The sequence below is a fragment of the Felis catus genome, chromosome X, assembly GCF_018350175.1.
Source record: "Felis catus isolate Fca126 chromosome X, F.catus_Fca126_mat1.0, whole genome shotgun sequence".
NCBI lineage: Eukaryota > Metazoa > Chordata > Mammalia > Carnivora > Felidae > Felis > Felis catus.
This window is the reverse complement of record NC_058386.1, coordinates 60,634,269-60,690,140: the sequence shown is the minus strand read 5'-3', so window position 1 is coordinate 60,690,140 and position 55,872 is coordinate 60,634,269. Positions and strand designations below refer to the sequence as shown.

At 37.0% G+C, this 55,872-nt stretch overlaps 1 protein-coding gene across 2 annotated transcripts; it reads left to right on the top strand.

Annotated features, from left to right (window-relative positions):
• The first annotated feature begins 23,508 nt into the window (after nucleotides 1-23,508).
• On the top strand, nucleotides 23,509-49,754 carry RLIM (ring finger protein, LIM domain interacting). 2 transcript variants are annotated; one of them, XM_019823989.3, is made up of 5 exons: nucleotides 23,509-23,685; nucleotides 25,492-25,555; nucleotides 39,842-40,034; nucleotides 41,339-41,422; nucleotides 42,728-49,754. In XM_019823989.3, the coding sequence occupies exons 3-5, from the start codon at nucleotides 39,866-39,868 to the stop codon at nucleotides 44,338-44,340; spliced, it is 1,866 nt and encodes a 621-aa protein (XP_019679548.1). In that variant the 5' UTR covers nucleotides 23,509-23,685; nucleotides 25,492-25,555; nucleotides 39,842-39,865; the 3' UTR covers nucleotides 44,341-49,754. The 2 variants fall into 2 exon arrangements, with proteins under 2 accessions (XP_019679548.1, XP_004000691.1); XM_004000642.6 differs by lacking the exon at nucleotides 25,492-25,555.
• The last annotated feature ends 6,118 nt before the right edge of the window (nucleotides 49,755-55,872 follow it).

Below are 55,872 nucleotides of genomic sequence, written 5' to 3'. Positions count from 1 at the left end.
CTTAGTTTTCAGGGAACTGCTAATGAAAACCACAAAGATACCACTTCCTACTGGAATGACTGTAATAAAAAAGATGAACAATTACATGTATTGGTGAGGATGTATAGAAATGTGAAACCTCAGGGGTGCCTGGGTGGCTCAGTTGGTTAAGCATCTGACTTCAGCTCAGGTCATGATCTCACCGTCTGTGGGTTCGAGGCCCACATCGGACTCTGTGCTGACAGCTCAGAGCCTGCTTCAGAGTCTGTGTGTCTCTCTCTCTGCCCTTCCCCTGCTCATGCTCTATCTCTGTCTCTGTCTCTCTCTCTCTCAAAAATAAATAAACATTTAAGAAATTTTTAATAAAAAAAAGAAATGTGAAACTTCACAACATTGCTGGTGGGAATGTAAAATGATGTGGCCACTTGGAAAAACAAGTTGTTAGTTCCTCAAAAAGTAAAACATAGAAGTACCATATAACCCATCAATTCCAAGAGAAACTAAAACATATGCCTACACAAAAATATGTAGACAATGTATCTGGCAGCATTATTGACAATTGCGAAAAAAGTGAAAACAAATAAATTGTTTATCAATTGATGCGTTTGATGCATGGATATAAAATATGTAGTATCGCTATAGCATAGACTATTGTTCAGCCATAAAAATGAATAAAGTGCTGATACACACTACAAAATGGATGGACCTCCAAACCATTATGCTAAGTGAGAGAAATTCAGTCACAAAAGACCACATTTGATTCCACGTATATTAAATGAAAGAGCAAATCCATGAAGACAGAAAGCAGATTAATGATTGCCTTGGGCTGGTGAAAGAGAATGGTGAACAAGTAGGATGGAACATGCTAATTAGTATGGTGTTTCTTATTAGAGTGAAGGAAAATGTTCTAAAATTAGTGTTGATGGCTCTACAACTTTGTGAATATACTAAAAACTAGTGAATATTTTAAAAGGGATTATTTTAGGGTATGTGAATTGTATTTTAAGCTGTTATAAAAACCCATACACAATGAGATATCAATTATGGTAGGCTAAATAATGTACCCTGCCCCCAAGATGCCTACTTTCTAAACCTTGAAACTTGAGAATATATTACCTTACCTTGTAAAAGGGGCTTTTCAAATGTGATCAACTTCAGGACCTTGAGTTCAGGAGATTATCCTGGATTATTTGTAAGGGTTCAACATAATCACCATACTCTTTTAAAGAGAGATGCTTAAGTATTGGAGTTGAAAAAAAAAATATGTGACAACAGAAGCAAAAGATGTGCTTTGAAGATGGAGGAAGAAGAGGCTATGTATGACTCAAGGAATGTAAGTGGCCTCCAGAAGATGGAAAAAGCAAGGGAATGGAGTTCCCTTGCAGCCTCCAGAAGGAATACAATCTTGCTGACACCTTGATTTTAGTCCCATAAGACTCATTTCAACCTTCTGACTTCCAAAACTATAAGATAATAAATTTGTGTTGTTTCAATCTATTAAATTCATGGTAATTTGTACAGCAGCAATAAGAAACTAATATACCATCTCACATCCAATAGATAAGTAAATGGCCAAACAAAATTGTTAACCATACTAAATGTTGGTGAGAATGTGGAACAACTAGAAATTTCATATGTTTCTGATGGGGATGTAAACTGGTATAATCACTTTGGAAACAGTGGTAATTTCTTATAAAACATAAAACACATCTACCATATGATCCAGCCATTTCACTCCTAGGTGTTTTACCTAACAGAACTGAAAACATAATTCCATACAAAGAATATACATGAATATTCATAGCAGTGTTATTAACAACAGATAAAAATTAAAGACAACCCAAATGTCCGTTAACAGATATGTGGGTAAACAAAATGTGCTATATCTATACAATGGAATACTATTTAGGAATAAAAAGGAACCAACTATTTATAAACACTACCACATGGATAAATCTCAGAATAATTCTGCTAAGTAAACAAGCCAGGAAAAAGTGGCACTTGGTGTTTGATTACATAAAGCTCTCAAAGAAAGAGAAATGCCATATGATTTCACTCATATGTTGAATTTAAGAAACAAAACAAATGAACAAACAAGGAAAAAAAGACAAAAAAACACCCCAGACTCTTAAATGCAGAGAACAATCTGGTGGTTTCCAGAGGGGAGGTAGGTGGGTAGAGGGGCAAAATAAAAGGGATCAAGAGTACACTTATCTTGATGAGCACTGGATGATGTATGGAATTGTTAGATCATTATACTGTATACCTGAAACTAATAGACCACTGTATGTTAATTATACTTCAATATTAAAAAGTACTATAAAGACACTCTTACAAATATAAAATAATGTAAAATTGTGACAGTGGTTACCTATAGACAGGGGATGGGAGTGAGGTTTCAGAAGTGGTGAGGATTGGGAGGGAGGAATTAAAGTGTGCAAATGTGGAAATTTTGAGGGGATGGATATATTCATCATCTTGATTTTGGGACTTCACGGTGATATACATATGTCAAAACTTATAAAAATTTACATATGTGTACTAATCACTGGGTTCATCATTTCTCAACAAAGTACTTTTTCAAAAACTACATAAAGTAAAATGATAAATATAACATAGCTCTGTCTCTTAACCATTTCGGGTATTGTGAGAATAATCTGTTTTTTATCTTGTGCCCAATGAGCAATTAGATATATCACAGTAACTGCTTCTGTGTGTGTTACCTCTTTCTCTTCCTCTTAATATTTAGTTCTGTCTTAAGTTCAGCCTTATGTTTCTCATGTTGGACTCCAGTTTCCCTAGGAAGAATTCTTTGTTTTTCTGAATTCAGTGTGGAAATGAGTGTTGCGAAAAGCTTCTCAGTAATACTCTATTGACTTAATAATTCATTACTTTAATGCCCCCCTTTTTATTTATTTGTTTTAAACTTTTAATTGTGGTAAAATACACATAACATAAAATTTACCATATTAACCATTTTAGAACGTAGAGGTCAGTGACATTAACTACATTTACATTGTCATGCAACCATCATCACCATCCACCTCCAGAACTTTTTCATCTTGCAAAACTGAAACACTATACCCATTTTTTAACCATTATTTGAAAGGTTATATTTTTAAATTGTAAATAAGACATTTTTTAAATATAATTTATTGTCAAATTGAACACTATACCCATTGAATAGCAACTCCATTTCTCTTCCCCACAGCTCATTCTACTCTAGATATCTCAAATAAGTGGAATCATAGAGGATTTGTCTTTTTGTGACAGCACAATGTTTCACTTAGCACAACATTTTCAAAGTTCTTCTATGTTGTGATGTATATCAGAATTTCCTTCCTTTTTAAGGTTGAATAACATTCCATTGTACATATATTCCATGTTTTGTAGTGGCACTTTAAAAATTCCAATCATTACAAATAATGGAGCTATAAATTTTTAGATGTTTTGACCCTGGACCCCAACACAGTGTCAAAAAATAAAGTAGTTCTATCTCACTTAGAGATGGTTGAAATCGAGCCCCAGTTCAGAGATGACTAAAACATTAGTTAGACAAGGAGAAGGTGGGTTTCCAAATTGGTCTAAGAATCTTCCATTTTTCCTAAAAATTAGTGGAAAATACTATTTGATGAGACTAACTTGCCACTTGAACAGAAAGTACACAGTTAATCAGGATTCTTCTTGGCTAAGAATGATACCAACAGCTGACCAGAAAGTATGTTCTCCTTGGCAATGCACACAGCTCAAGAAGGATGCCCAAGGATGAAACACCTGCTAAGTCAGCTAGCTCAGCCAACTCAATCCTGGGGACAAATGGAGTGACTGATCATACAGCAAGATCATCCTCACAGCTATTTGGGTTCCAGTCATTGTGGAGTTATTTCTAGAGAGTGTATTGTAATCCCTGGGAAAGTGAATGGGTTAACTGCTGAAATGTCAGCGATGTTTTGGTCTCAAGGCGGTCGAACACGATAGCGCTATGAGATCCAGAGCCCCATGATCTCCCAGGAGCCAGCTAAGGAACAGATAGACCCACTGTAATTGCCTAGCAGTCCTTGAAACTACACATCCTCCTGCATGCTTTCATGTAAACACTAGATGTGTGTTTGGTCTGTCTGGAGGCTCTTTGTGTTTTCTTCCCATGCTTTAACAATCTTTGATGTTTATACCTGGCGAACATGAAATAAAGACTATGTGCAGTTTGCTGCTGCTGCTGTTTCACTGGCAGAGGCAGCCCTGCATGTCCACTCAGTCTAAGTGTCTGAGAACTTTTTCTTCAGTGCGTGGCTACAAGTCATAGTACACCTGTAGCATGGATAATACCATTCCAAAGCTCATGTCCCTTGCCACCGGGATCTTTAACTCCAGGTCCACTTGGAAGTTGCAGCCAGGAAACCATGGTAGGAGCCATAATAGCAGACATTAGAGGATATAGGGAACATGGGTGCTAGAATTGAATGCAAGAGAAGCTTTAGTCTTTCTAGTTCATGCAGAGTCCTATCTCTTTTGCTTCTGCTTGGAAAAATTGTACTTTTAGGAGAAGCCTAGAATTCTGAATGTCATTAGTAGCTGGGTTGATAGAGCCTAGTCCTGTCATGATTCACCAAACAAATGCTTTTCCTTTTTCATTTCCCCATAATTGCCATTGTCCCCAGGACATGCCTTTAATGCATATACAGCAGCCTAATGAATGCTTCTAAAATTGTTTTGTATCATATGAATAAAAATAAAACTAAGTCCCTAAATAATGGTATATTAAAAAGTGGACAATAGATGGATTAGGGAACTAAAAGTGAAAGGTAACACTACAGCTTTAATAGAGGAAAATATTTTCAAAATACATTTGTGACCTGGAGATAGAGGATGGAATGGGGAAAGAACTCCTTAAACAAAATTCTAGAAGTCAAACCATAAAGCAAATCTTTGATGAATTCAAATATTTTAATATTACAGACTTCTATTTGACATAAAACACCATGGGCAAAACTAATAGGAAGATGAAAAAATTAGAGAAAATATTTTCAATGTCTGAAACCAACAAAGAATGCCTAAATATATGAGAACTCTGGCAAATAAACAACAAAAAAAATCAGCAACTCCAGTCAAAAAATAGGCAAATGCTATTTATAAGCAATATGCATACAAGCAAACCCAAAAGATTAATAAGCATATGTAGAGATACTCAAACCAATCCATAATCAGAGAAATGTAAATTTAGAAAATCAATGAAATATCACTTTGTACTTATTAAACTAATAAAAATTAGGGAGCAGGGTCATGCCAAGTGCTGGTAGAATGTAGATTTATATATGCAGGTGAATGTAGATTTGTGGGGCACCTGGATGGCTCAGTTGGTTGAGCATTCAGCTTCAGCTTGGGTCATGATCTTGCAATTCGTGAGTTTGAGCCCCATGTCGTGCTCTGCGCTGACAGCTCAGAGCCTGCTTGGGGTTCTCTCTCTCTCTCTCTCCCTCTCTCTCTCTCTCTCTGCCCCTCCCTCACTCGTGCTCTCTCTCTCTCAAAAATAAAGAAACATTAAAAAAAGGAATGTAGGGGCGCCTGGGTGGCACAGTCGGTTAAGCGTCCGACTTCAGCCAGGTCACGATCTCGCGGTCCGTGAGTTCGAGCCCCGCGTCAGGCTCTGGGCTGATGGCTCGGACCCTGGAGCCTGTTTCCGATTCTGTGTCTCCCTCTCTCTCTGCCCCTCCCCCGTTCATGCTCTGTCTCTCTCTGTCCCAAAAATAAATAAAAAACGTTGAAAAAATTAAAAAAAAAAGGAATGTAGATTTGTGCCATCATTCTGAAGTAACTAGAAGCAATTAATTGCTCATACCCCAGCAATTTTTTCTTGAACCAACATCCCCTCAAAATTCCTACATGGGTTCAGGCAGGGCTATTTATAGCAGCATGATTTGTGGTGGGGGGAGTTGGAGATGCTAGGAGAGTAATGCAGCAGGAACAAAAATCAATGGGGTAGATATGCACATAACAACATGGATGGAGCTTTTAAATACAGTGCTGAGGGGGAAATGAGATATATGACATAATTTCATTTACATACAGGTAAAAATATGTATATAAGATTATAGATATTTTACAAGAATACCTGTAAGTTAAAAGATACACACAAATCATGTTAGCACAGTTACATATGGAGAACGGAGAAGTGAAATGGGAGTCCTATACAGGAATGAAAAACAATAAAACAAGAAATGGGCATTACCCAGGCCAATGACATAAAAATGAAACACCAGAATATAAAATTATTCAGTTAGGGGGCAATAAAAGCAGCCAGTGTGCAGATTTCAAGAACTACAAAAGCCATATTTCTGACTCTTCAAAAACTTGTAGGATAAGGAACAAAAAGAGGTGAAGTGAGTGGCTCAGCCTAGAAGCTGAGCTGCTAAAGAAAAATATCTAGAACTGATGCTTAGTGGTCACTTTTAGACAACCTCTCTTTTTCAAGGGTCCACTCTCTATAGTTCACCACATATTTTATGATGGACTGTATTTTGAAAGCTTACTTATACTCAATTTAACACTAGTAGACACTGAAAAATACCATCTCCTAGATTCATTTATCCATTTATCTACCAAATATGTATTTAAGGCCTAGTATGCAAGGGTAATACTGAGTGTAGTCACTAGATTAGAGGCTGTTAGTATATTCTATAAGGTACAGATTTTGCCAGTGGTATAGAAGGTTCACAGTACAAGGATGTAAGTGGAGCCATAGTCTTTTATACAAGGAAAATTATTTTTTAGTAAATGTATTGCTTAGAAACCCTGAAATTCTCATTGACTCTTGTGTCAGTTCTGATGTGTTCTCTTTATCATGAGGATACCATACCCCCTGTGTCTCCCACAAAAATGCATAGTATAGGTTTTTTAGCAGATATCACTTCCAATGTAAAATCTGATGTGGTTGAGGGGCCCCGAATGGGTTATGGTTTTAATTATTTACAAATAACACTTCCTGGTTAATTTGAAAAAAGAGTAAAACTGGATCACATGAGACCTCACTAGCACTTTCTTCTGTTAAAGCTCTGCTGAGAGTAGGGATCCTGCTGTCAGGACTTTGGTATGGGAAACTTACAGGGTTTGCTGATGAGCAGAGGAAATAGTAAGCCAAGGTCTGCTACACAATACTTTGGATTTTAGTAGTGACACTTTATAACTTGACAGTCCAATAAATATGTAAGAAGACAGTGGCATTAGTGTGTCCCCCAAATACATACACCAACAGGTTAACATAATGAGGCAGTATAAATTCACAATTGGTCAATCTGCCTAGATTTCCAAAATCCCACTTCTCCAATTCCTACCTCATTGTGTAAAAACATCCTATGGGAGATTTTAGAATTAGTAATTTTCTATCAGGGGCTTTGACAAAGCAGAAGCCCAGCCTAGTTATCTAAGGTGTCTCTGAGGGTAAACCTGAGTCATGATTAGGCCCCAACCTTTGTCATCAGCTCAACTAAAGTTATAATTAAATATAAACCATTATCTGCCTTTAAAATGTCCCACACTTTCTATGCCTTCTTTGCACAGTCATAACTATTATTAAAAAAATCAAATCATCAAGGGCTCAAATTGGGTCTTTATCCTGTCCTCCCATTTCTGATATCAAATGTATAAATTCTTGAGCTCTGCTGTCTGATTCTGAAGAGCGTGTTAGAAGTTTTTAAAATAATTTAATGGCTTGAGAGATTTTGATACTCATTCCCTCTTGGGCACCTGCTGATATCCTGAAGTACAAGTTTTTTACTCATACAAGTTTTGATGTGGAGAATGGAGATTTGGAGATGAGAAATGAAATATGACTAAAGACCTGCAAACCTGTCCTTCTGGCCAGCTTCCCAATAGAAAGAGGCCCTTGCCACTTCAGCTGATTTAACACTGGCTTGTAAGAAGGAACCCAGACTGGGTACAGGTAGCCCATTTACCAGTTGCAGTGGTATGTGGCTTTTTAGTTAAAAATTTCCAGTAAAGGTGGGGCACCTGGGTGGCCCAGTCGGTTAAGTGTCCAACTCTTGATTTCAGCTCAGGTCACAATCTCATGGTTTGTGAGTTTGAGCCCTGCATCAGGCTTCACACTGACAGCTCAGAGGCTGCTTGGGATTCTTTCTGCCCCTTCCCCATTCTCTCTTTCTCTTTCTCTCTCTCTCTTTCTCAAAATAAATAAATAAACGTAAAAAAATTTCCAGTAAAGTGCCCAGACAAGACAAGCTAATTAGTAGAACCACAAAAGATTTGGATGAGACTCAAGATTATCCAAACAGAGATAGTATAAGAAAATAATTGCTTGGACCGAAATTGACAAACTTGACTGGTATGATTCACAAATCTTTAATGGTCACTTTGTACTCTCAGCCTTGACAAGTGCTTTCCTTTCCCAATATATGGCAAAAGGCCTGTAGGCCTATAGCACTTTTCAAAAAACTCTCACTTTTTTTCTCACTACTAGTGAGAAAGAGATTTGCATATTTAAATATGCATGCCCACATAGGTACATATGCACAAATTCAGTTAGTCAACATTTATTGAATGCAAAACACTATGTCCCAGGGAGTACCAGGAGAAATTTTTTTTAAACCTAATCTCTGCACACATGATAGTTACAGTCTAATGGACAATTTGCAATGCATAAGAAGATGAGAAAACCTGATTACTCTAGAGATAAAAATCTCTTTTTCTTTCTTCAACATTTATTTTTCTTCTGAGTACAAAAGTAATGCGTGCATCTTTCAGACACTTTGGGAAATAATGACCTGTAAGGCCAGTACCCAGAAATATATATTAACATTTCAATATATATCCTTCCAGATTTATTTTTCCTATGTTTATAAAATATATCTTTAAACTTTTCCAAAGAAGACATCCATATGGCTAACAGACACATGAAAAGATGCTCAACACCACTTTTCATCAGGGAAATACAAATCAAAACCATGATGAGATACCACCTCATTCTGGTCAGAATAGCTAAAATTAACAACACAAGAAACAACAGGTGTTGGTGACGATGCAGAGAAAGGGTAACCCTCTTGCAATGTTGGTGGGAATGCAAACTGGTGCAGCCACTGTGGAAAATAGTATGGAGTTTCCTCAAAAAGTTAAAAATAGAACTACCCTATGATCCAGCAATTGCACTTCTAGGTATGTACCCAAAGCATACAAAAACACAGAGTTGAAGGGGTACATGCACACTGATGTTTATAGCAGCATTATCAACAATAGCCAAACTATGGAGAGAGCCCAAATGTCCATCGACTGATGAATGGATAAAGAAGATGTGGTATATATATATATATATATATATATATATATATATATATATATAGTGGAATATTACTCAGCTGTCAAAAAGAATGAAATCTTGCCATTTGTAATGATATGGATGGAGCTAGAGAGTATTATGCTAAACAAAATAAGACAATCAGAGAAAGACAAATACCATATGATTTCACTCATACATGAAATTTAAGAAACAAAACAGATGAATATATGGGAAAGGGGAAAATGGGAGAGGGAAACAAACTATGAAAGACTCTTAAAGATAGAGAACAAACTGAGGGTTGATGGAGGAAGGTGGTTGGGAGATGGGCTATACGGGTGCTGGGTATTAAGGAGGCCACTTTTTGGGTGAGCATTGGGTGTTGTATGTAAGTGATGAGTCACTGAATTCTACTCCTGAAACCAATATTGCACTGTATTATAACTAACCGGAATTTAAAGAAAATTTTGAAAAAGAAAAAAGTTAACAGAGAACCATGAGGGAGGGGAAGGGGGAAAAAAGTTACAGAGAGGGAGCGAGGCAAACCATAAGAGACTTAAATACTGAGAACAAACTAAGGGTTGATGGGGGGTGGGGGAGAGGGGAAAGTGGGTGATGGGCATTGAGGAGGGCACCTGTTGGGATGAGCACTGGGTGTTGTATGGAAACCAATCCAACAATAAATTATATTTAATATAAAAAATAAAATAAAAAATAAAAGTACCAGTTAGAAAAAAAGAAAAAAGTTAACATATTTAAAAATATGTCTTTAACTTCTCTAAAGAAGACATCCGGATGGCCAACAGGCACATGCTCAACGTCGCTCCTCATCAGGGAAATACAAATCAAAACCACACTCAGATATCATCTCACGCCAGTCAGAGTGGCCAAAATGAACAAATCAGGAGACTATAGATGCTGGAGAGGATGTGGAGAAACGGGAACCCTCTTGCACTGTTGGTGAGAATGAAAATTGGTGCAGCCACTCTGGAAAACAGTGTGGAGGTTCCTCAAAAAGTTAAAAATAGACCTACCCTATGACCCAGCAGTAGCACTGCTAGGAATTTGCCCAAGGGATACAGGAGTACTGATGCATAGGGGCACTTGTACCCCAGTGTTTATAGCAGCACTCTCAACAATAGCCAAATTATGGAAAGAGCCCAAATGTCCATCAACTGATGAATGGATAAAGGAATTGTGGTTTATATACACAATGGAGTACTACATGGCAATGAGAAAGAATGAAATATGGCCCTTTGTAGCAACGTGGACGGATCTGGAGAGTGTTATGCTAGGTGAAATAAGCCATACAGAGAAAGACAGATACCATATCGTTTCACTCGTATGTGGATCCTGAGAAACTTAACAGAAACCCATGGGGGAGGGGAAGGGAAAAAAAAGAGGTTAGAGTGGGAGAGAGCCAAAGCATAAGAGAATCTTAAAAACTGAGAACAAACTGAGGGTTGATGGGGGGTGGGAGGGAGGGGAGGGTGCGTAATGAGTATTGAGGAGGGCACCTTTTGGGATGAGCACTGGGTGGTGTATGGAAACCAATTTGACAATAAATTTCATATATTGAAAAAAATAAATTAAATAAATAAATAAAAATATGTCTTTAAAACAAAATTAGAATCATACCATGCATATGTGATAAACTGATTTTTCTTACTTGACAATATGTCATAAACATTTCCCATGTCATTAAACTAAAATAAACCATTTAATGGTGCTATAATATCCCTTCATAAAGTGTGCCATAATTTATCAACAAATAATCTAGTTCACTGCAAAGCTATACACTTAAAAATGGCTAAGATGATTTTAAACATTTTTAAAAACATCCTAATTATTGAAGATAGGGCATTTTAATATTTTGCATTATAAATAATTTAATAATGAACAATCTTTGGGTGTTATTTTTGTGCATGTGTATATATCTCTGATTCTTTAGGAAAAATTCCTAGAATTAGATATGCTAAGCTAAAAGGTATCAGCAAAAATAGAAATATCTTTATTGCTTTTCCTTATTTTAAAAATAATTCGTGCTTATACATTTTTTTAAGAAAATGTCAAAAGATACAAACAAGAAAATAAAGGCTACCTGGAAACCTACCATCTACTAGATAAACACCATTAATATTTTGGTGACTTATCCAGACTTTTTTTTCTTTGTATATATTATTATACATATTTGAAAAGGAGGATACTATATTTGGTAACCTGCATTTTCATATTGTAACATAAGTATCTTTCAATACCAATAAATATGGAAAGACATAATTATATTTCATTCCTGAAATACATTTCACTGTGCAAGTGTGCCATATGTTATGTAACAAATACTGTATTTCTGAATATTTTGACTGTATCTAGCTTTACATTATTATTAACAATGTTCAATGAACAGTCTTATATATACAGCTTTGTGCATTTATGTGATTATTTCCTCAAGATAAATTCCTAAATGCAGAATTGCTAAGTAAAAGGCCATGCAGATTTTTAAGCCTTTTGGGATATAATGCCAAATCTTACTTCAAAAAGAGTGAACCAATATACACTTTTTTTTTCATTTTTTATATATATAAAATGGTTTTATCCAGATGGATGTTATTTTTTGTAACTTTTTGTTCAAAGTTAATAAATTGTCTCAACATCATTGGTTAAAAAGTAATCTATCATACAGTTGATTTGAAATGCCATCTTTATCACAGATATTTACATGGAATATTTGTGTATGATTTGAGCTTTTTATTCCCCAAATCAATCAATACTGGCACTACTTCTTTGAAATTCTCTTAAAATAATAATAATTATAGGGGCGCCTGGGTGGCACAGGTGGTTAAGCATCCCAACTTCAGCTCAGGTCATGATCTCAAGGCTCCTGAGTTCACCCCGTGTTGGGTGCTGTGCTGACAGCTTGGAGCCTGGCCCCTGCTTTGGATTCTGTGTCTCCCTTTCTCTCTGCCCCTCCCCTGCTCTCTCTCTCTCTCTCAAATAAATAGTAAACATTAAAAGAAAATTAAAAAATAAAAATATACCTCATTTGCTCCCAATTAAATTCTTCTTTAGGTAATCAAGTCTACAGAATTAACCTTGCCTGTAGTAACTGCCTAAGTGTGATTTGACAAGTGTCAACAAGCACTGTCACCTGAAAATATGTTCCCCAACAATCTGCTATGGCTCCCTCAAAAGACTTCTCCACATTCAAATTAGTTGGGGAGGTTTGTTGGTTTGTTTGTTTTAGTTTTTAAATTTCAATTCCAGTATATTTAATATATTCGTTTCAGGTGTACAATATAGTGATTCAACAATTCCATACATCCCCAGTGCTCATCACGACAAGTGCACTCCTTGAATACAGATATGTGGACCCCACCTCAGTCTTACCAAATCGGAGTTACCAGGGTGAGCTCTGGCACCCGTGATTTGGAGGTTTGGAGATCACTGGTTTCATGAAAAAAGGCAGCAATTACCTCAAGAACGCAAAAGTTGAAACCCATATTTATTATGTGGAAAGAATCTCTTCCAATACCTTTTCCTAAGCTGGGAATTGGCTTATTCAATTTGAGCTAATTATCACTTTGAAATAGGCCACCAAGGAGGTTTGAGTCCTAAGAGGAAAAACTATAGAACTGGCTTAATTGGGAAGAGAGGGAAGCAATATAATGAGATATTCTGGACAGTATTGGGTTTCATGCCAGGAAGACCAATCCATAAATAAGGTTTCCTTTGTTTATGTTAGTCAACATATTAAATGTAATCAGCCTGATCACAAGTGACATTCAAACAAACATCCTGTATTTTATTAATTATGTATTGATTTTTCTGGTTATCTTCCATCTATGGCAAATGATATGGTTTTCCATTTATAATACTGATAAAATATCCTTTTAAATAAAAATATTTACATTTTAAAAGGTGAGTCAATTTAGAGGAAAAAAATCACTAACAGTAAGGAATATAACAAAACTTTTGAATATAGTTAGAAATAACTAAAGTTGGCTAAGCACTGACAACTTGATGCTTGGAAGTCTAGTTGGGGGAGCAATGCTGAAAGGACAACCACAATAGCTTTGCTATTTGATAGCTCTGCTATCTGGCAGCTTTGCTCAGGATCAGAGATAACACCAATTACATTAGTGTCTTTTAGCTTCCTCACCTAATCTTGTTTTGGCTTTTACTGCATTTATTCAACTGGCATAGTGAGTCAAACTGTAAAATTTCAACTTTACCCTAATGGAAAGTGACCAGTCCAGCTACACTGCTATCAAAGACTGATGCTCTATTTATGACTGAAGGCTTCTTGTTGAATCAAGTTCTGGACCAGAGAAGAGAGTAGGAAATCTAGTTTTGTGTCTTAGTATGATGATATCTGCATTACTCTATATCTTTTTGTAAAATATTTTCTTCAAAAATGGATGGTAATTCAAGACTCCGGCATTCAGGATCAGAGAAATGAAGATTCCTTACTCTGCTCTTAAAGAAACAGGCTCGCCTCTGTCAAGAAGAGTTTATAGGCATTCATAATCAGGCAGATTTAAGCAATAATCCTTCCTTTGAAAGTGAATGTGTGCCTTCCAGTATGGGAATAACTGAGAGACCACGATGGAGAAGATAGTACACTGAGTGAAAAGAAACACAGGGTATTTTCTCTTCTCTGCTCAGTACTCAAACCAGTGCAAGTCAGCTACCACTCAACATGAAGGGGCTCTAAGGGGGATTGGCACTTCATATGTGAGAAATGGATCTGTTCAGAAATGCATCTGTTGCTCCAGTGCTCCATGGAGAAAATAAAAGCATCCAAAATAAAAATACTCCCTTTCACTCCTTATTCTGAATTATGTGGCCGCATCTTTAGTACCTGACATGTACTCTACAGTCTCACAGGCTTGGTTCGCATCCCTGGCTTCTCCACTTACTAGCTGTATTGCTTGATAGTTACTTCAAACTTTAATTTCCCCAGCTTTAATATAGGTATAATAAAACATACGTCACAGGTTTCTGGTGAACCTTAAATAAAAGGACTGCTTAGTGTTAGTATAGAGCCTGACACTTTTTAAGTACACAATAAATATTTTATTATTTATATGTGTAAGTAGTATGGCATATTTTTAAACACCATTTTATTTCTCCTTGAAATATAGAGTTATGGAAGATTGATAGCAATTTTCTCACAGCTGGATTACCTTGAGTGTTTAAGAAGCATATGAGCACTGACCAGGTTTTCCTGAAGTCAGAGATTTCAACCTTTTTCTAGGTATTTCCAAGTGCTTTTGTCCTGTCAAAAAGAAAAAAAAAGAAATTAACCTAGCCAAAAAAATAAGTGACTTTAGCATATTTCTGCAATATATACATAGAGAAAGGTGGGTAAAATGGGAGGAGAGAGAACTTTTATTTGACACACACAAAAAAATACCCATTCAAGATCTTTAGTATTATAAGATATATAGAACTTTTTAAGAATAACATTTCTAGCAGAGCTGGGCAATACCTTTTAAATCACCTTTAATGAAAATACTTTTTAAGGGGTGCCTGGGTGGCTCAGTCAGTTAGGCAACAGACTCTTGATTTTGGCTCAGGTCATGATCTCACAGTGGTGAGATTGAGTCCCGTGTCAGGTCCCTGTGGAGCCTGTTTGGGATTCTTTCTCTTCCACTCTCTGCCCCTCTTCCACTTATTCTCTCTCTCTCTCTCTCTCTCCCCGCCTCTCTCTCTCTCTCAAAAACAGAAAAACAAACATTTTTTTTAAAAAAAGAAAATACTTTTTAGGGGCGCCTGGGTGGCGCAGTCGGTTGGGCGTCCGACTTCAGCCAGGTCACGATCTCGCGGTCCGTGAGTTTGAGCCCCGCGTCGGGCTCTGGGCTGATGGCTCAGAGCCTGGAGCCTGTTTCCGATTCTGTGTCTCCCTCTCTCTCTGCCCCTCCCCCGTTCATGCTCTGTCTCTCTCTGTCCCAAAAATAAATAAACGTTGAAAAAAAAATTAAAAAAACAAAAGAAAATACTTTTTAAAATTTATTATTCACTTTAACCCTGGTTTAGGAGCTAGGAGATATGGGTTGTTAGAAGCAGCATGCACTTAGAAATGCAAACCTATCTCCATTAATTACAGTTGTATGATCTTATGCAAATTTCAGTTTTGCTTCTTTGAGCTTCATTTTCCTTAACTATTAAATGCTCATAACATCTTTCAAGGTTTTTTTTGTGTGTATGAGAGAGTTAAATGAGGTAATATGCATAATGTTCTTGGCACATAGTAGGGACACAGTGAAGGATAACTATTATTGTTTTAAATAAGTCCATCTTCTAAGCACTTGTCTGCAGATAACCTGTATCTGAATCTTCTGGAAAGTCTATTTGAAATGAAGAAGATTCCTGAGTTGCACCCTAAAACGTCTGAGTCAGAATCCTAGGGTGAGGCCTGGGAATCTACATTTTAATTAGGTGCCCCTCCCATCTCTCCTTCTGGATTTGAGATTTGAAGACTTTTCTAGGAAAAACAGTCTGCACTTGGGTTTTTTCTCAGTGAATCTTGGGGGAGGGGAGGTCTTTTGGAAACTGGTACTTCTCAGTCAAAGTGCTAAGGATAGACCTTTCTACAAAGAGACTAGGAAAACAGGGGTATCTGCTAGTGTTGAATGCATGGTTTCAGAGGGTTCAGTGGAAAGTGTTGAGGGGGTACAAAACGGTGGAGATGGATATGGAAGTGGATTTACAGCTGACCTCTATGGAGATGAAAGTTTGGGTGGGTGAGGGACCAGAGGGGCTTGAGGCTTTTATGGTGACTGAGGAGGATGGAGATAAGAAGCAGGGACAGAATCATCCTGTCTCCGCAGAGAAGTTGTTTGATGCTAAAGACAGTGCATAGTCAACCTAGTCTACTTTAAACAATTTATTCTTCACGGTTTAAATAATTAAACGACGATGCATTCATTAAAATAGATTACTAATTGGGAGACAAGATGGGTATTTCTTCTCTAATCCAAGCCTTTTGTCTTTTACCTCCTATATTGCACTTAATTTGTTAAAGAAAAATTGCATTCTGGTTGTTTTGGTATGATTTAGAAAACTGCTCTGGGGCACCTGGGTGGCTCAGTCGGTTAAGCGTCCGACTTCGGCTCAGGTCATGATCTCACAGTTCGTGGGTTTGAGCCCTGCGTCGGGCTCTGTGCTGACAACTCAGAGCCTGGAGCCTGCTTTGGATTCCGTGTCTTCCTCTCTCTCTGCCCCTCCCCCACTCTCTCTCTCTCTCTCTCTCGAAAAATATGTAAACATTAAAAAAATTTAAAAAAAAGAAAACTGCTCTGTGCTCTGATAAGAGCATCTGAAACCTTCATGCTTGATACATAAGGTGCTTGATATTGCTTCCTTAGGCAGGTTGTTTTTATATTCCCAGAAAGCATAAAATGTAGAAAGATCTTTTCACTGCTGCTGTATTAGATGGGGGAAAAAAAGGCACTACAGTAAATTTACTGAGTTCCCCTACTAGTAACGTAATTAACCAGGCATCAGTACATATTTTATTTCTACTGTGTTTGAATATTTGCAATAATACTTCCTATTTCTAGAGTATATTTTGTTGGAGAACAACTCCAGTTCATTACAAAGCATTTGTAGGAGAAACAATATCCATCACCTTTTTCAAAGAGAGAAAGTGAGAGAGCAACTAGGTTTTCAATAGCAATACTAGTATAAACATGGCATTGTGCTGCTAGGAATGAAAACAATTGTAATCTTTCCTACTAGCCTAAGGTGAATATACAAGATGCCATTCTTAAGTCTTTTAGGTTAATAATAACTTCTACAGATGGCAAGGAATAAAAGGGCTTTACTCTTACACTTTCTGTGCTTCACTCCCTAATCTTTCATTTATTTTTAAGTCCTCTAACATTCTGTGAATACAAATTTGTGGGTGACTTTCTAGAAAGTGTTGCCTGGGCCCCTACAGTGAAACCAACACATCAGCTTTAGCTTCTACATATTTTTACAAATTGACTGTAGATGAAACTAGATCCTGCCTCTTTTCTTCTGGACTGTAAATTTTCTCAGGACAGTGACTATATCTTTTTTTTAATTTTTAATTTCATTTATTTTTTAAATTTACATACAAATTAGTTAGCATATAGTGCCACAATGGTTTCAGGAGTAGATTCCTTAGTGCCCCTTACCCATTTGGCCCATCCCCCATCCCACAACCCCTCCAGTAACCCTCAGTTTGTTCTCCACATTTACGAGTCTCTTCTGTTTTGTCCCTCTCCCTGTTTTTATATTATTTTTGGTTCCCTCCCCTTATGTTCATCTGCTTTGTCTCTTTAAGTCCTCATATAAGTGAAGTCATATAATATTTGTCTTTCTCTGACTGACTAATTTCACTTAGGATAATACCCTCCAGTTCCATCCACGTAGGTGCAAACGGCAAGATTTCATTCTTTTTGACTGCCGAGTGATACTCCATTGTATATATATACCACATCTTCTTTATCCATTCATCCACCAATGGACATTTGGACTCTTTCCATACTTTGCTATTGTTGATAGGGCTGCTATAAACATTGGGGTGCATGTGTCCCTTCGAAACAGTACACCTGTATCCTTGGATAAATACCTAGTAGTAAAATTGCTGGGTCGTACGATAGTTCTATTTTTAGTGTTTTGAGGAACCTCCATACTACTTTCCAGAGGGCTGCACCAGCTTTCATTCCCACCAACAATGCAAAAGAGACCCTCTTTCTCCGCATCCTCGCCAACATCTGTTGTTGCCTGAGTTGTTAATGTTAGCCATTCTGACAGGTGTAAGGTGGTATCTCATTGTGGTTTTGATTTGTATTTCCCTGATGATGAGTGAAGTTGAGCATTTTATCATGTGTTGGTTGGCCATCTGGATGTCTTCTTTGGAGAAGTGTCTATTCATGTCTTTTGCCCATTTCTTCACTGGATTATTTGTTTTTTGGGTGTGAGTTTGATATGTTCTTTATAGATTTTGGGTACAAACCCTTTATCTGATATGTCGTTTGCAAGTATCTTCTCTCATTCTGTCGGTTGCCTTTTAGTTTTGCTGATTGTTTCCTTTGCTGTACAGCTTTTTATTTTGATGAGGTCCCAGTAATTCATTTTTGCTTTTGTTTCTCTTGCCTCTGGAGATGTGTTGAGGAAGAAGTTGCTGCGGCCAAGGTCAAAGAGGTTTTTGCTTGCTTTCTCCTCGAGGATTTTGATGGCTTCCTGTCTTACATTGAGGTGTTTTATCCATTTTGAGTTTATTTTTGTGTACGGTGTAAGAAAGTGGTCCAGGTTCATTCTTTGGCACGTCGCTGTCCAGTTTTCCCAGCACCACTTGCTGAAGAGACTGTCTTTATTCCATTGGCTATTCTTTCCCGCTTTGTCGAAGCCATATGTTTGTGGGTCCATTTCTGGGTTCTCTATTCTGTCCCATTGATCTGAGTGTCTGTTCTTGTGCCAGTATCATATGGTCTTGATGATTACAGATTTGTAGTATAGCTTGAAGGCTGGGATTGTGATGCCTCCTACTTTGGTTTTCTTTTTCAAGATCGCTTTGGCAATTCGGGGTCTTTTCTGGTTCCATACAAATTTTAGGATTATTTGTTCTAGCTCTGTGAAGAATGCTGGTGTTACTTTGATAGGGATTGCATTGAATATGTAGATGGCTTTTGGTGGTATCAACATTTTAACAATATTTGTTCTTCCTATCCAGGAGCATGGAATCTTTTTCCATTTTTTTTTGTGTCTTCTTCAATTTCTTTCATAAGCTTTCTATAGTTTATATCTTTTATATCTATAGCCCCAAGGCGTAGGACAGTGCTACAGCACACAATAAATATTGTTGAATGAATGACTTAACTGAATGAATGGATAAATTACTAATTACCTTTCACTTATCCCTTCCCATCCTGTTATTCTCTTCATCAGGGCAAATTGAAGAAAACATTTCGAATTCATTTATATCTTGAATATTATTGTGGACCCCTGGAATCACTAAGAAGCAGACATTGGTTTTCTGATTAAATTAATTTTGGCCAGTTCTTATTCAAAAGATTTTTTTACATTTTATTTACTTTTGAGGGAGAAAGAGAGACAGAGCACAAGTGGGGGAGAGGCAGAGAGAGAGGGAGACACAATCCGAAGTAGGCTCCAGGCTCCAAGCTGTCAGCACAGAGCCAGACGCAGGGCTCAAACCCACGAACTGTGAGACCATGACTTGAGCCAAAGTCAGTTGCTTAACTGAGTGAGCCACCCAGGCGCCCCTTATTCAAAAGATGTTTTAAAAAATCTCCTTAGACACTACAGGTAATATCTAAACTAAATAGATATTTTGTGGGTGTCATTTGTTTTTTAAAACAAAACCTGTCAAGTTTCTTAAAGGAGATTGGAATCTTAACATAGTAAGTATACCCACTACAAAGAAAATTCAATCTTGAACATATGGCAGTCATAAAGCTTTTTAAAATTTTTTTAGATAATTTTTAAATGATCTCTTTTTAAAACTCTTCAACAACTTCCCCTTGCTCTTAAGAATCCAAAATCTCTAATATGAGCTACCAGCTAATTCTTTGATTCTTTCTAGAAATACTGATTGTCTATTACATATTTTAGGCTCAGAAAATACAGCAGTGTAGTAGTGGGACAAAGCCTCAGTCCCCATGGAATTTAACACTGGGGGCAGGCTAGTAGGAAGATTGACAGGCTAGAAACATAGACATACAAACAGTAAACAACATAAACAAATAGACAATATAAATTCTGGCATGATGAATGGTAAGAAAAAAATCGCATAGAGCTATTTTCTAAAGAAAATGAGCTATTCTTTCAGTTCTCCATTTACTCATCCCAGGAAATTTGTACAGATCATTCCCTCTTCCAGGGCTCCTCCTTAATCTTTTTCCCTCCTTAATTGTCATTCTTACTTCAGCTCAGGTCTTGGCTAAAAGTGGCAACTTCTCTAAATTAAATGTTCCTTTGTACCTACATGTCTCCTTTGTAACGTTCATTACATTTATAAGTATTTGTTCAGTGTGTCTTGCCATAAGGTTAGGGTCTTCCTGTCCGTGGTCTACTGATCTATTCCCAGCGACCAGCATATAGTGGATGATCAATACATTTTGTTAAATAAATGAGCACAAGAAAGTTTGGGAAATTATTTTTTTTCCAGTTAAAGGACATCTTACAAGGAAGGAGTAAAAATCATTTGCACATCACCCATTATGTAAGAAGTGCATGGGAGAGAAATGCAATTAGACTGAGTGGGAACTGAATGAAAATTATTCATTTGTTGTTTCCTTGGGTTCTTGGGTGGCTCTGAATGCCATCATAGGATAAACTGTTTTGAGAAGTCACTTCCAAGATTTTGGAAGTAAGCAGCTCCTTGCTTATAAAGCAGCATGGAAGAATACATGGAAGAGAGGAAGAGAAAAAGAAAAGGACAGAAGAAAGAAAGAGAGAAAGGGAATATTAAATGATACATATGGAAAAATAGGTGGATGGGAAGATACTCTTTTATTTTTTTTTCATATTCAGACTTGTCTTTCAAAATGAAAATGGCCCCTTATCCTAATACCAAGTAATGCATGCACATTGCAAGATATTTAAGACAATGCAAAAAGAGGTAAAGAAGAAAGGTGACTAATAATCCCTTTACATTTTATTTGCATGTATACACATCTAGACTTTTTAATGCATATTTACACCTATTTTAATATAAAAATCAGGTTAATCATGCATGCTATTTTGTAAATTGCTTTTTTCATTAAAAATGTAACCTGAACATATCTCCAGATCTAGCTACTAATTTTTAATGGCTATGTAAGAGTACATTATGTACATGCACTGTAAAGTATTTCACTATTATTGGATTGTTGTTTCCCTGATTTTCCAGTATTTAAATATTATAAGCCTCACTATGATTAAAATCTTTGTACATTCATTACATACACCTCTGCAAATGTGTCCACTTGTTTTACTTATAATAAATTTCTGTATGTGGACTTGTTTGTCAAACAGTATCTTGAGGCTTTTGATATGTATTGTCAAGTTGCCTAAAACATGTTATATCAATTTGTACCAGTAGCATACAGGTGTGCCTATTTCATAGGATCTTCGTCAACACTTAATATTATCAAATTTTTTATCTTTGACATTCTAAGAGGAAAAAAGAAACTACTGTTTTTGTTTTCATTTTTGGTTGCTAGTGAGGTTGGACCTATTATCATATGCTTATCAGGCAAATATTTTCTCCTTGTTTGAATTGCTTATTTATTTTCCTTACCACATTTTTAAATTGGGGTGTTTATATTTTTAAAAAAATCAATTTATGATAGCTTTGTACAGACTAATGGTGTTTGTCATATGTTTATCATATATGTAGCATTTTTACCAATTTGTCATTTGTCTTTTAGTTTTATTAAAGACTAGTATTACCCCTTAGCTGTCATATGTCATGTTGAAATTATTTTTTTGTTTGTCATTTCTCTTTTAACTTGACTAACCTTGTGTTTTGACATTCAGAAGCTTTTATTTATGAAGTCTTACTTAACAGTAATTCCTTAAAAATTTTTTGTCATGTCTAGAAAGTCCTTCCACATTCCCAAAGCTATAAACACATTTTTCACTTACATTTTCTCTTATGATTGTAAATTTCACCTTAAGTCATGTTTGCCTCAAGAATATGTCAAGGAGTGGCTAATGTTATTACCAGAAGCTCAATACTGGGCTTATTAGGAATCGTAAACCACTGAAGAATTCATTTCACACATTTTAGGTAAAATTTCTGGTACATGATTATGTCATATAAGAAAAAAAATGAGTACGGCCACAGCACCTAAATTATGTACATATACCGTAAAAAATGACAATATCAAGCCCGCTGGGAAGGTGAGCAGGAAATATGAGAATATTATTGTAACTGCTTGGAGTGAAATACTTATATTCCAGGCTGATAAAATGGTCATCATGCTGAGGGGGGCATTCTCTCAAAAAATATTTGATGGCCTACTATGAGCTCGCTCAGGTTATAACAATAAACACAGAAACAAGGTTTACTGCTCTTCAGGGGTGGGGTAAACAAATAAATAATATACTTTCAGATTAAGTACTTTAAATAAAATTAAGCAGGTAAGGGGATGGGGAAATTATTTTAGATAGCGTGGTAAGGGAAGTCTCTTCTGGGGAGATGACGACTGAGAAGAGTGTTGGTCGTTAAGAGCTAAGATACAAAGGGAAAATATTCTAGCCTATGTAAAGTTGTAGAAGTGGGGACTTTTGGTTTGTTAGAAGAGCCAGTGTAGCTGGAGTGTTACCTGGAAACAGAGAAAACAGAAAAGTGGAAAAAGGAACACAGAAACACCCTAAAAACTTGGGTAACGTTGTTTTTCTAAATTAACTGCGAAAACGGGAGTAGGATGTCGTGAGGCTGGTTCCCTAACTTCCTTCAGGCATCAGCATCTAAGAAAGGCCTTAACTGTCCTTTTACAAATACCAAGGTTATCAGATTTTTCCCACCGTTTACAATCATCGCCTCTTCTCAAGTATTTCAGAAAATTACCATCTCAGAGAGGCCAACTGTGACCACTGTTGAAAACCACAATTGCCCCCACCAGGCACGGTCCCATTCCACCCCACCCCACCCCCTTTCCTCTGCCTTTTCTCACTAGCATTCATCACCAAATATATAGATATATAGTAATTATTGTCCCTCCTCCGAGTATAAAGAATCCTGAGAATGTAGAATATAAAGAACCATGAGAACTGGGATCTAGGGTCTGTTTTAATTTCCGCTGTATCCCCAGCATCTACAACAATGCTTGATAGTTCGCACTCAATAGATGCTGAATAAAAGGTAAGATATTAAACTAGTCTGGACTAATTGTACGAACTGACGTCAGGTTGGACTAATACCGCATTTCTCGCTCTCTGAAAATGGCTTCAAGAGGTCATAAGGTGACGTTCTTCAGTTTTCAGAACTGGAAAGCAAAGGTTCCCACAGTTCTCAGAACGCGAATTTCTCGCCACAATTCAAAATGGCGGAGGAGGGTGGGGCCTGTCACATGGTGGGCGTCACAGCAGCTCTCCTTTTCCAGACCACGGCCCGCCTTGCCGCGTCGTCTGTTGCCCCCTTCTTCCTCCCGCCGAGCCTTTTCGAGGAATCGCCTGGGATTGGCTAATAGACTAGGAGTGGGGCTGCGGGGCCGGAACGAGGCATCATCACTTCCTGTTGTGGGCAGTCGTTTCCTGTCGCTGCTTGGTAACAATGGGGAAGATAATGGCTGCCTGAGCAACGTCTCCGAGCAGGCGCTGGGCTAGAGGCGGGTCTCAACCAGCGACTCATCGGAGGCGGGCTTGAGAGCAGGGGCAGGGGAGGTGCACAGGAGCCTCGGCGGCGGCGGCCGAACCGACAGAGTCGGACCCGACACTAAAACCGAGTAAGTGAAGCCTTGGGAAACCTCTTGAGAAATGGATGGAGCGCGAGAGGAAGACAGCGGAGCTGCGGCCGCCGCGTTCTCTCAAAATGGCCTGAGTGTCGCGTCGTGGCGGACGCTCAGCGCCGCCTCCGGACCCCAAGGCGCTGATTGCTGCGGGGGGCTCCGTGGCGTAGTCGCCGCTGCCATTTTAGTTGGGCGTATAGTCACAGTCTCTTGAAGAAGGGGAAGGAGGTGGGTAGTACTTCCTCCCCGTGGCGGTGCAAGCTAAAGCCAAGGCCCTCTACAATCTTAAGAATTTGGGGGAGGCGATTTATGAGTGTTGGCCTCCGGCATGAGAATCTTTGATCGTCTTAGGGTTTTTTCTCTTTGGTTCTCTGGAGGCTTCCCTCGCTTCCTTACCCCTCTTTTACATGGCGGGCTTGGGCTTGGGAAAAGAGAAAAAAATCAGGCTGCTCTAAGTCAGTTGCAGGGAACTCTTGGGCCTTTAGATTTCTTAGGGTTTGCAGAACTCCACTTCGAGCCCTTCTGCTGGGCACTATCAATTAGGCGCCCCCCTGGGGCCACGATGACATCTTCCCTGAGGATCTGGGGCAACTGGTTTACTCCCTTACTCGATAACCCTGGCATAGTCTTTGCCAGATACCACTGCAAGAATCCCCCAAAAAGGCAGGGAAAAGCTGTTGCGTGTTTGTTGTTTTCCCTGGGTAAGGGTGGGAATTGGGCCAAAACATTTTCAACTTAATTTCCTTCAATCCGGCAACAACCCAACCCCTCCCCCCTCAAAAAGAAAAGCCTAAGGGTCTCGGCTTCGGCGGGCGGTACCTGCCACGTACGCCATAGCTTTAGTAACTAGTATTAACCGGTTGGGCTTCTGCTTCCTGAATACTCAGTCCCTTTTTCCCTTATGCTGATTAATTTCAAGATGGAGGAGACAGCCACGTTCCTTCCCTAGACAGTCTCCTTGTACTTATTCCACAGGTTAGTCCGGGAATTTGAGGTCTAGCAATCTTGTTATTTAGGTCATTCTTTTCGTTTAGGGGCAAGAGGAAGCATTTATATGAGGTTGTCATCCACCATTTGCAAGGTCCAACAGTAATTTTTTGCTGCAAATAAGGAGCCCCCATTTCCTGAATCAGAATTAACCGCTGTCGCTTTGGATCATTGAAGGGAGGAAGAAATAAATGTACTACTAGTCGTTTCTAATACTAGAATCATTTACTTGATTCTTCGTGATTAAAGACAAAATTACCCCAAGCACCCCCATCAGGTACATTATGTCCGTCCTGGATGACTTGAGACCAGGCAGCCCAATTATAGCCCCCCCCCCCCAATCAGCTTTATAAATTATAAAAATAAAGTACCCAAGAAGACCAATCCAAATACTTTTTAAACTATGATTTCAAGAGACTGTTACACTGAACAATTTTCATTCTTTAGCCTAAATGTCCTGCTGATCTTTCATACTTTAGTTTCTGCCATAGGCTCCTGTAATGTGCCAAATAAGTACTTGAAAGTAACCATCAGAATCTGAAAATATTACTGGTCTAAGGAAAGGCCTATTTTAAGCAAGCTTATATTAAAAGGTAGATTGGCTTTCAGCCTTTAAAGGAAATCTTCTAACACAAGATTGCTGGTTTTCTCTGACCTTCTCAATCTCCCCAAATATCCTAATAGTAATACTAAATTAGGTTGGGTTATGGGGTAACTTAAAATATATAGGATGTGTTTTTTTTTAGGATGTGTCTATTTCAAAGAAAATGTCTATCTTATGAAAGAGGAAGAATAATGGATTCTTTTTTTTTCTAGAGCAGAGAGTGAAGAAAACTAAAATCCAGTTTATTGTATTACAATACTATGTCATAACAGTCAGGTAATTTATTTTTTGTTGCGTCTCCTGATGATTTATGTGTAGAATGCATGTTTAAAAATATTTATTCTGTTTTGCAGGCCCTGTAATTGGATGGGCTCATTTGATATATGTTTATTGGTGCTGGGCATTCTTCATGATGAAAATGGGTTTTTCATTGGGAATTCAAAGGGTAGTGTGTCTGAGTAGCTAGAACTCACTAGTGTTTTGTCTGTGAATTTTCTTCTTTTAAAATAATATCTGAAGTTTACCAATACCTATATAGAACAGAAAGAACAAAGTAGAAATTTGCTGCCTTAAATCATTGTTGGAATGGGATGGGTCTAAATAAATAGTGTTTCAATGTTCATTGAATAACTAAATGAAACATCAGTTGAGTGTCTTACAGGAATATAATCTTACATTGGTTTGGGTGGTGGTCAACTTTTTTCCTTCAAGGTCCAAAAAATCCTAATTGATATATGATACTGTGATATTAACTCCTTTCATTACCATCATTGTTAGGGTAACCACATAATTTATTGCCCTAGCCAGGTTGCTTTTAGGAGCAAAAGGGACATTATTAATAATTATGCCTGGACAACAGGTGCAAACCTGGATTGCCCTAGGCAAACTGGGATGGAATTAGCTTAAATTCATAACTAATTTGCATTGAATGTGTATGTTCTGTGTCCTGTGTTTTTACATGCATGACTTTGTAATCCTCATAGCAAAGCCTCATGAGGATATTAACTATTTTACAGAGGTAATCGAAACTGAAAAGAGGTTAAGCAATTTGTCCTCAATTAAATATCTAATAAATGGTAGAGCCCCCATTTTAACCCAGGTCTCTTTGAACCTGGAGTCACTAAACTTTTATACCTCTAGACTTAATTGCTCTCTAATTAGTTTGGAGATGGAAAGAAAATGAAAGCTTGTTATAAAAGAAATCTATAGGTTAGATCATTTCAAAAACTTTTGTTCCCACTTAAAGGGAATCTGCTTTATGAAGTAGGTGAGACTTTTAGCAATTACCCTTTCCCCTTTTTTTTATGTCCTGGTTCCTGTTTCAGCTATTACTGCTTGTGATATAATTTGATAACAATTTACAATCAGAAATGGTTTTAAGAAATAGCTTAATGAAATGATCTGGAAATGTTAGGCTGGTTGTATATGTTCTTTCAGGTTAGTGAAGATGTTGTGAGGCCTTAAATAATATAGTAGGTCAGATGGGACATCTGCATCTGTGGAATTATAATGTGTGTATTACTTTTTCCATAGACCTAGTAGATTGTGAAATAGAGCAAATCACTCACCAGCCTCTTGTCCCTTGATTTACCATAGGGTGGATAACAAATTAGAAAGTGAAAAGTCCTCTCTCAAATCCAGATTGATGAGGTGCTAGAATTTTGGGCCACTGCGTAGGACATGTTTTTCTTTTGTAAGTTTACTTCCTTAACACCTCTGTATAACACAAAGATTTCCAAAACCTTATGGGCCATAGACTTCAGAAAGTATTCATTTATATAATCCCTTGACATTTTGATAACCAGTGTAAGAAGGCAATAATGCTTGTGTCTGTTTTTTCCTTCATTATTTTCTCCCAACCTTGAAAATGGAAATTTCCTAGATAATCAGTTTATTTTTCCTGTCATCAATTGAGATGTTTTTTAAATATGAAAATATTGGCAATTTTGAACAATTCAGGAATATATGAACTTATGGTTTTATTTCTGAAATATATAGTTGATCTTTTTGTTGTAGATTTTCTGACCCAAGATTTTTGTTCATTAGTACCTACATATGTGTGAGACAAATATCTATAGACAGTTTGTGGTGTGTATATCAATTTGTGCACCTTTTGCAATGATTTCATGACTCCAGCTTGGGCTGCCATTATAACATTTGCATGGTGATGAACATGATACTTTGTTGGGAGGGGGGTATTTGTTTTGGGTGTTTTTAACTTTATAATGAAAAATGATCTCTTTCCTCTCACTCTCCACTTAATTAAAAGCTGTAGGGAGAAGGAAGTTAACTCTTAATTATAATTTTAATTTTCTTACTGGCCAAATTTCCCATTAGTGTCAATTATATCCAAGGTGACTGACTATATTAATTTATCCAAGCTGGAACAGTTTTGAGAGTGAAAGAGGGCCATATTAATAATCACTGTGGGACAACAGGTGTAGATTGCTACTCTTCTGGATAAACTGGGGATATATGGTCACTATGGTCATCATTTCTATGTCAGAACACTGGTTCAGGAAGCACAGTTGTCAGCATGTTTCATTCGGTAACACAAAATTGTTTCCCTCAAATGATATAACTGTCATTTGTGTACATAATATTTTCTTTTTTGGTCAAGGGATTTTTAATTTTAAAAACTTTCTTCACTTTTTAAAAAGTTAGATGTAAAACTTATGTTTTTAAAGATAGTATCTTAAAGATAGTTCTTAAAGATAGTTATCGATTAACACCAAAACTGTCAATAGTCAATGATTTTACATTACTTTTTTATGAACACATGAACATTTTGGTGTTTTGAGTCATTTTTTGACTTGTTGGGGATAATGAGGCAGAATTGAGTTTGTGTGGGTAAGACCAAATTCCAATTTAGTGATGTAGCTCAATAATAACATGGAATGAGTAATCGAAGATTAAATTTACTGTCTAAAGTACTTGAGTGAATAGAAATGTCATCATGATGGTTTATTAACTAACTTGTTCCTGTGAACTGGCAGCATTTGGTTTGATCTCTGTCCTCTGATTTGTTGGCATTCTTACTAATACTCTTTCAATTTAACTGTTGTAGAGGGTTGTAATAGAACTGTTTGTGAGCTGCACGTCAGTAGACTTCCTGCCAAGAGATTTAGACCCATGAGGGACACTTCTGAATCCTTTTTTTTTCCTGCTGTCTTTTTCAAGTGGTAAAGGTAAAAGAATATAAATGAGGCTAAAGTAACATTGCCATGCAGATAATATTTTGTAATCTTGTATTGCTATAATAGTATCAATAGTGGTAGAGTCCTTGGTAGCATCCTCTGATAGGCCAGTGTTGGAAATAATCAACAAATTGTGTGGGTGATGACAGGTATCATGCATTAGGTAAAGGCAGTGAAACATCAATCCTGTCCTGTTTTTCAAAGAGGGGTGCTTTATATTTTTGTTGAAAAAAGTAAGATAGTCACAAAAAGGAGATAGAAGTGCCTGAGTGAAGTGGTAGGGAGAAAAGCACAGCGTTTTAGGCTGATAGCCTAGTTACTCATGTTGTTTCTTAAGCCTTATTTTTCTGACTTATTACTGTAATGTGACCTGGGTTATATTTTATTCATAGTCACAGATTCATAGAACTGGCAGGTACCTTATGGGTGGTTTTAAGCCAGCTCTCTTAATATTGATGAAGATCCTGAGGCACAAGAGGTTAAGTGAATTGGCCAAATTAACATAGCTGGTTAATATTACAGCTGAGACTAGAACCCACTATCTCCTACTTTCTCCTTTTCACAGAACTGAATTCCACCCTTCCACTGATAGAATAAAAAAGCTGTTTGATTGTTAATCATCTTTTGTCTATTACAAATGCTATAAAATTTTAATTAAACATTCTGTATATGTAAATTCTCAATACTTTTCGTGACTACATATACAATAGTACTTTATATCCTGACCTCAAATTCAGTGGTTCTTTGTGATTTAACTTTTAAAAAAAAAAACTGCGTTAAATATTTTTCATTTTGGTGATGGTATTATTGAGCTATTTTCTTTATTGACGAGGATTGCATGTCATTACTTTTCATTTATTTCTGAGGTTCTTAATTAAGCTCTGTTGCAAACAGAATGATGCTTGTTCTTTTTCAGTATGACACATTTTTATGTTGATACTATGATTTTTTTTAATTGGCATGTTCTGCTTTAGAACACTATTGAGTCTGGAGCTTGTATGAACACAAAAGATGAAATGCTCAAGGTGCTCTGGTAGTTAGTTGATATTAGGTTACCTTGATTACTCCCTCCCACTGTACCTTTTTGTTTTTAAGAAGAGATTATATCTCACAGACTTAATAGATGTGGCTTCTTTTTAAATTGATATTCACACAAGCATTTGGATTTCAGGATTCAGTTTTGTAAAGTCTTTTGTTTAACAGTATTTTTGGTGCCTTAAGTCTCCTTCATTGGGTACTGTGATGCAGTATATCTATTGAATATAATATGTATGTATTTAGCACCAGGAGTGACCCATTAGTATGAACAATATGTTTTAAGTGACTTTTCACCCTGACATAAGAAAATTACATTCTTTAAAGATTGGAGAACATAGGAAAATTAAATGAAAAACTTTTAACAGTGGTCAGAAACATAGTGATATGCATACTTGTATTAATATATAAGAAATGGAAATCACTAAGACAGTGCTTTAAAATACTCAAGGTGAATAAAATCTGCTTTAAATTCTCTAATTACAGAATAAACCTCAGGTTTAGTTTTCTTGCTGGCTTTTCTTTCCTGGAATTGAATTTACCTGACACAAACATTCATTGACCAAACGAATAGTTTTTGAAATGATTGGGCAAAATTTATAATTTGGCTGCTCATTTCCAGGAATGGATTTGGATATATTGGCACACAGTACTCTGGAAGAAATAAGGTTAATAAAATATGCTATTTTTTGTTTTTAAAACAAAAGTACTAAAAGTTGACTTACTTAAAAATAAGTCCTACTTGCTTCATACCGCTTATAAAAGGTGTTTTGTTGCTTTGGAAGTTTTCATACCAAGAGTGAACATGGTATAAAAAGCTCATAGTGAGGTTGAATACTTTAGACATGCCTGTTGGGATTGAAGGAATGTATTTTAAAGTATATAGTTTTGCAAAATTATTGGGAGTCAGTTGTTCATGTAGTGAAAACTTGACTGGATTTGGAATTAGGAGACTTGTATTTAATTACTGACTCTTTCCACTTACCAGCTACTTGGCATTTGGTAAATCACTTTCTCACTCTATACCTGTTATCTGTAAAATAGAGGTGATTATTCCTACTTCATAGGATTGTTGTGAGGATTAAGTGAAATATAAGTGAAAGGGTTGTGTCAATACATGGTAGTGGGTATTGCTTATAATAAGGGAGAGACCTAAGTGACTTAACAATTACATATTCTCTTAAATTATTTTATTGGTAAGCTTTTCAAAAAAAATATTTAAGTTTAAAAGTGGGTGATGCTAATCATATATTTACTCCAAAATTTCTGACTTATGCACATGAATATTGTAACTGAGAGTAAGATAACTAAATAGATTTAAGATGTTCTCTTTTATGTTGATAGAAGGAGCCCAAGAGTGTGGGAGGATTCTTCTTTCCTCTTACTAGTTAAACTGGAAGTATACCACAGTGTTCACCATAGAGTAGAATCTAGAGACCCATTTTGGCAACATAATTCTTTATTAAAATTTGACACCAAAATGGAGAGAGATCTGTATTTGATCATTTGAACTGTGGTGTCTGGCATCTTTAGTGTGCTTTAACCTTTAAAATGTTCATTTTCACTTACGAGTGGTAATGTTACATCTACCAGGGTCTGAACCTGTGGTTTAGATTTACTATATTTTTTCACTTTATTCCACTTGGGTAATAAAGGGACTGCCTAAAATAAGACCAGTTTCATGGGTATGTGTGTGTGTGTGTGTGTGTGTGTGTGTGTGTGTGTGTGTAAGATCATTTTACAAGGCATTTGAGAGCATTGCTTATATTCAGGATTTCCTTTTTTCTCCAGAATGTAATTACCTCTTGTCCAGGGGAACTCTGCAGGTGTAACAGTCATAACTCACCCATTAAATGTCCCTAAAGTGTAGAAGTGTCTTGTCAGTGCTGAAATCTCTTGAACCCCATGCCCAGCCTAGGGGAAATGCAGAGTAAGTCAGAAAGAAGACAGAAGTAGGGAAAGAAGTCAGAGTTTTCTTTCCCTGTCCCCTAATCAACTACAAGAAATAAACTTCTCCTTCAGTGGACACCTATACCTTAGCAAAAACATTGTGTGTTCTGTTTAATGAAACCTTGCTGGTTTGGTCGCAGTTTTGAAATAAAAATAAGTGTATTACAAGGGATGTCATGTGGGGAAATTATTTTCCTTGATTTTCTCTGGTGTATATTGGGAGGAGGGAAAAGGAGAGCAGGATATGATTATGGAAGTAAGAGTAATTTGGATGATCATGTGTTGCTTTGTGAGTGTGTCCCATTGTTAAAGTGTTAAATTTAAAGATAAAATTAAACCAAGATAAAGATTCTTGCATGGAATAAACTAACCTCTAAGCTCACCAGGAAAGAGCTGTTTAGGATTCAACAGTCCCTAAAATCACAGTGTCAGTAGGGTTTTCAATAGAGGTGTAATGTTTTGTCTCTAGTTTCCATGTAGGAAATGATAGAAATTCTAAAAAGGTCAAGAATGAAATCTTGATGATTGGTGAACATAGGAAAGAATTCTGTATTCCATGTATATTGGTAGAATATTAACATTACTATTTTATTTTAGAAAAACATAAAGAGGATGTATAAATAGTGGGTGTGTAGAGCACGAACAATATATTGGGAACCCTTTGAAATTCGTCGCATATGTGGGATTTCTCTACCTTACAAGCAAATTCTTTCAAATTGCACTGTCCAGTGTGGTAGCCACTAAGCACATGTGACTACCTGACACTCGAAATGTCACTGGTGTAACTGTATTACTGAACTTTTAATTTTCTTTAATTTTAACTAAGTTAAATTAAAACTGAAGCAGCGTAAAATATTTTCTCATTAAACACAACTTCATTGTTTTGGTAGGACTGCATTTTACTTTAACCATTGAAAATTTAGTATCCAGCTTGAGATGTGCTGTGAATGCAAAATACCAGATTTCAAACACTTGGTATTAACAAAAAGAATGTGAGACATCTCACTAATTTTTTATAGTGATAACATGTTGAAATGGTATTTTGGTTATGTTGGGTAAGTAAGATTATGAAGAATATTTCAAAACTATAAAAGACCACGTAAGGCATGAAGTGCCACTCTAGTGGCACAAACGCTGTGTGCAGCAATGGATGAAAAAATTGCTAGCTGAGGGGCGCCTGGGTGGCGCAGTCGATTAAGCGTCCGACTTCAGCCAGGTCACGACCTCGCGGTCCGTGAGTTTGAGCCCCGCGTCAGGCTCTGAGCTGATGGCTCAGAGCCTGGAGCCTGTTTCCGATTCTGTGTCTCCCTCTCTCTCTGCCCCTCCCCCATTCATGCTCTGTCTCTCTCTGTCCCAAAAATAAATAAACGTTGAAAAAAAATTTTTTTTTAAATTGCTAGCTGAGATAGTAATAGTTTCTCAGGAGGTAAGATTTCATTTCATTTCATCTTAAAGGGTGAGTGAAATGGGGAGAGACTAAGAAGTGGCTGAGGGAACAGTGTTAGTGGAAGTGTGAAGGTAGTAAAGTACAAGGTATGTTGCAGGGCAGGGATGCAGCAACTTAAGTGGATTTGTCTTATCAAAGTGTTATAACAAAATTGTGGCAGTGGAATACGTAGCTTAAAAGGACCCTAAGCCCAGAATAGAAAACTAAGAGACTTCCCCATCCTTAATGACATGTTAATCCAAAGGGTCTTTTGAAGTCCGTCTGTTCAAACTCCTACCTAGTAAGCAATCTCCTCTTAATATCCACCAGAATTCTGCTTGAATATTTTGAGAGAATGGGTAGTTTGCTTGCTTCAAGAGGCTGGTTACATCTCCACTTTAGAATAGTTTCATTGTTAGACCATTGTATCAAAAGAAAGAAATATCTGCTCCCATAGTTCTTCAACTGTTAGCCCTAGTTTGATTCTGTGGTTCTCCCTTTCATGTTATAACTCTAAATATTTGAAAATGTAAATCATGCCCGTTTTTAGTTTTGTCTTCATGCAAGTCTTCTCTGGGTAATTCAGCCATTTTCTTTATGGTGTTCCCTGACTTGTCATTTTGGTCATTCTAGATCTGAACAACAGGTTGCCTTGGGTCTGTTACCACTTTTATTTGAACACTGTGGTCTATGAACGCAGTATGAGACTATCTTAGGTTTCTTAGCTAGGTCAAACAGGTTTTTTATTGAGCTTTTTGTTAACTGAAAACTTGAGGTCTTCATGTGAACTGCTCTTTTCACATGAGTAGGTTTCCTCCCTACTCTATACTCTTCATATAGGTTATTTTAATTTGATAATCCTTCATAAAGTGTTCATGGTAGCACTTATACCATCACTTTTGTTGATTTCAGCTCATCCTCACAAGCCACGGAAAATTCAAAATATTACTTATCATATACGTACATCTTCATTACTAACTCCCAACTCTGAATTGGTTAGATTTGGTTGGCATGTCTTTGACATGGTTCTTATTTAAATACTGAAGACAGGATTCTTTGCAGGTTAACATTGCTCTGTAACCTTTGAGGGTGAATCTGTTAAGCTGTATTCTGTGAATCTGTTAAGCTGTATTGTCATCAAGCTCTTTGCTACTCAGACTGTGATTCTAGGATCAGCAGCAGCAGCACTTGGAGGCTTATTTAAAATGCAGGTTCTCCGGCCCCACCCCAAATCCACTGAATCAGAATCTGTATTTTAACAGGATTTCCAGGTGATCTGTTTGTATGCTGAAGTTTGAGAAGCGCTAATCTAGGCTGCATTTCTCCATGATGATAAATAAGGATGTAAAACCTTCTCAGACTCTGTACAGAAATCAACCCAGACTAGTCAGCAGTGTAATTCTGACGTTCCTATTAAAGAGGTTCTCAAACCTAACTGTTCAATAGAATTACCTGTGGAATTTTTAAAATATTGCTATCTGGCCAACCCCAGAGAAAGCTTCCCAGGTGATTCTAATGTACAAGCCAAGGTTGAGAACCATCCCTATGGAAAGCAAATAAGGTTAATTTGGCAGTGAACCCCACTGCTGGTAAACATATTTTTCTTCTCCGTGTTTGCAATATATCTGATAGTCTATTCCAGAATTTCCCTCTAGGTTTCTGGTCAGATTTTGTTGTGCTACAGTTTATAGACTTCATTTTTTATTTGAAGGTTAGATTATTTCTAAATCTAGTGTTTTTTAATCATCTCTCCTATTCTCTGTGATTTCTCAGAGATCATCATTAGAAGTTTTGCAGTTCAGTCTCTTGATTCTCTCTTTGAGAAGTTTGTTTTTTCCACTGCTTCCAGTTGGAAGGTGGTTCTCCTTGTTGAATAAAATAGGAACAAAACAGAAGTTGAGTGCCTCTACCTTCCGTCCTCTGTTAATATACCAACTCCCCCACCACTCAGTATAAGACCCCTTTCTTGTTTCAGATTCTGTTTTTCAAAGCCATTTTAAAAATCTTCCATATTTTTGCAAGTTTCTGTTCCATATGGGCTTTAACCTCCACGATGCTGTTCTTAAGACTTTGTGACATTCTTAGAACAGTCCTTGGTATGTGAGTTTTCTATTATCTTTGGTTCATATCCTTCAAATGTCAGAACTTACCAGACATTTTTGTCTTTAAAGATTTATGTTTTAAAAGCCTTTCACCCATACTGAGTTATACTTTTTTTTTTATAAATTATTTTTAGAACTATTTACTGATCCTCCACAAGTGGACTTTGTCCTAACTTCCATGTTAACTTTCAGAATATTAGGTGCTTAAGTACATTAACAAATATCGCTGGTGGTTTTCTTTGGTTTGAAGAGTTATGGCTGAAGCATCTTTTTCCTTTGTGCTTTCCTGTATTTTTTTAAGTTAGCTGCTTAACTATTACCAACACCAAATTGTGTTCCTTAGCTACATATGGAAAATTTTGACTTCCTTTTGTTTTTTGTTTGTTTGTTTGTTTTCCATTTCCTGGCCTATATGACTTTAAGCTGTTGATTTCCAGTATTAAAGTTTAAAGTTATAAAAACCAGACAGGTAGAGAAGCTTCTTCTTTTATTATTATTATTATCTGAAAGAGAGTTTGGCTTTATTTTTCTCTTTAGTACTGAATTGTGAATATCCAGATATTTCATGTATTGTATTTGGGATTGAATCTTAGTACTGATATAGATTACCTCTTCCACAAGTCAGGTTTTCATATTTTTGTGGAATTAACTTTTATATTTTCAGTGTGAACTTAAGGTCAATCTGGTGTTAGAAGGAAAAAAGCTAGAGGATGACTTTTTTTTGTTTGTTTGGAGTCTTATTTTAGATTGCTTACTTACTACTGTTGTTTTTCATTAGAGTGGTTAATTGAAAGTGGTAGAAAAGCCAGGTAGTAATGTGTTTTTTGGCTTTGCTGATCAAAAAGCAAAATTGAGCATATTTCGTAGTTATTTATATAAAAAGAGAGAAGCCCAAATTTCCACAAAGTTTTTCTTGGTAAAACTCAAAATATAATAATAATGGAGTAGTATTCTGTAATATGGGTCTGATAACGGGAAGAGTGGCATTCTTTTTTGGAGGGACATTTTGCTTAATCAGGGCTAAACATATTACTTATCAAAATTATTTGCAGATGTTCATCTAGTGTTACTGACTTTAAATGAGATTTTCCTTATTTAATTTTTGAAAATGTCTTTTCACACATACAGGTACAAGAAAACCTAGGAGATACTGCAGGTTCAATTCCAGACTAACATAACAAAGCAAATATCACAAATATAACAAAGCAAATAAACCAAGTCAAATGAATTTTTTGGTTTCCCAGTGCATATAAAGGTTATATTTACAGTGTAGTCAGTTAAGTTTGCAATAAATAGCATTATGTCTGAAAAATGATGTGCATGCCTTAATTTCAAATGCTTTGTTGCTTAAAAATGCTATCCATCATCTGAGCGTTTCAGTGAGTCGTAATCTTTTTGCTGGCGGAGAGAGGGTCTTGCCTCCTTGATGTTGCTGCAGCTTCTACATCAGCATTTGCTGCTTCACCTTGCAGTTTTATATTAGGAAACCTCATGAACTACCTTTCAGACTTTTCTCATGCAGCTTCCTTACCTCTCTCAGCCTTCATAGAATGAAAAGTTTTAGGGCCTTATTCTTGATTAGACTTTGGCTTGAGGGAATATTGGGGCTGGTTTGATCTTCTATCCAGACCACTGAAACTTTCCATACCAGCAATAAGGCTGTTACCCTTTCTTATCATTTGTGCATTCACTGGAATAGCACTTTTAGTTTCCTTCAAGAACTCTTCCTTTGCATCCACAATTTGGCTATTTGGCACAAGAGGGCTAGCTTTTGGCTTATTGTGGCTTTTGACATGCCTTCCTCACTAAGCTTAATCATTTTGCTAGCTTTTGATTTAAAGTGAGAGATGTGTGATTCTTCCTTTCATTTGTATACATAGAGGTCATTGTAGGGTTTAATTAATTGGCCTAATTTCAGTATTGTGTCTCAGGGAATAGGGAAGCCCAGGAAAAGGGGGAGAGATGGGGAACAGGTGGTTGGAGCAGTTAGAACACACACATTTATCCGTTTAGTTTGCTATCTTACATGGGCATGGTGCATGGCACCCCAAAACAATTAGAACATCAAAGATTACAGATCACCACAGCAAATGTAATAATAATGAAAAGTTTGAAATATTGCAAGAATCACCAAAATGTGAGACAGAGACACAAACTGAGCTAATGCTGCTAGAAAAATTAGCACCAATAGACTTGCTCCACTCAGGATTGCCAGAAACCTTTCAATTTATTAAAAAAAAAAACAGTATCTGTGAAGTTCAATAAAACACAGTATGCCTATGTTGCTATCTAATCAGTACACAAGCATAGAATTTTAATGAAGCATATTTATCCCTTACAGAAGGCATTTATAGAATTCATTTGATATTTACCTTTCAGCATATCATTACACGGCAGAATTATCACTTTCAGTTGAAGGTTAGGTGGAAGCTCCTCAGATGCAGTTAAAGGGATTTTGAAATAAGGAAATTTTCTTTGTACTTGCAATGAGGTCCAAAAAATGCTTCCGTAACTGTAATTTGTGCAAATTTGTAAATCTGTTACAAATTTGTAGGGGAATGGAACTGTTGTTTCTTTGATAGCATGTGTAAAGCAGCTTAACGTTGTGATTCCAGTGTTAGTTGTTGAAATGATCTTACTGCATTATAAGTTTTGCATATAAGTGCTGTTCTGCCTTGTAATTTTAGGTTGAATTCATTAAAACACATTAGGAAGTCTACAGCAATAGCTAATTTCTCAAGCCATTCATCATTTGGTAATAGTGATTGAAGGTGGTTCTTCTCATTCAGAAAAAAAATTCAGTCTTGGACTTGCGTACAATGAATTACGCTATAACTTTACCAAGGCTAAGCCATCAAATTAACAAGGAGTAGGGCAAGTTAGGAAATTGAGCTTCTATTTCTGACAAAAATTCAAGAGAACTGGTGATGTTTAAGTCCACAGTAATGAAGTTCACTGGTAATAATATGGTTCAGTAATACGTTAGATTCACATAGTTTCTGCAAACTACCTGCTGATGAATAATATAATGAATAACCATAGACTTTAAATACCTTACATTTTCACAAGCTTTATAAATTTGTCCAACTTGTCTTTAGCTGCTGTACATATATATTTACCACCATTTCAGTTGTAACACATCTTAGCAGATGTCACTTTAAGCTGTGCTCAATTAATGTTTTCTCAACTTTTTTGAAATAGTTGGGGCACCTCGGTGGCACAGTCAGTTAAGCCTCTGACTCTTGATCACAGCTCAGGTCATGATCTCATGGGTTAGTGAGTTTGAGCCCTGCATCGGGCTCTGCGTTGATGCTGTGGAGCCTACTTGGGATTCTGTCTCTCCTTCTCTCTGCCCCTCCCCCACTTGTGCACATGCTCTTTCTCTCTCAAAATAAAATAAACTTTAAAAAAATACGATCACCTGTAGTTGCTCCATGCAGACTATTCATAGAGGCTACTTCTGTAGTTACTTCAAACTTCTTGAGTAATCAATACTTGACTCCTTGAATAAACAACTGAATAGTATCAATTACATTTGTCGACTCATCAAGAGCCAAGAAAACTCACTCAGAATCATTTGCTGTCTCATTTTTCAATTGATTATGACATATCCCAATATCCTTGAATTTTTGAGCAGCTACTCTCACAAAAATCCAATCATCTTGGGGCGCCTGGGTGGCTCAGTCAGTTAAGCGTCCAACTTCGGCTCAGATCATGATCTCACAGTTGGTGAGTTTGAGCCCCACATCAGGCTCTGTGCTGACCACTCAGAGCCTGGAGCCTGCTTTGGATTCTGTGTCCCCTCTTTCTCTGCCCCTCCCCCACTCACGTGCATGCTCTCAAAAATAAATAAACATTAAAAAATAAAAAACAAAACAAAGCTAATCATCTTAAACAGGTTTATTTTCTCTGACACATTTCTTTAGCTTCTGCAATGAAGCACAGTTTAATTAACTCCCCATTATAAACAGCTTTTCTTGATTTAGCCAACAAACCACTTGGAAACTTACTTTGGTTGAAGCTTCATTTTTTATTCTGAGAAAATATTTTGTGATTAGAGTGTTCTTTTTAAATTTCCAATTTTTTGGACTGTAGCTCTTCTGTGAATTGGGAATATCGTGATGGTTGCTTAGTCTGATAGTATGAACGTGTATTTTATTTTAGGACAGTTAAAGAGTGCCATTGCATAATAAACTCAGTCTTTTCCATCTCACAACAAAATCCATATTCCACTATGCCTTTGAGGTTGACAAAGTGCACTTTTACTTCATTTGACATGATAAGTATGAACTGGTAATTTTTTAAAATGTCATAGTTCTGGTGATATGTATGACACTTGAAATTCTGTCAGGTTACATCACTACTGTTTATAAGGTACAGATCATCACCAATGCAAAGTGATGAGAGTGCCACATCCGGTCGCTCATCTCTGCTCAGCTCTGCCATTACAGCACAAAAGCAGCCACAAAAATATGTAAATGAATGTATATGACTGTATTCCAATGAAACTTGATGAACACTGAAATTTGAATTGCATATACTTTTTGTGTATCACAAAACATTATCTCCCTTTTGTAAAAACAGTCTTTAAAAGTGTAAAAAAAAAGTCATTCTTTGATCTCAAGGAAAAAAATAGGCGCCAGGGCTGGTTTTCATAGTTTGCTTACTCCTGACCTACTTTTTTCCTAGTATAACAGTCCTTTTTGGGAGTTTTTCTTTGATGAAATTTTATTCATATGATGTCTGAAAATTCACATCTTGACCTGCATTCTGGATTTTCACATAATTTAAAGTGTTCTGCAGAACACATGGTAACTTTTGTTTTCAAGATTGATCTCCTTTCTCCTTGTAGATAATTTTCCACTTGTTCATCAAGATGGAAAGCTCAGATTCTAACGATAAAGGAAGTGGTGATCAGTCTGCAGCACAGCGCAGAAGTCAGATGGACCGATTGGATCGGGAAGAAGCTTTCTATCAATTTGTAAATAACCTGAGTGAAGAAGATTATAGACTTATGAGAGATAACAATTTGCTAGGCACCCCAGGTATGCGATGTGTGAAGATTTCTGGTCTTTTAAAAAAAAAGTCTTATTATAAAAATCTGTTTCTGCAGCCATTATGAAGTATGATTTTTAAAATTTTTTTAATGTTTATTTATTTTTGAGAGAGACAAAGTGCAAGTGGGAGAGAATTGAAAGCAGGCTTCATGCTCTGAGCTGTCAGCACAGAGCCTAATGTGGGGCTCGAACTCACAAGCTGTGACATTATGACCTGAGCCAAAGTCAGACCCTTAACCGACTGAGCCACCCAGGTGCCCCATGAAGTGTGATTTTAATACAAGGGATACAGAATGACATTTATTGCTGTACTTATTGCCTAATTCTGTTCACTTATATTTGGAATTAACCTCTATCACATCTTTTAATTATGAATTATATTATGAATTTATAGCAAGCTGAATTGAAAAGACTGGAACTGAACAATATTTTTGTTTTTAGTTAGCTTTATTTAACCTACAAGACACAAATCTGAGTGTGGAAGAGCTAATGGGAATGTTAGTTCCTAGGACAGACTTCCTTTTTTGTCATCTCTGATTCCCAGATTATATTCTAATCATAATCCTACAAAGCTGGCCTTGGGTAAAATTGTTAATTCAGAACTTTGTGCTTGATTATTCTCTTTTGCCCAATTAGGTCCCATTTGATCCTAATTAAAACTCATTATCTCTAGTCCTCCTCATATCTATTTAATTCTTTTTAAAATTTTTTTAAATGATTTTATTTTTGAGAGAAAGAGTGCAAGCAGGGGAGGGGCAGAGAGAAAGGGAGACACAGAATTAGAAGCAGGCTCCAGGCTGCGAGCTGTCAGCACAGAGCCCATTGTGGGGCTCGTACTCAAGAACTACGAGATCGTGACCTGAGCCAAAGTCGGACGCTTAACCGACTGAGCCACCCAGGCGCCCCTCTATTTAATTCTACTAACTTTTGACTTATTGTTTAAATTTTAAAAGGTAAGGTGTTAGTTAGCATACCTCTTATGAGAAGGAGTGTGTTTTGAGCCAACAGAACCAGACTTGAATTAGAATGCATAAGTTGGTATTCTGGCCCTGCCATTTATTGATACATCAGTCTCTCACTTAGTCTCAGTTTCCTTGTTTTAAAATGCAGATAATAATGTCTGCTTCCCAGAGTTACAGTTTTAAAGAATGAGCTGTTATATGCCAAAGCATTTAGTAAACTGGAAAGAAACTTATATAAGTTTTAATGTCATGCTCCCATACCCAGGTTCCTACTCCTTGGTTTTCATCTCAGTTTTCATAATTTGGCAAACATTTTTAAACTATTTTCAGGTGAAAGTACTGAGGAAGAGTTGCTGAGAAGACTACAACAAATTAAAGAGGGTCCACCACCACAAAACTCAGATGAAAATAGAGGTATATTTTGCTTTGGAGGGTGGGTAGAGGATGAAATAGATAAGGAACTTCAGTAAATGTCAGCCAGAGATTACCGAGAAATGGAACAAATTAATTTAGTGCTAAGTAATTGTTAATAAAAAGAGAACTGGCATTTTCTTGATATTTGGTGAGAATGTCAACGTGTTTTTTTTCTGCTTCACCTTTGGGTTGTTTGTATTAATTGAGACATAGTGAGAAATGGCTTTAAATAAGCCACATTTAAATAATGTGATATTTTTTCTTGATTTTTTTACCTCCATTGAAATTTTTTCCTTCCTACTGAATTATTTTTTCCTTATAAACATGTGAGTTTTCCACCAGCAGAAAGAAATGGCTATATTCTCTAACCTAGTAGCTATCAACAGGTTATAATTCCCACCCCCACCCCCCGCTGCCCCCCAGGGGACATTGGCAATATCTGGAGACGTTTTTTGGTTGTTGTCACAACAAGCTGGGGCTTTCTACTAGTAACTAGTGGGTAGAGGCCAGGGATGCTTCTAAACATCTTTACATCCTAAAATTCACAACAACACAGCCCCCAGAACAAAGAATTATCTGGCTCAAAATGGAAATAGTGCCAGTGTTGAGAAATCCTGCTTTTATGTTTTAAATAGGATTGTGGGGAATTTGGCTATCTAACATAAGAGGCTATGATAACAGTTTGGTTCTTGAGCATGCCATTACATGTACTATGCCAGATTCAGACTATTCATTTGTTCTGATCTCCAGTTTCATGTTAATTTAAGCTCTTGGTAATATGAAGAAGTACTCAATACTTTTAAACTAGTAAACCCCATTTATATTTCTGCAACGGCTACAGCAGTCTTGTGTTTTAAAAGACCTATATATCAAAAGCATTTAAGTCAGGATCCTAGAAGAAATATTGTAAGCTAATGAAAATTTGAGAGAAATGTACTTTGCACTAAAGCAGTAGCCCTGTACCTTAACTGGCATTTGTCTTATTTGATTACATTAGTGTTTTGACAGTGGACTGAAAAAATGTCTTCTGTATATGAAGTATTGAAAATAGACTTCCTACAGATTCCCTTTAAAAAACATTCTCTAAATTTCTCTAGGATTAGCTTGTTCTTTTGAAACGAAATTAAAACATTCTTGTCTTTACTTTGCAAATCTATACAGTATAGCTTACAAATATCTGTAAATGTGACATCCATTGGGAATCTTTCTTTTTTCTCTAACGCAGAGTTTCAGAGCATTATTATATGATTGTCCTAATTTTAGTAGTTCCTTTTTCTCCCTCACCCCTCCCTTTTTTAAAAACAGGTGGAGACTCTTCAGATGATGTGTCTAATGGTGACTCTATAATAGACTGGCTTAACTCTGTCAGACAAACTGGAAATACAACAAGAAGTGGGCAAAGAGGAAACCAATCTTGGAGAGCAGTGAGCCGGACTAATCCAAACAGTGGTGATTTCAGATTCAGTTTAGAGATCAATGTTAACCGTAATAATGGGAGCCAAAATCCAGAGAATGAAAATGAGCCATCTGCAAGACGTTCTGGTGGAGAAAATACAGACAACAACAGCCAAAGGCAAGTGGAAAATCCACGATCTGAATCAACATCTGCAAGGCCTTCCAGATCAGAACGAAATTCAACTGAAGCATTAACAGGAGAAGTTGCACCTACCAGAGGTCAGAGAAGGGCAAGAAGCAGGAGCCCAGACCATCGGAGAACCCGAGCAAGAGCTGAACGAAGTAGGTCGCCTCTGCATCCAATGAGTGAAATTCCACGAAGATCTCATCATAGTATCTCATCTCAGACTTTTGAGCATCCTTTGGTAAATGAGACTGAGGGAAGTTCTAGAACCCGGCACCATGTGACATTGAGACAACAAATAAGTGGACCTGACTTGCTAAGTAGAGGTCTTTTTGCAGCTTCAGGAACCAGAAATGCTTCACAAGGAGCAGGTTCTTCAGACACAACCAGCAGTGGTGAATCTACAGGATCAGGACAGAGACCTCCAACCATAGTCCTTGATCTTCAAGTAAGAAGAGTTCGTCCTGGAGAGTATCGGCAGAGAGATAGCATAGCTAGCAGAACTCGGTCAAGGTCTCAGACGCCAAACAACACTGTCACTTATGAAAGTGAACGAGGAGGTTTTAGGCGTACGTTTTCACGTTCCGAACGGGCAGGTGTGAGAACCTATGTCAGTACCATCAGAATTCCGATTCGTAGAATCTTAAATACTGGTTTAAGTGAGACTACATCTGTTGCAATTCAGACCATGTTAAGGCAGATAATGACAGGTTTTGGTGAGTTAAGCTACTTTATGTATAGTGATAGTGATTCAGAGCCTAGTGGCTCAGTCTCGAGTCGAAATGTGGAAAGGGCAGAGTCACGGAATGGAAGAGGGGGTTCTGGTGGTAGTAGCAGTTCTGGTTCCAGTTCCAGTTCTAGTTCCAGTTCTAGTTCCAGTTCTAGTTCCAGTCCTAGTTCCAGTTCCAGTGGTGAAAGTTCAGAGACTAGCTCAGAGGTGTTTGAAGGCAGTAATGAAGGAAGCTCATCATCAGGCTCATCAGGTGCCAGGCGAGAGGGTCGACACAGGGCCCCAGTAACATTTGATGAAAGTGGCTCTTTGCCCTTCCTTAGTCTGGCTCAGTTTTTCCTCTTAAATGAGGATGATGATGACCAACCTAGAGGACTCACCAAAGAACAGATTGACAACTTGGCAATGAGAAGTTTTGGTGAAAACGATGCATTAAAAACCTGTAGTGTTTGCATTACAGAATATACAGAAGGCAACAAACTTCGTAAACTACCTTGTTCCCATGAGTACCATGTCCACTGCATCGATCGCTGGTTATCTGAGAATTCTACTTGTCCTATTTGTCGCAGAGCAGTCTTAGCTTCTGGTAACAGAGAAAGTGTTGTGTAATTAAGGTCTGAACTCTCAGCTATGTAGCTGGTATAGTGATGGGCAAACAGGAATCACTTACTTTATGCCCACTTTTTGGGTGGTGCTTAAATGTAAAGTAGCAACCTGAATTGAGTCATTGCTTTCTGAATGCATCATTGTCCTTTTTCCAATTTCTGTTCCAGAATAAAAGGAAATATTTAAAAAGCAATGTTTTAGGACATAAAAATCTGACTTCAGTACCAGTAATTGCTATTACTGGTGATTCATCATCTACATTTATCAGTTTTTCCTTTGTTATCTTAAAAGATCAGCCTTAGCAATGACTCTTTATCTGTTTCTCATTGATCTTTGATCTTTAACGTTTCCCATGCCATAGGAGAGAGAGACAAAGGAAATTCCCAGTTTAGACTAAGTTACAGTACATGTATAATAAGTGATTGCTTAAAGCTTTGCCATTCCCAGTTATTAGTTGGCACAAATTCAGCTACATGCTGAATGTCATTTGTTCACCTTTCAGATGAGGTGATATTGGACGTCAGTGTAAATAACACTAAGGTTAGGATCTTCTAAATGTATAACTGTCTCCTAAGCCCATCACTGTGGCACACTGTAGAGTGAGCTTATAGTTTAATTGAGATATTTATCTTGTGGAAATATTAAAAAAAGCCTATGCTTGTGTAAGTGAAAAAATCACATTCATTTGTTTAAAAATGTAAAGCTATTTTGTAGAGGCTCAGTACTTTTCCAATGCACTGTTGTATTAATGCATTAAAAATTGTAAAGTACCATGCTTAGAAATGAAAAAAAACTGCTTTTTGTGAGCCAACATAGTAAAAACACACCAAACAAAGTACAAAGCTGCTTTTGTAAGTGTGTAGATGTCAAGAGCAGAACATATCTATAGTATTTATAATGTATGTGAACAGCTACTGTGACATGCAGAGGAAAGGACGGAGTGCAGAATTGAACTGCGTTGAAGATAACCAATGGAAATTTTGTACTTTAACTTGGATTTAGGCAGGAAATGAAAGATAGGAGGAGTAAAGAAAACTGCTCTGAAGAATTTAAAATTTTTATGAAGACAGTAACCATACAGATGTGAACTGGTTTCACATGGTGAGATCCTTGACACAGTATTCTGATTGAGCTGATGAAATAGATTTAACAACTTTGGTAGAGTTTTGGTTTAAAGAAAACAAACCACTACCACCTAGCACAAGTTTACATTGATGTTTCTACAAGTCTGCTCCTCAAAAAAAGAAAAAGGTGGAGGAAAGAGACTATAAACCACTTTTAGCATAAGAATTAAAGTTGGTACAGAGGTGTGTACTCTGTAAGAAAGTCTCCAATTTGCATTATTTTCAAGATTTGTCATTTAAGGTACCAGGCCACACTTGTTAATATTTCATTACTATCTAACACACACTTAACATCTCATATTTAAAGACCAATTGAAGAATTAAGGGATATTTGTCCTTTGTTGAAAGTTGGGTTATTTGAAATTCAAATTTTTCATTGTACTGCTCATATTTGAAGATGAGGCTGCCAACTCAAAATCAATGGCACATGTGTTTTTGTGTTGTTTCCTTAGTAATAAGATTAGGTTTATGAAAAACCCCAGTACTCTTGCCAAATTTCTCTTTTGAGGCCAGTTTTGGTTAGGATTAATCTGACTGTGGAGGACTTGTTTGTTTATCTGGGAAAAGATAGTGGACCCAAAGAGGAATTGAATGCATCCTTGGTCTTTAAAGTGACAACTATCCACGCATAGTCAGATACTCTACAAAATAAACAAGTCTGCTTCAGGAATTATCTGGCTACCTTATCTGTTATCAACCTGTCTGTAAAGGTTATTTCAAAGCTCATTCTTTTATATTTTCCTCCAGCTTTCAATCCTACCTAAGTATCAAGGAAATTAACTTGTAAATATGGTAGTTGTTTACTAAGGATATGTACTGCTCTTGCAAGGAAATAATGTCCAAACAAAGCTTCACTTATTTTTTTTAATATAAGCAGATTTCACTGTTTATGGCGCTTATGTAATACATTTTATCTTTTTAAAAAAAATGTCCATGTAAAAGTCAGGATTCCTTTATATTTGTGAGCCTCCTTGTCTCCTTTCCCAAGGGTGTAATCTACGGTTTTCAGATCTGCAGGGTAGTCCCAATTGGCTAAAAACAAACCCATTTTCCTCTTGGTTTGAAATGTCCCATTATAAGGGTGTTTATTTTAAATAGTTTAAAAACAACTACAGCACATTCTAAGCATAAAAGTTATTGACAACAGGTACCTCCCTAACCTCCCAAGATGTATTACTCATTTGTGACATATTAAGGTAAGAGGTAACTCATGCAGAATGCTGGTTATGAATGTAGATATTGAAGCTATTCATAAACACTGGAAATAGGATTTTAAGTTTTTAGCCTTCAGTAGAATGCACATATTGGACATGTGCATGTGGACACCTTTTTCAGTAGCACTCATTAATTTCCATTGGATTGTGTAGAATGGATACAAATATTTTAGTGAAATTTGCTACTTTTTTTTTTTTTACAAGGCCCATGACTATACTTACTGGTGTTGTGGACCTTGGAAGACAAGGTCATTTGTAGGTGTCAGATGTACAATGGAGAACAAGAGTCTTTTTTCCCCACCAGCATCCAAAACACCTGTTCTCTTGAGGGAACATTTTCTTGCTAAAGACTACATTTCATTTTGTATCTTTGCACTTTTTCTTTATTACAAAAGGTTCTGTGTTGAAGACCTAGTTTGAACTTCATGCAGTAATAGGAACAAGAAAAAACAATGTTGGGAAATAACGTTCAGAGCATAGGGAAAAATACTAAAAACTGAGTTTTCTGAGTATTTCAGATATTTTTAAAAATTCACTTACTGGTATGAAGTGTTTGAGGTGTTATGTTGTTTAACTCCAAGCAGCTGACAAGGTTGAGATTTATTATTACTAAAACCAAAATTGAGCAAGTTAGGTTTTGAAGTGTGCAGACTTTATCTATAGCAACACTAGAAGATGAGCCATATTGTTAATTTGGAATATTTGCTCTAAAAAGAACACATTAGTTACACCTCAGTGGTGTTAATGGTTAATGGAGGTGGAGATTGAGAGAAGTGTTCACATTAGTGTTGGGAGTATAGGAAATAATCAATTGTAAAGTTAACAAAAAAAGTTTAGTACCAGGATTGTGTGTGTGTGTGTGTGTGTGTGTGTGTGTGTGTGTGTGTGTAATGTACACACACATACAATCTCTATAAACATGATTGTTGAGTTTATCCAAACTTTAAGATTAGGAAACTGCTTAGCTATAAGTGTTACCTCAAGTAATTTTTTTTCCTTTGGGAAAACATATCCTTTCTGTGCCAAGTGTTCTCTCCTAGTGTCAGTGTCTCAAATTGTATTTATGAAGGGTTATCACTCAATATGCTTTTTTATTTAACCACCTGCTTCTCAAGTGTCTATGACCTGAAATGGGTCAAGCATCAGTCGTGACTTTCAGTCATTTCCCAAAATACCCATGCGATAGGGAGGTTAATGTTGCAAAATGACTCTTACAAGGCCATTTTTACAGCTTGCTAGAATACAGTGGCACCTTGTGGTGGTTGTCGATACTTTCCTTTTAAAAACGGAGGGTATTCCCCTCCACCCCTTTTTATTCTCCTTTGTTCTTTTGTGAACAAAAAATATAATCTTCCTTGAGTTTTTAAGTTTTACTTTACTGGCTTCCCTATCAAATGTATGGTCAATATTAAGTACACAGAAGCCATGTTTGCAGGGCACTTTTTTCTTTTCTTATGAGACTGTTGATTGCTATTTTCTAAAGTATTCTGTACCTTAGTGATGCAAGAGGTGGATAAGACACATATGAAAGTGTTAGGCGTTGTTTCCCCCCCCCCCTTATCTATAGTATAATTGTTCACTATGTTTAATATTCAATAACAGTGTTGTAATTCAATGAGTTAACTGGTAAACTGTACACTTTTGAAAAACACTTGAAGACGTAAATCAAAAATAACATGCTTCATTTGGAAAGTTAAAAGTGCAAGGTCCGAGGAATGAGTGTTTCACTTATTTTTAAATTGGATTTTTAATTAGCAACTAAGAAACAGCTACGAGTTAAGTACTTGCCCTTTAAAATTTTTAGCATCTTGAAATTGAGTTCTTAACTGGAACACTTCTAAAATACTGTAATATTCCCAATAGGTGAGTGATCTCACTTGCTTTAGTAACTCCATTTTGTACTTAAAATAACAGTGTAGGATAGAGCTGGTACTCAAGTGTTGGAACTCTCAAGGGATAACAGTTTTTATCAGTTTCATGATGATTTCCATGTCTATATAGGTGTTTTAATTCAAATTTGAAGCAAATGAACACACTCTCCAACACTCTCAAATACAATTACAGTGAGATATTTGGTTTTGATTAGGATTTGTTTACTACTAAAGAGCAACAAGCTGCTTTATAGTCACTTGGATTGAACGATACCTTAAATACATGCAATGAAAGTGAACCCCACCATACCACTGTGCCTGGTTATTTCAGGGTTCCTCTCAGTTCCTCATCTTGCAGATTTATTCCAATACCAGTGTATGGTTGAACCAGCTGCCCAGCCTTAAACTCTATTTATTGGCCCTCTGCTAACATTCTTTGAACTGATTAATTTGTGTTTGAACTGTCAGATGTTTGGATTTTACCTCTTGTTAGCTCCATTTGTCCCTGGTGCTGCTTTTAAAGATATAGGGCCATGTGATCAGGTATCAAGTTGAGTAGGTATGCAGTTGGCCTGGTTATGTATCTGTGCCTGTTTTATCTTCTCCCATGAAGAGCTGCTTTGGTATAGATGTTTACTTGGATTCATATATAAAGAACTAACTGGGCAGCAGTCTTAGAAAGCTTTCTGAAGCCAAAAGAACCTGAAGGGATTTGGAGGGGGAATAGTAACAAAAGCTGCCTTTATGTCTTTGAACATGAAGCACATAAATGTATGTTCTGTAAAGACTAAAGTGATTGTTATACCAGGGCTTCCTGACCTCTGGGAGAGATTTTCAAAAAAGCAGAAAGGAGCACAAAGTGAAGTGAATTTGGTTGGCTTGCTTTATCTGGTTTCTCATTTTCTTTCAATTTTAAATCTGAACGTAACACCCTTCTCCAATATCTATCCAGAAGACTCCTGGTTGGGAAGCCCTGTATTAAATTTTGAGAATGTACCCAGTTTCCTTTTTTTTTTTTTTTTTGTACAGTGCTTTACACCTGCTAAAAAATAACTTGTTTAATGCAAAACAAGACCTTGAAAGGTCAGTCATATTACAGCTGGTTTGATTATTAATAGTTATCTTTTAGGAAGAAGCTTTTTCCCTATGTAAGATGTCATACTGCAGATTTAAAATATAGACTATCAATAAAATGCATGAAGTGATCATTTGTGCTTGATCATCTCTTGGGTTTTTCTTTAAAAAGGGGAATCTGATAAATCTAATAAAGGTTTTGTTGCATCAAACCAATGTCACATAGACTTGATTTTTAGAATCAAGTGAAATTCCTTAGCACAACCTTGATTTTGATTTTCCTCACTTCCATGAGTTTGAGTAGGTACTGGTTTATGGGATATGACCTCCATTTTATGTTGTGTAGTTGAATGGCTTTATCCTTTATCTTCAAGTGGTAAAATAAAAGATTAAAGTGTATTCTGATGCAAGAATCCTGAAAAGATTTATGTAAATAAGACATCTTAAGTAGGTGCATTTTTGCTGTTAACTTGTATTCTCACCATTACCCTGCCTACTCTCTTGCTTGACCTCTGTAAATGCAAAAACCCATCTAGGTGTGCACATGTGTTCATGTAGCTTTTGTTTTCCATCCCTATCTCCAACCTCTTAACACATGTTCCTTAAGCCACTAAGATGTCATGTCCTTGTTTCTTAAGTAGGTTGTCACATTCTGATACCTGGATGAGACTTCCCCTTGGTACTGATAATCATTTAGCTGATGGTGGTTTTTATTAGTTTCATTTCCTCTGGTGCCCACTGAGCCCTGTTATTGGCATGGGAACTCAGTTCCTCGGAATAACTTTGGTGTGGTCAGCTCTTTGCCTTATGACCTTCCCAGGGTTTTTAAGTGTTGTTCATGATTCTGCTCTTTGAAACTCAAGAACACCACTGAAAAGTTGACTGTAGACAACAAAATAAGCCAATGCACAAGCATCTTGAGGGAAATTTGGTGGAAGAGACCATTACCCAGAACAGAGGATCTGGTTCATCAGAGTGGAATATAAGCTATACTTTTAATGGTCTTTTGTAAAAAAAAATAGGAAATCTAGGGTCCAAGTTCTTTGAGGTCTTTGAATTCAGGCAAGATTTAAATTTAAGACATTCCAAATGGATTACTAATAGCTATATTAAAAATAGCTAAATTTTTCTGATTGCTGTTAGGCATTGTATCAGGCACTCTATAAATTATGTAATCCCCATAGTGACTCTGAGATGTATTGTTATCACCCTGTTTTATAGGTGATGCAGATGAGAAACAGGCATTTTGTAATTTTCCCAAGGTCACATGGTAAGTGGCCAAGTATTTCCAGTCATCTCTGATTCCAGGCCTTATTTCCATTGTACTCTTAGCCCTGCTGCTCTATGGCTCCTAATTATTATTATTATTTTTTAGAGCGCACATGCTGGGGAGATGGGCAGACAGAGAATCTTAAGCAGGTTCCATGCTCAGCACAGAGCTTAACTCAGGGGTCTATCCCATGATCCTGGGATCATGACCTGAGCCAAAATCAAGAGTCGGACGTTCAACCGAGCCACCCAGGCGCCCCTGATTTTCTAAGTATTTATCCCAAGTAAGCCCTAGACTAGATTGTTTATAAGGTATTATTTCTTAGAATAAACATAGGTTTTGGCTAGTTTGCCAAGGAAAACTTTATGAGGAGGATTAAAGTTTATATATTGTAAATTCAGTAAATCACTTTGGGCATTACCAAGTAAACCTTAGTACTATGTATATCAAGGTGTCTCAAATTCTGGAGGGAGGATGGAATACATTTTAGGAATCTTACTGGTCATCTCAGCACCTTGTTACATGTGCTCTTTGCCCCAGTTTTCACTTGATTTGAAATATGAAATGATTAGAAAAGATTGCAGCCTTTTAAAAGTATGTCAGCTAGCTTATTGGCATCCAAGCAAATGTCCTTTAAAGTTGCCTTGGGCAGCCATAGGCATTCTAAGAATGTTGTCATTGCTCAGAAGATACTTGAAGCTTGTTTGAAATTGCTTTCAGAAACAATTTTATGAACTGAGAGAAGCAGCCCTATTGAGTTTGTTCACATTATTTGCCACTCTGAGACAAGTCTTGGCTATTTCCAAGAATTATCTTTACCTCAGGGAATAGAGATTTGCCACCTTTAAGCATATTCAGAATAATCTATGTGGTCTAAAGGCAATCACAAACAAGGCATTTCAAAGAATAGGTGCAGTAAGTAGTATTTAGAAAAAGTAAGTGGCTGCCAAGGTAAGTACTTTGAAATTATTGCTCCTCATCAAACGTCAAGTATAGGCGAAATATATAATCCCTACTCACAAGGAGCAGGCATTTCAGTGGGGAGATGTGTAAATAGTTAATAAAGTATTACAAAAACCTTAAAAGATAAACATACTATAAGTATCCGTCCCCATTCAAATGATAATTGAGGGGAGCAATGAAGAATAATGAAGTGAAAATGGGCTAATCTGAAGTTAGAGTTTCCCCTGCTAATAGATAATGTGTACTCCCACTACGTTCTAAGCATTGTGCTGGTCCGAGATTTCTTGGTTTTGGCAAGATTGGGACCTAAAGCCTCTGAAATACTGTTGAGCTTATTAGCAGACAGTGTTGGTGACTGATACATCTGCTTTTTAAAATGTTTTTATTTTTGAGAGAACAAGTCGGGGAGAGGTAGAGGGAGACACAGAATCCAAAGCAGGCTCCAGGCTCTGAGCTGTCAGCACAGAGCCCGACTGCAGGGCTCAAACTCATGGACTCTGAGATCATGACCTGAGCTGAAGTCAGGAGCTTAACCAACTGAGCCACCCAGGTGTTCCCTTTATACCTACTTTTAAAATAAATACACACTTGGTCCCCTGTCTGCACCAAATGTTCCAGAATAGCACTGTTCAGTAGGAGTATAGCACAAGTGATATAATTTTAAGTTTTCTAGCAGCTACAGCACAAAAGGTAAAAAGATATAGGTTAAATTAATAATTTTATTTAACCCAATAAAGTAAAAATATTTTAACATGTGAAATAATATAAAAAATAATATTTAATTTTTTTCAAATTGAGTCTTCAAAATCTGGTATCTTATACTTGCAGTATGTCTCATTTGAATAAAGAACATTTCTAAATGCTCCATAGCAACAAGTGGCTAGCAGCTTCCATATTGGACAGTGCAGTTCTAGAATATGAGAGTGGTTAAAGTAGGTAGGATGCAACTGGTGATGAGTTTTAAAAGTTTACCTGTAGATACACACATCTTATGTGGTCCCCTACACCACCCTAAAACTAAATGGGCATAATTTTTTTGTGTGTCAAAGTTGTAGCTTAAGAGCATCTATCCAAGCTTACAAAACTACCATCATTCTCCCCTTTTGAGGTTAAAATGCTCCCTACCAAAGCTTGAAATCTAACCATTAAGAATTAGCAAATGACCTTAGCTGGTTGAGGGCCCAATGATTAAAAATTAGGGAAGCCCATCACAACTTCAGCATTATGAAGCAAACAAACAAATACCGGTTGTCACATTTATTTATTGCAGGAATAAGCACCCAAAGCTTTATGTGGATTCCCTTAGTTCAGTTATGTTAAAATAATACAAATAATTTCCAAACAGTTGCCCTGTCATCTGAAATCACTGCATTTGAATATTCTTGGCATTTGTTAGAAATGGCTAACCTGGATTTATGTTTCTACTTTGTGGTTAAGTAGTAAGTGATATATTATGTTTAAATTATTGAGTGTAAGGGGGAAAGCTGACCTGAGAATCGAGACTACCAAATTAGACTTCAGCCCAAGTAAAAGCAAGTATTTCCTAACGCTAAATCTTTCTGGTGCCATTACTGAAAGTTTGTTTTGTTCGGCAACACAGAGTGAAATATTAACTCCTATGAAAAAAAGAGCCTTTGGAATTGAGGTTTGGGGAAAAGCTGATTCATCCAGGTTGGCTTTACTTGTATTTTCTGTGTGAATATAAGAACATTTTCTGTGGCCTTTTTATTGAAGAATCTAAAAATCTATTTAGTAGTAGAGGATGGATATAGGTTTCTATCATGTGTGACTCAAACCTATCTCCAGCATGTGAATCTGACTGCTTGTTTGGAAGAGGTCACAGAAACACATCACCAGGATTTTTTCAATATTTTGGGTGTAGCTCCTCTAGATTAAAGGTGAAAATTCAGGAAGAGTCCTGTTTTGTCTTTGCCCTGCACTTTCCTGGATAAGGAAAAGAATGGAACAGTGTCTGGAGCTCTGTTAGCACAAAGATACAGGATTATTCCTAAGAAGGAGACCAACTCAGCAACTAAGCCCAAATTCTTCCCTATTGCTTTAGTGAGAAGGAAACTCCCCTGATAATGCTATCTTCTCCAGCATCTGAGTTAATCCCTTTTCTCCACATTTGGGGGACAAGTAGCATCTACATTTTTAAACAGGAAAATCATTCAGCCTAATCTGATAAATAAAAGTACATTCCAAGCTTCACTTTAGTATAGAACTTATCTAACAGCACTTGTACAAACATGGGCACTGACTGGGCCCTTTCCGTGTTACTTTTTTTTAAAAAAAACTTTTTTAATGTTTATTTTTGAGAGACACAGCATGAGTGAGGGAGGGGCAGAGAGAAAGAGAGGGAGACACAGACTGACAATTTGGTGGATGACAAATATCTACACATAACTGTTCTGAAGAGGTACTGTGGGACCCACTAGAAAGCATATTGTGAGTTATAGCATCCACCCTTCAATCACCAGCACTGTGTACACATGTTAATTCTACTGGAAGGTTAACGTGTATTGCCAGCATGGCCCTGAAAAGGAAGAGGATGTGGAGAGATGATTATGGATTTGTGAACAGATCAATAGATGTGTTGTACCTGTTTATCAGCTACCAGGCTAGACCTTTTCACATTTGTCCTCTTGTTTGATATTCATAACAGCTTGTGGGAAATTGGATATTTTCACTTTGTAACTGAAGTAGAATCAGAGTATAAGTGACATCTTCTGGGACCCATACTAGTATAACCATCCAAAAATAATTTTTTTTTTTTTTGGAATTTACATCTCAAACACCATTCCAGGTTTAGGGGATACTGTGGTGAATAAGACAAAGGTCCTTGTGTTCATGGAGCTTACATTCTAGGAGGGAGAGGCAGATAATACCTTTGTAAATACAAATTAAAACTGTGCTTAAATGCTGTAAAGAAAATAAAATGATCTGATGTGATTGTGACTGAGACGAAATAGCGTGATTAGTAGAAGACCTCTCTGAGGAGGTGACACAAGCTGAGACCTGAATGAATAGGGAAGCAGAACTTTCCAGCCCCAGGAAATGAGCTCAGATCATTATAGGTTAGGTTAGGTTAGGGCCTAGGATTTTATTCTGAGATGAGAAGCTGTTGGAGACTTAATCATGGAAGTGAAATGTTCGAACTTAAAGTGGCAGAATCAGAGCTACAAAACAGATCTGACACTAGGGCTGCTGCATGTTCCATAACATCGCAGGAGGCTCTTGCTTCCCTGTCCCTTTCTTTCTACAAGTGGAAGTGCAGGGAAGCTGGATCCACAGAACCCAGTGAAGATGGCTCTGCAGTGCTCTAAGCTTTTGACTTCTTTTGTAGGTTTCCTAAGAAACTTGGTTTGTGAGATTCATATAAACAGCAAGGTGGCTCTTTATGTATTTTACACTCTAATCCAATTTGAATGACTTTTCTGTCATCACTGAGAAATCCTCAGATAACAGGGACCCAGTGCAACAAATACAATGGAACTAACTTCTCACTGATAACTGGGCCAGCATTGCTCTGTTTTTCTTTGCTAATACCTGTAGGGGGCAGGGTTGCCCATATAATGAACCAAAGGGACAGCTCTTTTTAATTTTTTTAAAGAGGTGATTACTAAAATCCTTTTCATTGGATGCCTCTAGGTGAGTTCTTGTCAGTGATTTTACTGATGGGTAGACTAAATTCAACAAACTCAGACGAATCTAGCAAATTCAACATACATTTGTGGATTAGCTAATATGCCCTATCATTTTATGATTGACAGTCACCCAGTTCAGTTGCCTGCATCTAAGCAGGTCTATATTTAAACCAGCCTGAGAGAGAATTGGTAGATGAAAAAATGGAAAGTCCAGATTGAATACTTCCAGTTATTTAGGGGGTATGGGGCCCTAACCTAACCATGGAGTAGGGGTCCTAACCTTGGTGTTGAAGTTCCTAGGAAGTTCATCTTCTGGGTTTCAGGTACAAGAGCAAAGGGCCAAAGGAAAGACAGTTCCAGGTACAGCATAAG

What these genes read in the sequence shown, in the direction of transcription:
- RLIM (XM_004000642.6), top strand. Translation starts at nt 39,866, where the DNA reads ATGGAAAGCTCAGATTCTAACGATAAAGGAAGTGGTGATCAGTCTGCA. An exon ending in CAATTTGCTAGGCACCCCAG is followed by an intron (nt 40,035 to 41,338) that starts GTATGCGATGTG and finishes AACTATTTTCAG; the next exon opens with GTGAAAGTACTGAGGAAGAG. An exon ending in AAACTCAGATGAAAATAGAG is followed by an intron (nt 41,423 to 42,727) that starts GTATATTTTGCT and finishes TTTTAAAAACAG; the next exon opens with GTGGAGACTCTTCAGATGAT.